Source organism: Triticum aestivum, chromosome 3D (assembly GCF_018294505.1).
Source record: "Triticum aestivum cultivar Chinese Spring chromosome 3D, IWGSC CS RefSeq v2.1, whole genome shotgun sequence".
NCBI lineage: Eukaryota > Viridiplantae > Streptophyta > Magnoliopsida > Poales > Poaceae > Triticum > Triticum aestivum.
Window position 1 is genome coordinate 571,389,350 of NC_057802.1, and position 72,089 is coordinate 571,461,438.

General features: G+C 39.6%; 4 pseudogenes; 1 reads left to right on the top strand and 3 right to left on the bottom strand.

Annotated features, from left to right (window-relative positions):
- Nucleotides 1-1,860: 1,860 nt before the first annotated feature.
- LOC123076547 (aspartyl protease APCB1-like) lies at nucleotides 1,861-18,350 on the bottom strand (annotated as a pseudogene).
- Nucleotides 18,351-19,338: 988 nt separating this feature from the next.
- Nucleotides 19,339-19,751, bottom strand: LOC123076548 (reticulon-like protein B11; annotated as a pseudogene).
- Nucleotides 19,752-19,812: 61 nt separating this feature from the next.
- Nucleotides 19,813-31,878, top strand: LOC123076549 (ent-copalyl diphosphate synthase 1, chloroplastic-like; annotated as a pseudogene).
- A 1,791-nt stretch (nucleotides 31,879-33,669) lies between these two features.
- Nucleotides 33,670-47,913, bottom strand: LOC123075529 (probable jasmonic acid carboxyl methyltransferase 2; annotated as a pseudogene).
- Between the last annotated feature and the right edge of the window lie 24,176 nt (nucleotides 47,914-72,089).

Here is a 72,089-nt window from a genome sequence, read left to right on the forward strand (position 1 = left end):
TCACCACAAGGTGGTGCCGGCGACGGGATGGTGCGGGCGATCGACGGTGGTTAGGACGGAGACGGGAAGGCACTAAGTAAACCACACCTACATATGCAAACTAAGAGTTATTTTGACCCCAAATTGCATATAAATGAAATTCTACCACTTATAATTCCTCCCAAAATAAAACCAACAAATCACTATACTTATAGAGCATTGCAAGAGCTAATCTAGAAATGAGAGATGAAAAGATAAAGTTGCTAATCTTTGTGATCACTTGGATGGATGGGGTTGCCTTCAAATCTTCAAAAAAATTGGCAAAAATGGAGTGTGAGCTCGAGAGGAAGAGGAAGAAAACAGAGGAGAGGGGAAAGGGGAAGAACTGAGCGCTCGGGATCGACGAAGGGGTTTATATATGATGTCATTTAGTACCTGTTGGTTATACGAACCGGGACTAAAGGTGCATCTCTAGTCCCGGTTCGTATAACCAACCGGTACTAAAGGTGCAGGTGGGGCTCCAGCCTGACAAAAGCCTGCCACCACGTCTTTAGTACAGGTTCGTGGCACGACCCAGTACTAAAGGTTCGCCACGAACCGGTACTAATGACCGCCGCCCGCCTAGCCGTTGGAACCAGCACTAATGAGCACATTAGTGTTGGTTCAGTTACAAACCGGGACTAATGTACTTCACATTAGGCCCTTTTTCTACTAGTGTCGGGTGAGAAAACCAAAGAAAACCAGAGTTGTGAGTATGGTTTGTTTCACCTTCTCCTTGATTCATATGCACTATCTGTTTGGATACAATGGCTTTTGCTTGGAGCAGGGCTGAACTTCATACTTTTGAATCTGTAGAAATGGGATTAGGTAAGGCGTCGCTAACACCCTACTTGGTGCTCAACGCTTCTCTTTTCTATGCTTGACTGGGTTGTATTTTCTAGGCTAATTAACCCACCCAGCTTTCTAGTTTTTAATTGTAGGACTAGCCAATTGGTTGGAAAGGTTGGTCAAATCAAGATCAGGATATTGTACTAACAACTTGTAGGAGAGGCATAATTAAATTGAATTACAGATTGGCGGACTTGTAATTGTAAATACTAGTTCAATCTGGATCCAGTGGGAAGAAAACTTGTACTCCCTCTGTCCCAAAATAAGTGTCTCAACCTTAGTACAACATCACAGTCGTAACAACGCGTATATATTGACCATGCATTTCAGTGTTGTATTTCCTATATATGCTGATATACGGTGCTTGAAATTGCCAATGGACACAAACAAGTGCAGAACTAATGCATACATACATCTTTGCTCAAAAAAACTAATGCATACATAAACATCAAGAAGCCAAACAATAAATTAGCATAGCATATGAGCTCAAAATAATAATCCATCAAGAGGCAAATTATTAAAATGGTAAAATATCATGGTAACATTGAAGATTATTTTATATACATACGTTTTTAACATATTAACAAAATGGAATATCTTGTACCTCTCAAAAACTTCAATATCATACTCAAATGCATTTTGAGATAAAGAAAAAAAGACAAATACTTGGCTCAACCAATGGAATATTATTACAAATGATATTTTTATATTTGGTCTCTCAGAAATCCCATTGAGTTTGATTTCGACTTTTACAGAGATGTCTTGAATTGATGAATGATACAAACTAAGAGCTAACACAGGAGTTATCATGTCATGCCTTGGTGAGCAATACAACCAGCAGAACTATCGGTTTTTTGGGTCTGTGCTTGACCTGAGAGCTGCCTTGCGGGCTCAAGTGCTTCTTAGCGGTCCTCACAAATTCATACATGACCTTTCTGGATAATTCAAAATGCTGGACCATTATCGGCTCGAATGCAGCTCTCATACAATTTACTATTCTTGTTTGGGTTGAGGAGCGTGCTCCGTGCCGCTTGCAGGGTCGTGCACCCACATCTCTGTGATTGAGAAGGAGCCATCTTCTTGGATCATCTCCCTAAGCTGTTTAAGGGAAGGTCCATATACCGGTATGTATAAAGAATCAAACTTGGCTTGGTCAATGGCACCCTGTCAAGTTATCCAAAAGAGAAACCTATGAAGTCAAACACTCACATGCTCGTTCGCAAATGACAAAAGTAAAGTCTAGCATTTACCTCTGAGGCAATGACGCCTAAAATCTGAGCTGTAGTTCCCCAAACGTGAGGGATTTCGGTGACTAGCTCATCTGAACGCCTCCCCACGAGGGAAACAACCATCCGGCCATCTGGGACCAATTCTTTGGCTCTCAGCTTCAGGAAGAGTGTGAAATCTTTCATGAATTGTCATGCATATGTGATACGTCTCCAACGTATCTATAATTTTTTATTGTTCCATGCTATTATATTATCTGTTTGGATGTTTTATATGCATTAATATGCTATTTTATATTATTTTTCGGACTAACCTATTAACCTAGAGCCCAGTGCCAGTTTCTATTTTTTCCTTGTTTTTGAGTTTCGCAGAAAAGGAATACTAAATGGAGTCCAAACAGAATAAAACTTTACGATGATATTTTTGGACCAAAAGATGCCCAGGGGACTTGGAGTTCAAGTCAGAAGAGCCACGAGGCGGCGGCAAGGGTGGAGGGCGCGCCTAGGGGGGTAGGGCGCGCCCCCTACCTTGTGGGCCCCTCGCTGACCCCCTGACCTAGATCTTCCTCCTATATATTCACATATATTCCCAAACCTCCAGAAGCATCCACGATAACACTTTTCCACTGCCGCAACCTTCTGTTCCCGTGAGATCCCATCTTGGGGCCTTTTCCGGCATCCCGCCGGAGGGGGATTCGATCACGGAGGGCATCTGCATCAACTCTATTGCCCTTCCGATGAAGCGTGAGTAGTCCACCTCAGACCTACGGGTCCATAGCTAGTAACTAGATGGCTTGTTTCTCTCTTTGATTCTCAATACCATGTTCTCCTCGATGTTCTTGGAGATCTATCGGATGTAATCTTCTTTTGCGGTGTGTTTGTCGAGATCCGATGAATTGTGGATTTATGATCAGCTTATCTATTAATACTATTTGAATCTTCTCTGAATTCTTATATGCATGATTTGGTATCTTTGTATCTCTCTTCGAATTATCGGTTTGGTTTGGCCAACTAGATTGGTATTTCTTGCAATGGGAGAGGTGCTTAGCTTTGGGTTCAATCTTGCATGATTTCACCCAGTGACAAAGTAGGGGTAGCGAGACACGTATTGCATTGTTGCCATCGAGGATAAAAAGTCGGGGTTTTGATCATATTTCTTGAGTTAATTCCTCTACATCATGTCATCTTTAATGCGTTACTCTATTCTTATGAACTTAATACTCTAGATGCAGGCAGGAGTCGGTCGATGTGTGGAGTAATAGTAGTAGATGCAGAATCATTTCGGTTTACTTGACACGGACGTGATGCCTATATTGCATAATCATTGCCTTGGATATCGTCATAACTTTTTGCTTTTCTATCAATCGCTCGACAGTAATTTGTTCACCCACCGTATTATTTGCCTTCATGAGAGAAGCCTCTAGTGCAACCTATGGTCCCCGGGTCTATTTTCCATCATATTGGTTTCCGATCTACTATTGTGCAATCTTTTATTTTCAGATCTATAAACCAAAAAACCCAAAAATATGTTATCTTTTGTTTAGTTCTATTTATCTATCTCTATCAGATCTCACCTTTGCAAGTGACCGTGAAGGGATTGACAACCCCTTTATCGCATTGGGTGCAAGTGTTTGATTGTTTGTGCAGGTATTGGTGATTTGCTCGTTCTTCTCCTACTGGATTGATACCTTGGTTCTTAACTGAGGGAAATACTTATCTCTACTGTGCTGCATCACCCTTTCCTCTTCAAGGGAAAAACCAACGCAAGCTCAAGAAGTAGCAGGAAGAATTTCTGGTGCCGTTGCCGGGGAGATCTACGCCAAGTCAAGATCTACATCAAGCCTACCAAGTACCCATCATAAAAATCTAATCTCTTGCATTACATTATTTTCCATTCGCCCCTCGTTTCCTCTCCCATACTTGTAAAACGATTTTCGAAAAGATTTGCCTTTTTTCGCCCATCTTCCATTCGTCTTTTCGTTTGCTTTTTGTTTATTCGTGTGTTAGATTTCTTGCTTTGTCACAATGGCTCAAGAGAATACCAAATTGTGTGACTTTTCCAATACTAATAATAATGATTTTATTAGTACTCCGATTACTCCCGCCACTAGTGTGGAATCTTATGAAATTAATGCCGCTTTGCTGAATCTTGTTATGAAAGATCAATTTTCTGGCCTTCCTAGTGAAGATGCCGCATCCCATCTAAATTGTTTCGTTGAGTTGTGTGATATGCAAAAGAAGAAAGATATGGATAATGATATTGTTAAATTGCAGCTATTTCCGTTTTTACTAAGAGGTCATGCTAAAACATGGTTTTCATCTTTGCCTAAAAATAGTAATTATTCATGGAATAAGTGTAAAGATGCTTTTATTTCCAAGTATTTTCCTCCCGCTAAGATCATCTCCCTTAGGAACGATATTATGAATTTTAAGCAACTTGATCATGAACATGTTGCACAATCTTGGGAGAGAATGAAATTGATGATACGAAATTGCCCTACTCATGGTTTAAATTTGTGGATGATCATACAATTTTTTTATGCCGGGTTGAATTTTGCTCCTAGAAATTTTTTATATTCGGCCGCGGGAGGTACTTTTGTGGAAATTAATTTAGGAGAAGCTACTAAACTCCTAGATAATATTATGGTTAATTATTCTCAATGGCACACCAAAAGATCTTCTAGTAGTAAAAAAAGTGCATGCGATTGAAGAAATTAATGTTTTGAGTGGAAAGATGGATGAACTTATGAAATTATTTGCTAGGAAGAGTGCTCCTATTGATCCTAATGATATGCCTTTGTGTACTTTGATTGAGAATAATAAGGAATCTACAGATATGAATTTTGTTGGTAGGAACAATTTTGGTAATAACACGTATAGAGGCAATTTCAATCCTAGGCCGTTTCCTAGTAATTCCTCTAATAATTATGGTAATTCCTTCAACAATTCTTATGGAAATTATAATAGAATGCCCTCTGATTTTGAGAATAGTTTTAAAGAATTTATGATTTCGCAAAAGAGTTTCAATGCTTTGGTTGAAGAAAAATTGCTTAAGATTGATGATTTGGCTAGGAACGTGGATATAATTTCTCTTGAGATTGATTCTTTGAAAATTAGATCTATTCCACCCAAGCATGATATTAATGAGTCTCTAAAAGCTATGATAATTTCCATTGATGAGTGTAAAGAAAGAACCGCTAAGATGTGTGCTAAACGAGATTGGTTTGTAAAAGCGTGTTCTTCTAGTTTTCATGAAAATAATGATGAAGATCTTAAAGTGATTGATGTGACTCCTATTGAATCTTTGTGTTCCAATATAAATCTTGATAAAGATGGGACTGGAGATGAGTCAACTTTAGTTAAAAGGCGTCCCAATGATTCGGAGTTTATAAATCTAGATGCAAAAATTAATAAATGCGGGATTGGAGAGGTCAAGACTTTAGGTAGCAATGAACCCACTCTTTTGGATTTCAAGGAATTTAATTATGATAATTGTTCTTTAATAGATTGTATTTCCTTGTTGCGATCCATGTTGAATTCTCCTCATGCTTATTATCAAAATAAAGCTTTTACTAAACATATCGTAGATGCTATGATGAAATCTTTTGAAGAAAAGCTTGAATTGGAAGTTTCTATTCCTAGAATACTTAATGATGAGTGGGAACCTACTATTAAGATTAAGATTAAAGATTATGAGTGCCATGCTTTGTGTGATTTGGGTGCTAGCGTTTCCATAATTCCAAAAACTTTATGTGATGTGTTAGGTTTCCATGAATTTGATGATTGTTCTTTAAATTTGCATCTTGCGGATTAATGATGTTCTTATTGTTGCAAATAGGAATTATGTGCCCATAGATTTCATTGTTCTTGATATGGATTGCAATCCTACATGTCCTATTATTCTTGGTAGACCTTTTCTTAGAACAATTGGTGCAATTATTGATATGAAAGAAGGAAAGATTAGGCTTCAATTTCCATTAAGGAAGGGCATGGAACACTTTCCTAGAAAGAAAATTAAGTTGCCATATGAATCTATTATGAGAGCTACTTATGGATTGCATACCAAAGATGACAATACCTAGATCTATGTTTTATGCCTAGCTAAGGGCGTTAAACAATAGCGCTTGTTGGGAGGCAACCCAATTTTTCTTTTCCTTTTTGTTTTTTTGTTCTGTTTTTCAATAAATAATTCATCTAGCCTCTGGTTAGATGTGTTTTTGTGTTTTAATCAGTGTTTGTGCCAAGTAAGACCTTTGGGATGGCTTACGGTGATAGTTGATTTGATCTTGCTGAAAAACAGAAGCTTTTGTGCCCAGCAAAATAATTTTCATAATCACAGAAGCATGCTTTTAATCTGATTTTTTTACAATATTGATATACAAATTGCCCAGGTTGTCCTAGTTTTTTAGAATTTTTGGTGTTACAGAAGTATTCTAAGTACTCTGATTACTACAGACTGTTATGTTTTTGACAGATTCTGTTTTCTATGTGTTGTTTGCTTATTTTGATGAATCTATGGGTAGTATCGGGGGGTATGAACCATGGAGAAGTTGGAATACAGTAGATATTACACCAATAAAAATAAAGAATGAGTTCACAACAATACCATAAAGTGGTGATTTGCTTTCTTATACTAACGGATCTCATAGGATTTTCTGTTGAGTTTTGTGTTGTGAAGTTTTCATGTTTTGGGTAAACATTTGATGGACCATGGAATAAGGAGTGGCAAGAGCCTAGGCTTGGGGATGCCCAAGGTACCCCAAGGTAATATTCAAGGAAAACCAAGAGCCTAAGCTTGGGGATGCCCCGGAAGGCATCCCCTTTTTGTTTTCGTCTATCGGTAACTTTACTTGAGGTTATATTTTTATTCACCACATGATATGTGTTTTGCTTGGAGCGTCTTGTATGATATGAGTCTTTGATTTTTAGTTTGCCACAATCATCCTTGCTGTACACACCTTTTGAGAGGCACGCATGAATCATGATTTATTAGAATACTCTATGTGCTTCACTTATATATTTTCAGCTAGGCAATTTCGCTCTAGTGCTTCACTTATATCTTTTTAGAGCACGGCGGTGGCTTTATTTCATAGAAATTGTTGAAGTCTCATGCTTCACTTATATTATTTTGAGAGTCTCTCAAAACAGCATGGTAATTTGCTTAGGTTATGAATTTAGTCCTAATATGGTAGGCATCCAATAGGGATATAATTAAAACTTTCATATAAAGTGCATTGAATACTATGAGAAGTTTGATTCCTTATGATTGTTTTGAGATATAAAGTTGGTGATATTAGAGTCATGCTAGTGAGTAATTGTGGATTGGTAAGAATACTTGTGTTAAGGTTTGTGATTCCCGTAGCATGCACGTATGGTGAACCGTTATGTAACGGAGTCGGGGCATGATTTATTTATTGATTGTCATCCTTTGTGTGGAGCTCGGGATCGCGTGATGGTTAAGTCCTACCAACCCTTCCCCTAGGAGCATGCGCGTAGTACTTTGTTTTGATGACTAATAGATTTTTGCAATAAGTATGTGAGTTCTTTAGGACTAATGTTGAGTCCATGGATTATACGCACTCTCATCCTTCCACCATTGCTTGCCTCTCTAGTACCGCGCAACTTTCGCCGGTGCCTTACACCCACCATATACCTTCCTCAAAAAAGCCACCATACCTACCTGTTATGGCATTTCCAGAGCCATTCTGAGATATACTGCCATGCAACTTTCCACCATTCCGTTTATTATGACATGCTTCATCATTGTCATATTGCTTTGCATGATCATGTAGTTGACATAGTATTTGTGGTAAAGCCACCGTTCATAATTTTCATACATGTCACTCTTGAGTCATTGCACATCCCGGTACACCGCCGGAGGCATTCATATAGAGTCATATTTTGTTCTAGTATCGAGTTGTAATTCTTGAGTTGTAAGTAAATAAAAGTGTGATGATCTTCATTATTAGAGCATTGTCCCATGCGAGGAAATCAAAATAAAAGAGGCCAAAGAAGCCCAAATAAAAAAAGAGGCCAAAGAAGCCAATCAAAAAAATGAGAGAAAAGAGAGAAGGGGCAATGTTACTATCGTTTTTCTACACTTGTGCTTCAAAGTAGCACCATGATCTTCATGATAGAGAGTCTCCTATTTTGTCACTTTCAATGCTAGTGGGAATTTTTCATTATAGAACTTGGCTTGTATATTCCAACGATGGGCTTCCTCAAATGCCCTAGGTCTTCATGAGCAAGCAAGTTGGATGCACACCCACTTAGTTTATTTTTAAGCTTTCATAAACTTATAGCTCTAGTGCATCCGTTGCATGGCAATCCCTACTCACTCACATTGATATCTATTAATGGGCATCTCCATAGCCCGTTGATACGCCTAGTTGATGTGAGACTATCTCCTTGTTTTTGTCTTCTCCACAACCACCATATTCTATTCCACATATAGCGCTATGTCCATGCCTCACGCTCATGTATTGCGTGAAAGTTGAAAAAGTTTGAGAATACTAAAGTATGAAACAATTGCTTGGCTAAAACCAGGGTTGTGCATGATTTGAATACTTTGTGTGATGATGATGGAGTATAGCCAGACTATGTGATTTTGTAGGGATAGCTTCCTTTAGCCATAGTATTTTGAGAAGAAATGATTGCTTTATTAGTATGCTTGAAGTATTATTGTTTTTATGTCAATATTAAACTTTTATTTTGAATCTTATGGATCTGAACATTCATGCCACAATGAAGAAAATTACATGGATAAATATGTTAGGTAGAATTCCACATCAAAAATTCTGTTTTTATCATTTACCTACTCGAGGACGAGCAAGAATTAAGCTTGGGGATGCTTGATACGTCTCCAACGTATCTATAATTTTTTATTGTTCCATGCTATTATATTATCTGTTTTGGATGTTTTATATGCATTAATATGCTATTTTATATTATTTTTAGGACAAACCTATTAACATAGAGCCTAGTGCCAGTTTATGTTTTTTACTTGTTTTTGAGTTTCGCAGAAAAGAAATACTAAACGGAGTCTAAATGGAATAAAACGGTAGATCTCGGGTAGGTGGTAGGTAAATCACGGGTAGGGGGTCCCAAGCTTGGTGATATGAGCTAGATGATAATAGGAGAAATAGGGACATGGTCCTTTACCCAGGTTCGGGCCCTCCTGATGAGGTAAAACTCCACGTCCTGCTTCTGATATATTGATTGTGATGGGGTATAGATTTTAATGTGATCTACCTCCAGATCGCATGAGGGAGTTCTAAGCTCTAAATGACGTGAAGCTTCATTAATTATGACAAATTTGATTGGTATGACAACTCTCCTAGAGTACCTTTTTGGCCAGAATCGCCATTTGACAGTTATTTTGGCAATTTGGCATTATGCTGACTTTGCTAGAGTTGCTCTAATCATGATTTTTCTCGTGACATCCCCACCATTTTGGCTGGGACATGCTCAAGCTATGGTGCATCGGTAACTCCGGTGGCATGAAGCTAGGCGATAGTATCGGTGAACTAGATGCCAATGATCATCAATTTGGTTAAGATGGATCCTTGACGTCGATAGGTGCTAGGTTTTGACAGCGGTAGCTGAAGAACGGAATGACCATCACCAGTTAGGAAGACCTTTCGTGGAGCAGTGTCAAGCTAGGTATTTGAGGTGGAATTGGGGAAATTTGACTAGTGATTTGGCCTCGTTAGGATGGAGAAATAAGGGCTTCTTTAGCAAAACAAAAATGTCCTCAGAAAAGAAAAGCAAAAAAACTCAGCTCGAGCGCTTCTCTCACATGCGTAGAGCCTACCCACTTGCTTGCGTGGTGTGCCACGTTCGATGGATTTGCTGGCCAAGGCACGTTCTCGACCAACTTGCTCCCACTGACCAAGTCGATGGATCAACTTTTCTTTATTATTTTTTGCGAGTCTGTATTCTAAAATGTATGCATGCGTGTGTCTGTGGTACACGATTAATAGTTGTTCGATGGTACCATGTGAAAACCCATGATCTTTTATTGTTAACTGAAAAAAATACATAAAAGCGTGTACAATGGTGTTATCTTAACAACACCAGATAGTATAAGCGGTGAAGTGGCAGAGAGAGAAACGGAAAGAAAATGCTTGTTTTCTGTTAATTACAGGACGATCTTTTAGCACGATCTCTCTCACCACGTATTTAGGCGTGCCTGGTTCTAAAGATAAGATTAAGAGATAATTTATTGTACATGTAGTTTTATTGCCATATTTAAATTATATGACGTGAATAAAATAAGACTGTATTATCAACCACTGCAAATGCTCTAATTGTCAGAAATACAAAACAAAGAATCTTATGCCTGAATTAAGTTAACGACGTGAAGAGTGAATTTACTAAATGACGCGACCTATAATTGCAGCAATAACTCTGAGGGCAAGGTCCGTAGAGCTGCGGTCCAGCCTTGGGGTCATTAACTAAATTCAGATCCGATTGTCCTGTCTTAAGGTTCGGTTCCTATTGAATGCATTGTATCTTGTCTTTAGTACTACCAGATGACCCGTTGCGCCAATGGCGCAAAGGCCAAGAGCAAGACATGTATTAAAAGAGTGCACATAAAAATATTCAGACAGATTGAAACATATGAAAATAAGCACACACTGCTAGTAGATAGATACCTAGTAATGATAGATAGTGTTCAAAGAAAGATGACCCGTCGCGTCCATTGCGCAAAAAGCAAGAGCGACCAAGTTTTCAAACCATGCGTGTGGCTTTTTTAGAACAAACCATTGCGCCCCTCATGCAAAAAGCAAAAGCAAACCAGTATTCAAACCATGCAAGTGAGATTTGTTTAAAGACTGATAATCAAATCCTTCAAGCATAAGAAAATAGATACTTAGGTAGCATGTTCATATATACGTAGTGAATTTTAACACAAGTTTTGGAACCATCGCATGTGCAAGTAAGAGTGGTCTAAAGACTGATAATGTAATCTCAAAAAAATATGTAGGTCTATATTGCAGTAGCATGACAGCCCAAAAGAAAGTTATGAACACAGTCCTGATTGCTTATTTACATTGGCCTTAGAAAAGGTCAGCACATCACATAAAATAAGAAATATGGTACACGATGTAACCCTTTTTATATGAAAAAATAAAAAAGCCTTATCTTTCAAAATATATACTTCAATATGCATAATTTGTTATGTTATCCAGGTAACATGGGGGGATAATTGGATCTAAACCAAAAGATATTTTCATACAATGTCCTTTATTTTATAGTTAGAATTTTATATACAAAAGTAGTGTAGTTAGCATCATGAACAATAATTTTGATTTATGAATATAGGATTGTTCCTCTCCAATTGTTACATATGAGCATATCTTTAGATAGGACTGCTTTCAAACTATCTAAATTACCTCATATGGTAATAAACATCAGTCGAAATCTCACGAACACGATAGTAATAGGATTGGTTATAAAGGTAAGATGTGCTAGAAATGCTCCTTTGGAAAATAATGTGGGTATATTTTTTTAGTTATTGCTCAGAAGCACATGCCCAAGATGTTGCCTCGGAAACTTCCTCCTGCAAGTACCCAATCGCTATATCATCTGCATATTATCTGAAAATGTTAAGATGAAAAAGGAGTATAGACAAATCGTTGTGTATTAGCATGAAGTCTTGGCTTGAACAAAGTCCGCACAAGACTATTTTGTCCCATCAGAGAGCATCAAGTATTTTGCTATAATATAAAATATAATTTAATCAACTATGTAGATAAATAGGCTTCTTCTCATAAATGATCCAAACTGGCAAACTATGAGTTGATGAAGATGCAGATCTTTAGTTTCTAGTCCCAACTGATTGAGTATGCAAAGCTAGATGGAACAGAGAAACAATAGCCCAAGTAATTGTTTTGATGTTGAAAAAGCATGCCCCATGAAATGTATTAACATAGGAATTGGTAAAATGAAGTAAGAATTGTTGCCTTGTATCTCTTCCATTGCTTTTGAAATCTTAGTTATCAAGGTTGGGGAAACAAACGTAACCAAAGGTTTTCTCTTCTTCTTTTTGTAAAAAACATGCATTTGCTTTTATCCATTGAGTCATTGGCCAATGAGGCCATGCATATATATCATGTGCCTTGCTCCTCAAAAACAGCAACTCCTCCCCATCGGTCATTTTTCCGTGGTTATGTGTTTAAAAAATATATGAAGATGGAAGAACGCAGGTAACTCATACATTGATTTCAGCTCCTGTTCATCCTTGGTGCATCCTCTCATCAGCTCATGTCTTGCATTTCTCCATCGTCCTTGGTGCAGAAATTATATAAATCACCAGGCGGTGCTTATCAAAGATTTAGAGCAGTACTTCAGATGATCGGAACTAATTACACCAATAGTGAATTATGCATATGGAAAATTAGCATGCATCACTCGGTTCCAGGGGACGTCGCTGATGAGTATCCAATAGATGTCCTAGTCCTCGTATAACGGGACATACTCGGATCTTTTAGGCAAAACCTTCAGTTTGCTCCCGTTCATGTCTGTTTACTTCTTATTTAAATTTGTGTTTTAGACTACAAACCTCAAGATTATTCCATTTGATGTGATGCTAAGAAGCGCACATCTCGCAATCTCATTCTTTTCTCAAATCTCAAAGCAAATAACACCAGGATCAACTTCAGTAAGAAATGCACATAACAATCATGCCCCTATCCTCGTAAGCGAGTACTCAAAATAAAATAAAATACTTGACTCAAAGAGCATTGTATCGTAGGTCTCGCTGCCCCTCCTCGTGGGCAAGAGCGAGAGATGGGGAAGGCAGCGAGGAAGAGGAGAGGAGGGGAGAGGAGGAGGCGGCAGCTAGGACGGAGGCGGGGCAGGAGTGGGAAGAGGAGGCACCGTGCTTAGAGGAGAGGGGTGGCGGCGGCAAGGGGGGCTAGGGAAGACGCGGGTCAGATCCGGCATGGAGCAGTGGAGAGGGGTGGCGGCGGCGGCAAGGGGAGCTAGGGAAGACGCGGGTTAGGTCCATCGCTCGCTCGCTGTTTTTATTCGCTCGCTCTGCACTATTCATGGCATACGTGGATGCCTTGGTTGTGTCTAGCACTCCTTCAACGTTTATATGTTCCGATTCGTCTTAAAATGCAAGTGGGTATTTAGATAGCATCTTTATACATAATCGACGCAAGAAAAATGTTACGAAGGTAGTTCACTATATTATGTGGTTACTGTAGGGCATATGTGAGCACCTAAATAGATTGAAAGCGAAGGAAAGGTAAGCTTATTTGCATTGATACTTATGGTGGTAAAGATGGACAATCCATAATACGTATAGCAAGAGGTAATCCACAATGAAATACAAATCCATGTGGAGCATATCACACATGAAAGAAATGCATTATAAGCATGAAGTCTGGTACACTTGCACCACAACAGAACAGGCAACAAGAAATACTTTTTCATCATAGTCCATCATGGGAGCTCCCGCAATACTTTCAGATCCATGGATGTGCAAGCACCAGAGTAAGATTGCATAAGTACATTTAGAATATATATAGGACGCGAGCCCTGTGAAATCCAGGAGAGAGGAAAATACGAAGTGTAAATGGACTGGACAGTAGTCGGCATAGCAACACATTCATTTGGTAGCCATGTATCTTTTTTTCAAAATTGTGTCGTTGGGAAAAAACTACACTGATGATGCTCTCAAATAATTAAATGGATGAGCTTGGACTTCCATAGCAATTTAATGAAACACCTAAATATTTCAATAAATATTCTAATTTACCGAAGCTTTTCTTTTGAGCCTTAGGTTTTACATAACATTCCAGTAAATATTCTTTTACAGAACATCCATACTATAAATGATCCACAAAATAGTTTAACCTGACAATAAGTTTTGAGCCCAAGATAAGGAAAACACACACAAAGTACTATGAGATTGATCAATGGAAACATTATTGGTGTATAGGCTAATAAATAAAGAATCGTCTACTCAAAATTCAAAACACGGCATCATTAATGGATGTCAAAAGCATGCTCGTCATGAAGTATATCAGCATGGTGCATATTTAGTTTTCTGAAATAAGGCATGAACAGTTCACCTTTTTTTCATCACAGAGGGCTCCAACAGGTTAAAATCACCTACTTAAAGCAGGTAAGTCAGTGATATACGTTGCAAACCATGCTTCAGCCGAACTAAGATGCTGGGCATGAAATATTATTTACACATCAGAGCCAACAACATCACATGTTCAATCACTTTGAGCAGGCAGCTGAAAAGGAGCTAGGGAAGGCATGATGAACCACATCAAGAAACATGCAGAGTACATAGGCTTAAGCCTCAAGTACCTTGTAAGCATCTCGTGAGCGAAATCATTCAAATAGAAAAAGATTATGTACATCAAGACAATTGTAAGAAGAGTAAAAATGAAAAAGGGCGGCATTTAGATGCATAGAACATAAATAAGAGGTAGGCCTAGCTCCCTGCTGATGCTCTTGTATATGGTTAGAAGCAGAATCAACGTACCAATAGTAGTGCAATTTAAAGGACGAAACACTACTACAGCAAGAAAAAAAAAGATAATCAAATTTGAAGTAGCAATCATGGTTCAAAATCTAAACTAAATCAGAATTGAAAAAACGAACTGAGATCACCTCAGGCTCAACGCTAGTCCTTCATCACCTAGAGTCCAACATGACTTTAGTTGCAGAGCAAATTAAAATGTAAAACGGTTTCATTTTTCTACTGACTCCAGGTGGAGACAAAATAACAAAATCACCAGCTCAGGTGCAGGGAAAAACCACTTAAGTAGCAAATAGGACCAAACAAAAAAAAAAGATGGTGGAATTACTCGCTAAGAAAAGATGTCATAAGGCGAAGAAGGCACAATCTCAAATAAGATATGCCTAAAGGGGAACGGTAATAGGATTGAAAAAAGGGCAAATTGATGAAAAAATAGGTACACCCTCCCCCTCAGCGTATGATTACCTTTCAAGAAAAAACAGGTTGAAATATGTATAAATATTGGGTCCCATGGAGCTCGAGCTCCAAAAAGCACTGGATAATAATTCAGAAACTGCACTAATAAAAATATGAAATGGAAGTATGGTGAAAATACAGAGGCAAAAATGACTTGCTAAATCCGTAGGTATAAAAATAAGGAACGGGACACAACAAAGACATGTTCACAAAGTAGCATCAATGAGTGCATTGCTCTTCACAAAAAAGGAGCGCATTGTTGAAGCGAAGAGCAGAAATGCTTCCAAGCAACAATGAGGGCCATAGACAAGCTAGTGTATCTTTTACACGTCAAGAAAAAATGTAAGAGCGGATCATCTCAGCATTTATACACCTAGCTCTTCTACTTTTTTGATAATATTGGATCTGGGGCATCTCATTCTTCCAAATACAATGTGAAACCAACCTGTCCTGCGGTAAGATGAAAACATATGCTCGCCACAACCTTGGAATATTATAGGTGAGCTGTGGAATTACAAGATCGTGATCAGGTATATGCAGAATGGAATTAACTGAACTCGTTTCACCAGATGGAGAGAGTTGATGCAAAAACTCACCGAAGCAATCAGGCTTGTGTATATTTCATGTGGAAAGTAAGTGTATGAGCTCCCACTGTCAAAGATCACTCGAGTCAGTTTCCTAGCCTGCTCTCGCACATTAAGCTCCTGACCTCCATAGTTTACTTTCTGTAGTACCGTGTTGTACACGTCCCTGACAGTACACAAAATGCAGAACTGCAGTCAGATACGCGTTTTCATATAACGAATCGCAAGAGGCGCAATATTTTTATGCATCGTAAAGGGAAATCTATGTCGCAACGTAATGCATGGGCATACGCTAGTTCGACGATGTGATGTGCTACTTGCTACGGCAACTGAAAAAAGGGGGGACTTTATTTGTGGAATGGACACAAATGTTAGAAATAAGTGAAGAACAGAGCAACATTGCAGAGCAGTTGGGCATAATTTCCATTTGCAGTTTGAGTCATGAGAGCGACATAAATTGGTTAAGATTTCTTGAAGATTTTCTGCAAGCAGAGCATGTCGTATCCCGTCGAAGACGATGCGAGGTAACATGATATTTATGGGAGAAATGGTGGCCACATGTGAGAATAATCTTCAGGCAAAGTAGGGTGGAGACTCACTCTAGACCGTTGCCGACAGGAACCCATGTCATTCCCCATCTGGGAACGTAATCATCACCAAGAAACATGTAGCCACTACTGCTGGGATCCATGGCGATGGAATGGCCGAAAACGTTGGGGATGATCCCTTGCTTGGCTAGCTGGGTAGGGAGGTTCATTGCCCCATTGTTGAGGCCAAGGATCCCATCAGTACTTGCTGGTGAGTCCAGAAGCTTTCCTTGTTGATAATGTGCACACCTAACATATGGTACACAAATGGGCAGTTTGTTAGCATACAGACATCACCACCTATCTCTGAACACTGAACATATTTGGTTATCGGAAAAAGTCGTGCCGTACCTGAAGACACAGTCCATGTTTTCCCTCTCACCGTCTGCGGTGATCAGCTGCATATTGTCCCTGACAAGCATACCGACAGAGGAGCTTCAGTCCGCAAATGCGATCTCATAGTCGCATTGTTTGCAAGTGTCACAGTAATTTTGGTTGCCTTGCAATTCCCGACAATGTGAATCCCCGGGGGAACTATGTTCTCTTTTGTGGGCTTATATAAGGGATGAGGTCCCTGTAACAAGATAAAAAGCCTATCAGGAACGCTGTGAATTTTCAAAATTAGGCTCATGATGGAACACTGGAACCAAGATATCCACAGAAATTGCGTCGCGGCGAGGCCTAGTTCTTATCACGCGATGAAATGTGGCTGAAAATGGTACTCACCTTTGTGCAGTTCGTGCAGGGAGCATCACACTGGATCCATGTCAAGGCGCTCCCGGTGTCGATGTCAAGAAAATAGGGCCTTGCAGGATTGCCAATATCTACAGAAGTGTAGTACTGTCTGCATATTACAAGGTGAAGCAATCAGAAGAAGAACTATGCCATGTTAGTACTGAAATGAAAATCCACTGCATTCTTAATACATAACAGAATTGAAGAACAGGATTTTATCAAAGATTATCATGTCAACAGAAAGATTAATCTTAACACCGTTGACTTTGTGAGGTCGACGGTGTAAGTCTTTGCTTGTTGGTTTATACCAATAGCCACATGCCTATATCTAAATACAGGCTTGTGCTACTATTTTAATATGTGGATGGTTGAATATGCTTATAACCAAGCATGACAGAAAAGAAATGCAACATTCCAAGGAACAAATCCCTGTTGGGCAAGTTGGTTAATTACCTTGACTAATTACTGCAAGGAAGGATTCAACTCATTCATGTAAAATTATTCGTAAAAAACAACATGAAAGAAATCAAGAACAATCCGTATCTGTTGTTGTTTAATACAGAAATCAAGAACCAAGGTGAAAATTTGTTGAACAATCCCTATTTGTTGAACCAAGGTGAAAATTTGTTGAACCACAAAAAGAATCCAAGCATCGAAAAGGAGCAAATTGTGCCTTTAGGAGAAAGGGATTCGAATTCCTACACCGGCTCGGCTCGTCGCACACACCTCTCCGGTAGCACGGCCGTGGTCGAATCCGCCTTGACGCCGGCGGCCTTGGGCTTCAGGTGCAGCGGCAGCAGGAACGACGAGGCGCCCCCCTCACCTTTCATAACTGCTAGTAAACCCAGTAACTAACTTTATATACCAAAGTGTATGATTCTCAAGTTTAGCTGCACAGACAAAAACAGGGACAGAGAATGTGCACCTGAAACCTGATGGAGTTTGCTTCGGCATCCCTCTCAATGGCCAACCTAGAACATAATCATCAACCATGTGCGCCTCCCCCGTGTACTTCGCAAGCATCTAAAAAGCCAGTGTTTTCAAATTAAGTTTTTGGCAAACAAAATAGAACCCCTACAAACAAGCCAGTGTTTTCAAATTAAGTTTGGCAATAGACACAACTTTAAATCATCAGTAAGTACCAAAGCAGCCCCGGTGATGAAATGTATCAAAATAGTGAATGGTAGAGACCACAACCCCGGCGTTGAGTCATCCAAAGCAGCCTTACATGGCAGCAGCACCGGCACAAGAACGGCAACGACGCAAGCGCAATAGGCAGCAATCTCATAACAAAGGAGAGGACAGCCACCCAAGGTGTGGAGGCGGCCCAAGATCCACTATTATTTGCAACAAACCTTAACTGGCCAGCATCTAAAACAATTGCCATATCGGCAAGGAAGGAACAACCAACACAAAGACACATTAGTTTGTCCATACACACGCATATAAAACAAGCTGAGAAGGAATTAGCAAGCTATAGAAGTACATGTAGCCATTCGAAGAAAACAACTGCCTAGCAGATAGAATCAAAGATGCATGGACGGGCAAAAAAAAATGAATCACCGGTGCGTACCTCTCATACTACGAGACCTCTCGAATCAGACAAACCTGTCTGGGAGACGATGATGTTACAACCAACAGTGAGCAAGACCTGCAAAATAATAGATCGAGCCTACACATCAGCCCATGCTCAAAGAAGCGAGAACAACTGGAAGAAGGCAGATTGAGGAAGGGGAAAGGGAAACACATCGTCTGAGGAGAATGGATACGGCAGAGCCACCCTCTCCTCAACTAAGACTTCTCGACAAGCCAGATGGTGGGGTTACGACAACAGGGAAGGAGAGGAATGGAGCCAGGGAGGGGATGTGAGAAATTACCTTTGCCATGAGGAGTCACAGGTCGTCCTAGTCACCTATCCTGCTCCGCCCCGGATCTGCGTCTCCGGCACCGATGCCTCACCACCGCCCACCCTCGTTCTCATCTCTCGTCCTCTTCTTTGCTGCAACATCAAATTAGAAGATCCTTAGGCAGATCAATCTCTTAACCCACTTTAACATCTCCCAAAGATTGATCTCAAATTACAGCCAAATTCCGAAGTGCTTAGGACCAAATTCCTAAAACTTCTTAAGTATAGTAATACACATTGTAGCAAACCGACTGGACGACTTTGTTTGAACAATCTACCAAACAGTTCAGCAGTAACAGCATACAACTACAGTAAAGCATGGCATAATTCAGTTCTAATCTGCACGACTGGAACTACTCCAATTTCGGTCCTAATTTGTAGGTATACAGCATGCATCAGTGATCACGGAGCATACGGCCATAGCGAAGCAGGGGCGCAATGTAGTTCTGGACTAGATCTCGAACGAGTGCTAGTCTGTACTGGAGTAGCAAGATAGGCCAGCCGCCAGGCAGAGCAAAGTGGGGAGTAAACGCACGAACCTGTTGAGCGGCGAGGCGGACTTGGCCCAGAAGAAGAAGAAGAGGATGACGACCAGGAGGAGGACGACGTTGGAGAGGACCGACACGAGGCTGTACCTGGAACGCTCGAGGAGGAACCAGACGAGCGTGGCGCCCGCGACGCCCCCCGCGGAGGCGTTCCTCTGCCTCCAGAGGAGCAGGTCGGTGACTGGGCGAGGAGCGGCGGGGCAGGGTCAGTCAGCCTCGCAGATCGGCGGAATCGGGAGAGAGCAGACGAGGAGGAGGTGAGCGCGTGTTAGCGAGGATGCCTACCTGCGCCGCCGCCGAGGAGGGCGTGGAGGGGCCGGTGGTGCGTGGCGGCCATTGGGACCGGCGGGGCGGGCTAGGGTTTGGTGCGCAGCGAGGAGGACGAAGGCGAGGTCGGCATGGACTCCGAGAGCAGCATGGACGACGGAGAGGACGAAGGCGAGGTGGAGGGGCTAGCGTGGGGGAAGAAGGCAAACCAAGGCCTCTCCTTCCTCTTCTCCCCCCGTCTTCTTCCTCTTGTCCTCCTTCGGTGGCACCGGCGAGAGAGAGGAGGAGGAGGAAGGAGAGGAGGCGACGGAGGCTAGGAGGGAGGACGAATGGGAAGCGAGGAGGAGGTCGCTTGCGCGGGTGCGAAAGGTAGGTCAATCTGCACCAATCGTTCATGCAGGCTCCAGGGAAACCCTCCCTCTGCTCGATGGCCCCCATAGGCTCATGGACCCACCCGTCATCCTCCTCTAAAGCAGTTCCGAACGTGAAAAAAAATAAACGGCTGACCAGACGCCAGCAGCCAAGAAGAGCACTGTTGCAACCTTGGTAACTCTATCGGGCGGTCAAAATCGTCGCCCGTGAGTGTTGCCTCTGGATGGGCGGGTACTCTAGCATGGTTTATATGTTCGATATAGCGAATGTCGATCCAGTCTTAGAGTCAGAGATGTCCCTATCTCAACGCAAGCTTCCAAGGCTTTTGTCCCTACCGAGAGCTTCCCACGAGGAGGAATCATTCCCTTCTCTCTTTTTGATTGGTTTGGAGATAGCTAACAGCTCTTGGCACTCGGGGTGACCTAAACTTTTTTAGAGAACGAAAATAGGCAGCTAACCGCATCTAATCAAACTCTCTAATGGTTAGAGGAGGATAAATTATTCTCCTTTACCCGAAAAGTGAGGCCAAGTCTCTCAAATATACACGACGGATGTCTCGGAGACTAAAAGTTTTGCCCCCCTCCCCCTTCTCCCGCCCGAGTGGCCACCACTTCTTATCCCCGCCGCATATCCTCTCTGCCGCCATCGGGAACGACCCCGCTTGCCGACGGCACTAAGGAAGAAGTTTGGTATGAAAAACCTCCTCCAGGCCACCACACAGGCAACCATCACCGATGGCAAGGTCGATGGCAAGGCTGCTGCATCTCCGGCGAATGTAGGCCGCCCTCCCGTAACTCCATCCGTCGGCAAGCGAGCAAGGAAGGCGACTATGACTGCGTCAGCGCTCTCCTAGGAGTCGGCGAAGAAGACGAAGAAGGCGGCGGCTCCGATGCCTTCTCGTTGCCAGGCGCCTTGTACACTGTCTTCGGCCGCCATAGCTGCCACCAAGGGCCATGGCCGTCAAGTGGTTGATGAAATGACATCAATATGAAAATAATTAGACTTTTCATTTTGGCCGGTGCATTGTTTGATGATTGCTTGCGGCGTAGGTTGTTAAGCGTACCCCACTTGCTTGCATGGCATGCCACGTTGGATGGATTCGCTGGCCGAGGCACGTTTTGGACCAAGTTGCTCCCACCGGAGTGTCGATGGGTCAACTTTTCTTTATTTCCGTGAGCCCGTACGCTGAAATGCACATGCGTGCTAATTGTGCAGAATAGAAACACAATTTATAGTTGTTGGATGGTAGCACGTGAAAACGCAGGATCTTTTTCTTTTCAAAAAAAAAGAAGGTACATAGTACTCCCCCCGTTTCATAATGTAAGATGTTTTTTAACACTAGCGTAGTTTTAAAAAACGTTTTACATTGTGGAATGGAGGAAGTACAATTTTCAGACACAGAAACACAAGAAGAATCTTATGTATGAATGAGGCGAGGTCTGCATAGCCGCGGTCCAGTCTTCGCGTCGTTAACTAAAATTCAGATCCGGTTAGCCTGTCTTAAGGATTCGTTCCTATTAGCTGCAATATTGCATCATGTCTTTAGCATAATGACGATGCGGCCGCAGAATCACAGATGTCCCTGTCTCGCTGCAAGCGTCCAAGGCTTTTTTGTCCACTACCGAGAGCATCCCTCGAGAGGAATCATTCCCTTCTCTCTTTTTGATTGGTTTTGAGATAGCTAACGGCCCTTGGCACGCGGTAGCTGCACTCTCTTTTCAGTTAATCTGTTGACTAATTAAGCAGCATCTTTCTCTCTACCACAACCCTTACTTCTTCACAAGGGTATTAATAGGCCAGCATTCCAGCAATGTCAAGGACGATACGTACATTGCAAGCGTCACACCATGCAACTGCATCCACCGCCAGCGAGGGCACCTGGCACCCGCGGTTCAAGGCGGTGTGCTCTTCTCCAAGGTCACCTCTACTCTATCATGTTTCCGCATGTTCTAGTTTATATATTCATCTTGGAGTGCGGCGTTTCGGTACTCAGGCTCATCTGCACCTGTCCAAGAAACAAATCACAAAAAATTCAAAAAGAACTTCAAAAAATTCCAATCTTTTTTTGCATGGTAGACAATTTATCACGTGAGGTCCTCTCAAATTTTTAGTTCATTTGGACTTCTGAGAAGCTCTTAGCAAAAAAGACAAATCGGGTCAAAACAGTGCATGAACAGTAAACATTTTTACAGACCCCGAATTTGTCTTTTTTGCCAAGAGCTGCTCAGATGTCCAAATGATTTGATAATTAGAGCGTACCTCACGCATCAAATTATCTACCACACACAAATTTTTTGAAATATTTTGAATTTTGCTAGTATTTATTTTCAGTTTTTTCGTAAGGACGGGTGCAGCTGAGCCTGGGCTCAGAAGTGGATTACCGTTTATCTAATTTGTATCTTATATGTGGTGATGAGGATGGTTTTGCACTTGCGACGGCCTCCTCCATTTTTTTTGTATATGTGAATTCATGTTACTTGTTTGACATTAAGTCACGAGAAAATTCATCTTGTATCAATCATATATCGCAACAAACCAGACATAGCCTGGTTAACTATATTTGCTGTCAAGTTGCGAGAGTAGTCGTTTTGATGCCAAGCTACACTGGTCCTACTATTCTAAAACAAAAAAATATATATGTTGAACATTCAGAAAATTCTGACATAAGTCTGATCTGCATACCTGTAACATATGTCTTTATTTGTGAGTTGTGCCAAAAAATAAAAAATGTGGGTGTATAATAGTGGACAATACATCTTTATGGAACCATTTTGTTTTATTTTCTTTAGCTCTGAACAAATATTTTTTAATGAAATTTACAAGTATATATTTCATGGTGCATATGTACTTGTGAAAGAAGGTTTAAATGGTTTGAAACTTGTAAAAGTAGTTTTTTAAGTTTTGTAAATGAGGCCGAAGGGACCCGGTCCCCAGTGGCGGTGCCAGGGGTGTTTTGTGTAGTCAATTGACTACACAGGATTAAGGCCAAATCAGTAGAAAACGTCTGAAAAATAATATAGAATTAATCTAAATACAACTACTTGACATCACAACTTTGAACTCCTGGCTTCGCCACTGCCGGTCCCACTTTCATGATTTCCATCAAGTTGCCCCTTACCCCTTGTTCTCTTTTGCAGTTAAACAATCAGATTCATGCCTTGTCCGCGGCAAATATGTTACCAGTGTTTTGATGGACTCCACTAGCACGCGCCCGGCGAGGCGGATGGTTCATGCCACTTATGTTTCCCATGCTGAAGCCAGCAAAGGTATTACTTGATTTAGACTAAGAAAGTAAAAAAAAGTGTATGCATGTGCTTGTTAGAGAACATATTTGAATTGTTATCCCTTTGATTTTTTTTTGAATTTATTGATGCCGATATTTAAATGATATCCATTATCTAATGTAACCTATTCTTCAAAAGAATCTCAATATTATTGACACAAAAAATAATCTATCATATCTTTAATTTCAATTCAAAGTTCAATCTGTACTTTGAGTAACAAAGGAAAAAGGAAAGTTGTTATTCATATAAATCCATCTTTTTCTTCCTCTCGACAGATACCATATTTGTTCTGGTGGTTGCAGGGTCGTTCAATATATTTATCTAGGATTATTTAGTGAGCATATGTACTATATTTTTCTTGTTGGTATCCTAGTACCAGTCTTCCAAAACATGTCCACTAATTTTTCGTCCCGTCAACCCTCCTTCTTTAGATTCACAATTGCGCACGAGCATATGACGCCCTTGGGATAGTGGCGCCAGTAGCCAACGTGCTTTTCTTTGGAGGAGCTAACATGCTTGTAGTTGAGTAGGGCAAAATTTCCCTCTAGGGCTCCACCTTGCGATAGTGCTGAGTCATGCTAGATGCCAAAAAAAACACTAATGTGGTGGTGTAACTTACTTGTCCAAAATTGCTTGTCGCTCAAGCGGATGTATTTAGCATTAAAAAATGTCTAGATACATCCATTTCAACGACAACTAATTCTGGACGGAGGTGGTATGAAATTAACAAAACTTAGTTACAACAAATTAAACTAACCTCCTCTGTGTTGGGAACTTTAGTTCCTAAACTTGTAAAAGTACTAAGCACATGCTCTAGCCATGCATTGAGAGTGGTCTAAGTAAATTGGGTTAACATGAATATTCATTTCTGAACCGAGACTCATCCTGGTGAACAGTAAATTAAAAAAAACTAGAAATTTTTGGAAAAACCCTAATTTTTTTTTGCATGAAAGATGTTCAAGTGTGTGATGTCCGGGCAAAATTTCACCATGTTCAGACATCTAAGGAGCTCCTGGCAAAAAAAAGACAAAATCAGTCCAACACTACGTGAACAATACACTTTTTCACATACCCCAAATTTATCCTTTTTACTGAGAGCTACTCAAATGTCCAAACACAGTGAAATTTGGCACATACACCATGCACTTGAACATCTTCCATGTAAAAAAAATCAGACTAGTATTTTTTTTATATTACTCTTCACCCACAGAAGCAGATGCACCCGAGAGCCGAAACGCCTCGTCTAGGTTAACATCCAAACTATACCTAGAGCTTAATAATCACTCCATGGGTGCTGGTACAATATTCTCAAAGGTAAGACTTCTAAAATATGTTTTTAATAAATTGAAACCACATGCATATACAATCCATGTAGTTTTCCAATATCACTACACAATGATTCTCAATGATATTATTATCGATGAAAGTCACGCCATTAGTTTATTTGCTGAATTCCTTTGTCAACTTTCCCCAATCTCAAGCTATTTCTGTCAGGATGTTGTATGTGTGACTATTAGCCACATGTTGATCGATCATCTTGTTACCATGATAAAAAATAAATGATTTCACTTTGATTAGCATGTTAAGTCAAGATTTGAATGGGCGGTAAGCTCCTCTGTTCGATGATCACATAACCACCTACCAAGCATGAAACCTAAAAAACCTACTATCAATCTAGTCCTCCTATAAAAGCACGAGTGAAGTAGATTCAAACCATCTCAGCTGTCAAACCACGTAATCTAATTGTCCAAATTGCCTCAATGTTGAGTACCTCCACATTTAGCATGCAGTTAATGACCTTCCTAGTATCAACGTTGATGCCAAACATGTAATTAAAATCCTACCTAATAGAGACATGAAATTAATATTCCACGTAACATCCATGCACATTGCATGTACACAGTTACTAGTTGTTTGTACTATCTTAGTGCCTTAGAGGACTTTTAACTTCTCAATTCCATCCTTTAAATACTCTTAAAGTACTGAGTACAATGCTTACATGACTTTTTCCATTCAATCAATTTCGAAAAATGATAATTAGTATTGAAACTACTTTGGTTACTAGTTGCAATATTTTGTTCAATATTGTATGGAATAAAGAATTTCTCATCAGTACCGGGCAAGGTATTTCCCTTGCCACTAGAGTTCCCTGGGATATTGCACGAATTCTAACATAATAAGCAAAAAAGAATGAGAGGTATGTGAAAAATGGTAAAGGATGTTCTAGCTAAAGCTGTGTTTTGATGGTGGTTACTGTGGATTCCTGCATTCTTTATCTATTTAAGGAAAATTCATTTTTACTTAATGCCTTGTAGTGCATGTGTCATGTGAACTTGTGATGTTTTCTACTATATTGAATTTCATGGTGAGTATATTTCACTATAACTGCAGGGCTACAAACCAATCAGATGAAAGAGGAGACTCAGATCACCAAACAACCTGATAAGCCACTTTACCTTGATGATTACGAAGTGATTTCCAAGGCAAACATTTAATTCTATAGTGATTCCATTTACTTTTCGAGGAAAATATTTCTACAATTATAATGAATAATTGACCGCCTTTCAATTTGTTACTAACCATGCCAGTCAATATTTCCACCAGGTTCCAGGTGTAGATTTGCCGAATCTAATTTATCAAGTAAGGGAAATGCTAAGATCAATGAATGATGGGGAGATTAGCATCTCAACATACAACACTGCTTGGGTTGCCCTAGTGTCGAGGCTAGATGGTGGCGATGGACCACAATTCATGACGTCCGTCAAGTGGATCATCAACAACCAGTTACCTGACAACTCTTGGGGTGATGCATCTTTGTTCTCTGCCTATGACCGGATGATGAACACTCTTGCTTGTGTTGTAGCACTGACAAAGTGGTCTCTTGAACCTATAAAATGCAAGAGAGGTAGTGTAAAGTCACATATACAGTCTATTTTCAAATAGTCAACTAATCATTGATGGACCCATATGCTTTAATACTAACCATTTGGTTTTTAGGACTCGCATTTATTGAGGAGAACATGTGGAGGTTAACGAAGGAAGATCTAGAGCCAATGCCCGTTGGTTTTGAGATTGCATTCCCTTCTCTCATAGAAGCAGCTAGGAGCCAAGGGATTGAATTTCCATATGACCACCCTGCTTTGAAGAGCATATATGCTAACAGAGAAGTGAAGCTTAGGATGTACACATCATGTCGAACTAATCTAGTTGTGGAACAAGATGCATCACTTTTTCCTTTGTTTCCATAAGGAGATTTTTCCTCCTTATTAATTTCTTATGGTCCTACAATGTAGGATTCCAAAGGATATAATGCATAACATTCCGACATCACTTCTATATAGTATCGAAGGAATGCCTGGATTGGACTGGCAAAAGCTTTTGAAGCTACAGTCCTGTGATGGCTCCTTCTTGTGTTCTCCTTCAGCTAATGCTTACGCTCTTATGCAAACTGGCGACAACAAATGCTTTGAGTATATCAACATGATAGTCAAGAAATTTAACGAGGCGGTAAGATGTCCATAGCATCAAATTGATTAAATTTTGTGATGCACACTCTCTTCAATGCTATTTGTAATTTGTGGTCCCACCTTGTTTATCTTGGCCATTTTCAGTTCCCAATGTTTACCCTGTTGATCTTCTTGAGCACCTCTGGGCTGTTGATCGGCTGGAGCGTCTTGGGATCTCACGATACTTTGAGCGAGAGATTGAATATTGCATGGACTATGTCAAAAGGTTTTTAACTATATATATATATATTTTGTTAGTACATTTTTTCTATTTCGGGACCGTGGCATGGTAATGCTAGACTTGAGGCACTTTATGAGGAAAGAGTTATTTACCTCCCTTTTCACTATGTAGGTATTGGACAGAAGAAGGGATTTGCTGGGCTAGAAATTCTAATGTAATGGATTTGGATGACACGTCTATGGCTTTTCGACTACTGCGACTACATGGATATAATGTCTCCCCATATAGAACACAATTTTCTCTCTTACATTAACAATGCAATTACATTTCCTGGTAACAATGTTGTACTTACTCTGTATATTTATCCAGTTTTTTGCGCCAATTTTTATTATTATACAGGTGTGTTTAAGCATTTTGAGAAGGGTGGGGAGTTTTTTTGTTTACTTGGACAATCGACTCAGGCAGTCACTGGGTTGTATAACCTGAATAGGGCCGCTCAAATAAGTTTTCCTGGAGAGGATATCTTGCAGCATGCTAGGGCTTTTTCATATGAGTATCTTAGAGAAAGAGAAGTCCAGGGCACAATTTGTGATAAGTGGATCATTTCTAAGGATTTGCCTGGTGAGGTAATCAAACAAGTGCTAGTACTAGGGGTTTATTCTTCATAACCTTTTTATTATTCGTACTGCCTGAACAAATATAGAAGTATCAAGAATTTAGATAGAATCGATGTATCATTAGGTGGATTTGCACAATGAAACATTAAGTGAGAGTGTTCACAACATTGCACCTGGACGTGAGACAAAATAGATTGTTCTAATACAGAATATAATTGCTTGCAAGTATACTCTTGTGAAATGCGAGTATATCTCTAAGATTCATGTCAGTTTCTTAGTAATATCTCTTGTTCTTTTACCATTTCTATTTTTTAGAAAGTCTGAAGCACATGTATTATCTTCTTTATATAAAAAATTAACTTCTCTAGATGTAAGCAGAAGTAATGTTGTTGATTAGTAGGTACAATACATGCTGGACTTCCCTTGGTATGCAAACTTGCCTCGTTAGAAGCAAGAACCTATCTAGATCAATATGGTGGTAGTGATGATGTATGGATTGGAAAGACATTATACAGGTAACATTTACTACTATATTTCAAATTTAAACAGTTGTGTGTGGCATATTTCTTTAGTGGGAATAACGAAAAAATCCCATAAATAATGAATCGCTTTTTGGCAGGATGCCACTTGTGAATAATAATACCTATATGGAGTTGGCAAGACATGATTTCAACCGTTGCCAAGTTCTACATCAGCTTGAGTGGCATGGTTTGCAAAAGTATATAATAGTCCCACACACTTTTTATTTTCTCTTACCTTATTTTCCTACATGAACTTAGCTTAAGAATGATAAAATTATTTGGCATTATATTTTGTAGATGGTTTACTAGGAGTGGCCTCAAGGTTTTTTAGGTGGCACCAAAAGATGTTTTAAGAACTTATTTTTTAGCCGCTGCCAGCATTTTTTAACCAAGCCGTGCCAATGAGCGATTTGCATGGACAACAGTTTCAGTGCTTGCCAACACTATTTCTACGCACCTTCGTAGCAATTTGATGAGAAAGGAAAGGATGGTACAATTTCTACAGCGTCGCCCCTATGAAGAAAATGACGACCCATCGTGGTGAGCATATCAACCAAGCATGACCGAGCATTCCAGTCCAATATTGAATCAATGTGCCACATGATAATGTTTTGCATGGGTCGCTTTGGTTTTAGGTCTCTGACTAAGAAATATGGCAACACATATGATAATACGATAGTTGCATTGGCTTAGTTGGACTTGGGATGATGTCCTCATGTTTAAAATTATACTCCCTCTATTCCCTAACATAAGACATTTTGCAAGCTAACATAGCTTGCAAAAACATCTTATATTGTGGGACGGAGGGAGTACTAAAAATGGGTGTTGTGATCAAATCAGCACCACTTCTATACTTCATAGATTATGACATCATGCAACTTTTAATTTGTAAACATATAGTAAACACGATCAATTATGACATTATTTCATATCAAACATGCTTCATACTGTACAAGAAAAGTTTGTGCATATGCCATCACTTATTTAATCATTGGATTCAATACCTAAATAATACATTTGTGTACGTTAAACTGCTCTAGATCAATATTTATGCAAATTCAGTAAAATGTAGTGATCTAACAAAGCATGCATTCAGGCTTAAAGGAAATATGAAAGACGAATTTCTTGCGAGTGCACTTCAACAACTTATTGATGCATTAGCGCAAGAGGCACTACCTTCTTGCGAAGGACCAAACTAAATCCACAATCTCTTACAATGTGCTGTAAGTTAAAAAAGAGCTGCCCGATTTGCAAGTTATTACAACATCTTATCAAACATACATTCTAATATTATTCTTTGAACTTCTGGTGGAACTAGTTATTACAATGTTATATCAGATATAAGTTCTAATACAATTCTTTGTACTTTTAGTGGAACGAATGGATGATGGAACAGATAAACACTTATGATGACAAGTATACAAAATCTAGTATTATGCAACAAGGGCCATGCCTGGTTAACAGAAAACAAACATGCTTGCTTCTTGTTAAAGTTATTGAGATTTGTGCTGGACTAACTGTTGAAGTGCCATCCATGATGAATAGCATGCATGGTGCTCGATTCATTCAACTTGCATCCTCTATTTGTGACGATCTTCACCATAAGCAGTTACTTTCTCAGGTAAACCCCTACTATTTAATGCCACATCATGTGTGATACCAGAATTATTACATTATTTCCCTCTAGAATGAATACGAAATGTAATATGGTTGGGTATGTGCATCTTAGGACATAGCAGCCGGGGGTTACCTGCAATGGATGCACCTTCCATGTCAAGCCTTGCAAGCTACTCTTAAACTTAAGGGATATGCTTTTAACCATCAAACTCTCAAGATAGATTTTGAGAAAAATAGAAAATTACAAGCAATTGTTCTTAACTTTTTTTTGTGTTGTTAGACATGAAGTGTTGCTCCTGGTACTTTGTTGAATCAACAGACATCATTTGTGTTCAATTTTTTTTAGTATTGGCGTAATGTGAAATATGCAGTGTTAATATATTTTAGATTTGATTTTGGTTGATTATATGCTAACTCAATTATATTATTTTGTTTGTTTATGATGTGTAACTTAAGAAAATCAACAATAGATCTATTTTTTCATTTGATATGCCAAACATATAACATGTTTGCGTTCTTTTACACTTCCTATATTGGTCTACAACTATACAATAATGCATGGTTTGGTGCTGGTTTTGGCTCATAACTTATCTATGTCTTCTGCTAATTTCAGCTATGTAATCTATAATTTCAGTATTAAACAAGCCCTTCATATTGTCATACAAATCATTTAATTAAGAATTTCGATGTCCTAGCTTACATTGACCTGGCAGCTTGAGAAGCTACAGAATTATAAACATGAACCCGTAGATTATAAATGACTAAAAGGTTGTTATAAGGATGGATGCCTTTTAAGGAAGAGAGTAAATTTGTTGAACTGCACATCTTATTTCCATAAAACGGCCCCTGTGCATATGGAGCATTTTTAGTAATTATATAACTTGAGAATCAAATTACATACATACATGCAAATAGTAGAAGTCAACATCAAATTAAGTCACGACAAAGCACAACTTGTACTTCTAATGCGTATTAAAACTAACCCGTTTGGTTTGTTATGTCTAGTAAGTTTAATCTTTCCATTTTTACTTTATTGCCTCCACCATATAAAAAATATGTATTTATACAAATGAAAACAATTGAGAATTTCCATAGAAAATAGATAAAGAAGTTAACGACTTAACATCTCCCATCCTCCTCTAAAGCAAAAGTAATTTCAAATTAAGCCGTACGGACGTGATCCACCTTCTTTGTTGGAATTTCATATTAGGGCATGGGAGGAGGGAGCAAGATAGTTTTAATTGGTTTAACTAGACTTTTGTTCTTTGTCCATGTAGTATGCTGACTATTTAGGGTCACTAGTGATTGGGTGGCACCGCTTGAGAGGAAGTTGTGCGCACGTTTCCATTAAAAAAATACAGAGTCCTCGCCGTCTAAAAAACATCTCAGAAAAAAATCCTCACCTTCATCTAAAAAAGAAGTAAAAAAGAAAAAAGAAAAAAATTACCACTGCAGCCTACCAGCGAGTGCCACTTTGAACAACCATCCATTTAGAAAATACCAGAGGTCCTCACCTCCATCTAAAAAAATACATTTAAAAAATTATCCACGCCTTCGTCTAAATAAAATTCAAAAAGATTTCTCACCGCGGCCAACCAGTTTGCGCCACGTGGCATAGCTGGTTGGCCGCCCTTCATGCGTACCTTAATGGGTTTAATATCTTGTGTATTTTTCTAGATTCGCGTATTTTAAGCCCTAGTTTGGGTGATATGTGTCATCGGCTAGCTATCGGCATTGGCGGCGCCATAGATACTTTTCGTCCTAATGCCTATGGGTCACCCAACTTGCCAGAGAAACGTTGATGACAAATTATATTTTTTATTATCATGCTTCAATGTTTATAACCATTCGACTAATGATGTGATTTATAGGACAACGAAAAAAACAAGGTAATAATATACCGCATTGATTAAAAAGTTGAGTCTGACATGCAAGAACTTGCTCAATATCATCTCCAGAGGTGTGATGATACAACTAATAACAGCAAGACAAAGCAAACCTTCATGGATGTTGTTAAAACATGCTACTACGCTGCTAATTGCCCGCAACATATGGTTGATAAGCATGTCTCAAGAGTTATTTTTGAGCGTGTTATTTGAAACAGATTTTTTTTGCGGGTACTTTGAAACAGAATTGACCTCCGTGTATCATTTGCAGTGATAATTTGTACAAACAGAAATAATGTAAGTAGTGATAGATGAGTGTATAAGCAGCTGTGTGCTCGCATAATTTTTGTGTTCATTTGTTTGCACAAGGCCACACCCTTGCACCCTTTAGAACTGATTTATCGGCCATGGTTACAAGAGAGCAAGCACTCGTTTTCTTTTGACAGGAAGGAGGGACTCCTTGCGAACCAGTCCTAACATTTGTCTTATGGTTTCTGAGCAATGTTCTGCTAAGGAACTAGAAAATATTGGTTCGTGAAAAGATAAATTCGAAAATAATAGTAGGATTATCATAATCCACGACATGGTGCCAAAAGAAGTCTTAAGTCCAAATGATGAATTACAAAGGAGAAAGATTACCATAACCCATGGCACGATACCAAATGCAGTCTTAAGTCTGAAGATGTCAGACGTAGCATGTCCTCCACATTGGCTTTAATGTCAATAAAAAGACTGCCACAAGACATCCCTGGCAGATCGAGGGCAGTGCTGGACTTGCAAGCAAAAATTTGTTAGCTAATGTTTTTACACAAGCCAATATTCGGCAATACTGAAACTTACCAAAAAGAATGGACAACTTGAAGGTTGCCAAATTTAGCAACCAACCAGTAGGTTCGCCCAAACATTTGGCATTCCAATATCAAACCAGCTGGTTGCCTGTCAATCCGTGGTATGCTGCCACGTGTCACACACTGTCAACACTGAACACTCAAAAGTGATAAAAAGGGCCGGAAAAGCTAGAACATGGGAACACCCCACATACTTCATCTCTAAATAGAAAAAACGAAGCACATAGTTGAGCCGCGCTATCAGGCATGCAGAACCAAAATGGTGGCAATAGCAGTAGAAAACTGTTCTTGCCCCCAGTCGCTAAACTACAGACAACAGATATGAAACAAAGCCAGAAGCAGAATCCCCCTTTGATGCGGTTGGCCTGAAGGACCCAGGGAGACGCTGCCACATCAAAGACTGGCCTGAAAGTTACCTTGAGGCCTCTTCCAACTTAATTGCACGCCACTTGTTGCACTTGTGCATGCGTTACACCTACTTTGAAACCTGTTAAGGCGTAATAAGTTTAACGTACCAACCATTAGGATGCCAGAGACAAGGCAACTGGAGGTTCTCATCAGATGCAGTGTATCTTGAAGAAATCAAGAAAGCAGGGAGACACATCGGTTAACCTTTTTTTTAGAAAGACACATGTAACTTAATTCATTCTCAAAACCATTACAGGTACATTGCTTTGGATCTAAGATTCAAGAAATAACAAAATAGCTCTCACAACTAAGAATTATAACAAAATATCTTGAAGACATTTTCTCCATGCTATCAATCTTTGCAAGATGAAATGCCGCCTTGACTTCAGTAAAGAGACTGCAGTTGGACGGGAGCAACATTACTGCTACTCATTCACATGCACAGACTCAATTACCAATAAAGGTGTCTGAAAGGCCCTTGAGCCAGCCATCCAAAAAGATGGGAAGCCGCGAGCGACGAGTGTGCTTGGGCCGGGGATTATTCCCTAGAAGTGCAGGTCGTTGAATAACAAAAACTTCACCAAAATGTCGTGGAAAGATTCCAACTACACACAGATCAAACCAACAAAAGCAACATGTGACACAATAACATAAACTCATCAGATTCGAAATATCAAATCTGTGAGGACACCAAACTCTCTATCTTCGTGGCACCGCCACAAAGAACTAGAGTAACCGGTGTGCCTAGTCATGCCTTCTTGAGGGATACCAGCATTGGTCGTGGGCTTTTGTCATGTTCGAATCGCAAGCTGCCTTCCAAGCTCCAGCGTTGCTCCAAGGTCCTCACGAATTCATCCATGACTTCTCCAAGATGAAGGACTATTATCGGCTCAAATATGGCTCTGGTCACACTAGCAAACCTGCTTGGGACCACAAGTGCGCTGTCCAGACCGACAAAAGGGTTGTTCGCCTGCATCTCAGTGATTGAAAACGAGGCTTCATCTTGGATGATCTCCCTCAGCTCTTTGTTGGAAGGTTCATACACAGGCAAATAGAAAGAGTCACACTTTGCTTTGTCGATTACACCCGGTCAAAAGCATACCAAAATATCCGGAGGTCAAATACTCAGCGTTTGTTATAAAATTATAAAAATGCATTGCTAGAAAATATTGTACCTCTGAGACCATGACGCTTAGAATCTGAGCTACGAATACGCAGAGGTGAGAGAATTCGGGGGTGACTACATCAGAATCCCTCCCTACAAGGGAAACAACCATCCGGCCTCCTGGGATCATTTCTTTGGCCCTCAGCTTAAGGAAACATGTAAAATCTTTTCTGAACTATTGTGCATAAGCCTGAAGGACCATAGGACGCCTTTCAAGCCTTGTATGCTCATCAATGTTATACGCCGGGATCTGGTTCCTTATTAGATCTTCAGGAGCCTGTAGAGATGAGGTTTTGCTTACAAAACCAACTAGAAAAGCAATCGATCAATCCAACGAGCAGTTTTAAACACACACCTTGGAGAGCCAATGCAGGCTGTTGGACGAGAAGACAAGATGCAAGGAACCACTAGTGAAGAGCCTCTCGTAAAACGACCCCGGTAAAACACCGGTCATGACAATGGTATCGTTGCTGCTTCGGCGTAGCGTGACTAGGTTCTTCACCACAATGTTGAAGTCGTTGTCAGGCAGGTCGTTGAGAAGCACAGACACTTCAGGAGGTGGCTGTAAGAACTGGTGGCAGTGATTGTGGATGGCCTCGACGGCGATCGAGACTAGCGCTATCGCGTTTGGACCAGAGGAGCAACCCAGGTCCGCAATCACCATCTTTGTGGGCAAGAAGGTGCTAGTGCCGGGGCATAAATCAATGACGGCCGCTTCTATCAGGGGCTTCATCCTCTTCTGCTCACCATTCTGTAATCGAGGTGCAGTGTTCTTTATCAAATGTGATCTTTATAATGTTCTCATTCTTCTTTAAACTAGCAAAGTGGCCAGCTCGATGTGCGGGCTAGGATTTTACAAATGCAATTTATGTAGTCTATATTAGCCCTATGTGTTGAGAATATATGTTTGGTTTGCCTATAGAAAATTTGGGTCAAAATTGGTTACAGTTACTAAATGATGCTTTTAATGCAATTTGTGTAGTCTATATTAGCCCTTTGCATTGAGAATATATGTTTGGTTTGCCTACAGAAAATTTGTGTCAAATTTGGTTACAGTTACAAAATGAAGCTTTTTCATAAGCAAAAGTTCGTCTTAGATATATTTCCTTTTCTTGTTGACATTTGGACATATATATTTCACATTAATCATGTACCTACATGTTATGCACATTACAGTAAATATATTTCTTCATTATTGAATCCATTGCTCAATTAATTTTTATTTATTTTGAATATATATGTTTCACATTAATCATGCACCTACATGTTATATAATAAGTATGTGTTACTCGTTTTTGTAGGCATAGACAAATTTCTTAGGAGCTATGTAGAAATTACATATTTACCTATAGTTGTCGACATGTGTACAAATAATATTTGCTAGTTATGTATATATGGAAATTAATGAAATTATGGTTATTTACATGCATTTCACTAGTCTGCTTGGCCTTAACCTATATGCAAAGAGATCTTAAGGTAAAACAATTGTTCTAGTAGAAACACAATCAGGGGCATTAAAGTTGTAAGTTCGTATGGCTCCATCAGATTGTTATTTGTTTTATCAATGTTTCAATGATCATCACAGTTATTTACTGGAGATATACCATTCAGATTAGGCTTCTGGAAACCTACATATGGATTCATGTAATCATGTTGTATTGATAACTCCTGAGCTTTTCATATTGGCGCATTAAAGAATTTGTGAAGGGTGTCTGATCAGGCAATACCTATTATGAGCTAGTAGTATTTACAGTGCTTTCCAAACAGAAGTATCACTTTTAGTGATATTTAGGTTTAACCCATCAAATGGGAAATCAAACAAAAGATACGTAAATCCATCATGTAAAGTACCATCACTACCAACCAACTCCATAGTCCATACGTATGATACGTTTTGGCGAATTCATATAGCCATATAATGTAGCTTGGTCTTTTCACTTTTTTTTCTGAAAATCAAAAAAGATGTACTGATCCTTAGAGATCCATGCTTGGGTACAATGTAACTTAAAGAGTTATGTAATGCATGAAACAGACCTTGGGAAATAAAAGAAGGCACGCATCTGAAAAACTACCACTTTTTAGCAGACTACTGATTTATTTTGGTTTTTGCAAAATACATAAAGTAATTGCCCTTTAAAGCTTATAAATAAAAATGACTAACCAATCTCCTGCAAACTATGGGACAAAATATGTAAGGATGAAATACATGATTTTCCAATGATATCTTTAAACTCTACCCAGTAATCAAATTCCTAGCTGATGAGGTTTGTATTGAATGATTTAAATCAATAATTCAGTGATAATTGGTACAAGATAACTAAAATCAAGGATGTAGGTTTGTAACTCTAATATCATATAGATAAAAAATTAAGTATAGTTTAATATTGGCTCCTCCATGGTGAAGGAATTTCACATGTTCTAGTTGTAACAATAGCATAAGTTGCATAAAATTAACACTTATGAGGCGCTCTGTGTACTGTTATTTACTCTATGAATATTATGTGTTAACACTACTTTGTGAACAGGGGTTATAACCACTATTATATATGTATTATTTGATCAATCTCGTAAAATAGGTGCAGAGATGTGAAGTAATCCAAAAGGAAAACTCGCAGTTTTTCATTATAAACAGATTTTTTTCTTGTTCACAAAAGCGAGAAGTACATGTCAATAACTATAAAAGAGAGAAGAGAGTGCGTAGTTTTCTAGGATGCAGACTAAACTATTATGTATAAATCACATAGCTCGATAGTTTCTGTGTTAACCAACTAACAAAGCATTGAGATCTGCATACATATGTAGATGTCGTTTAAGTGGTTAGACCTTCCTTGGTGATTTTAGAAACAAAACAATAGCTCTTGGACTACCATGGATGGCTTGCAAACCTGACTGGTGTACTGTAATGAAGAGAGGGGTACCAAGGTTTAATTATGTCACTGTTGTCATATAATGATGTAGTTCCGTATTTCATTGTACCGTACAACAAAAGTGTGATACAATTGCCATCGTTATCAAAGCAATTAGCATAAATGAAATTTAAATATTATTTGAGCTGGGTAGGCAAGTGCGACCTTTGATGAAATTGTGAGGTGAAAGGAAAAACTGAAAAGAAACTATGTATCAACTGAAAAGGAGAAAAGACCATCATATACCCCTGGCTTGTAAACACATTCAAATATTGGTTGATGTATATAAGGAATTTTGCTTTATATCGTACTAAAGAACAGAGGTTCGGATGGGATCATCATCTTTTTATCAGGCTCCCACAATCAATAACATGAGGCAGAAATGTTTTGCTATAACTGAAATACTACTGATATCCCTAATCAGACATAAGTTAAAAGTGCAGCTTAGCTTGGTGATGAAGGATCTAGGGTAATCATGGCACCAACAGGAAAAATTGTGCTGGCCTTGTACAAAGTAACCGCATGGCCAAAGACACACGTCTAAGGCGCTCCATGGATGGAAGGATTGAACTGGCCTCAACATGCGCGTAGATAGAAAGCAACAAAGCTGATTAGTTCTTCCTATGCAAAGCTAACCACGCTACCTAAAACTTAGGTCTTACTCATATATTAACTCTGCCTACTATAAAAATTGTGATTAATTTGTGGTCGGCCAGAAATACACATGCATCCGTAACTTGGTCTAGCTAGATGATTGATTAGCCGCCGAGCGAAAACACGCATGCACGTAAACTTGGTCTCACACCTGAATTAACTCTTTCAGCCATAGCACGTATGTACGCACGTATACGGTACAGTTAGCAAGCTGATTGATTTGCGGCCGGCCGGAAACACACACATGCGAAAACAAAACTTGGTCTCTCGTGGGAATTCTCTCCGTTCAGAGCATTGATTGGCAGCTGTCCTTCTACAGAGTACGTCCGAGCAGATGCGCAAGTAATAGACCGAGCTATGAGAAGGGTATATGGCAATTGATGGGACGGACGTTGTACCATGGGGCGAAGGAAAAATGGAGTCTTGCGCAGCGCAGAAAGAGGAATTCGATTTCTTTTAGGTGTTCGCTTTTTTTTTTGAACTCTCTTTTAGGTGTTCGCTTGATGGAGGAAAGAAGATAGACCTAGACTTGTACGTAGAAAAGGATCATACAAAGAAAAAAAAAATCTAGGGCATATGATGTCTTCACGGAGTATTATATAAAAAAAAAAAACTAATCTGGGTTTAATGTCTCCACGGGTGGGCATTGAAGGGGAAATCCATGGACTATCATTGATTAATTAACAAAATTGATGGCTGGATGTTTTCTATTTATTTTGGTAATGTCTAGCCTAATTCTCTTTTTCTAGTTAACCTGCCAATTACTTTATATATATAATATATTTTCTTAATAAAGTTAGATGTTATATAAATAAAGCTTGATACGATTGTATATCATTTGGAAAATAAATATGTCTTCCTGAAAGTCATTCATATGTAATTATATACTCTATACCTATATCCTAGTAAAATTTAATGATTATAATAAGGGTCCGTCTACAGCTTGGTCGATGCAGAAAATCTTTATTTCTCAGTTGACTTTTACCTTTTGTTCGTCCCGATCAAAAAGGTATTCATCTTGGTATAATAATGTACTCATATATATTGCAAATAAAGTAGAACGATCTGACTATTGTTGGTTGGCTGAGAAAACATTATTTCTTAGTTGACTTTACCAATTTTTCATACATATCTAAAAATATGTTCATGCGCGTCCATGCATCAATTTAGTCATCTAGTGAAAAAACAATTGTAGACAAGTTTATCAGTTACAAAAGTGGGGAATCTGACATGAATGTAAATGTTGGATTGAGAACTCTCACCGACCGGGAAATAAGGGACTCTCAGGTGACTCAGAATTAGCAAATATATACCTAGGAAGGGTAAGGTTGTGCTATTTTCCATTGTCTAGGTATGTTGTTTGTAAAAGGAAATATATGTCCCTATATTACTGTACATTGTGCAGAGATCAGACTTGCATCCCGATAATAAATTTCCTACCGATACGTGGATGATGCAGATGGGATGCTGATGCTTCCCAGATGTATACATCATTCATAATCTTATGGTACATATGAAATAGTTGATAGAACATAGAGCTTTTGCTACCTTGGATAGACCTTTTACAATCCTTTTCGCAGTTATTAGCAAGGTGAACAGTAAATCCTTTCCAACGTACATGTGTTCAAGCCAGCTACTGGTAATGGAAAATTCAAGCATGCAATGAGGACTTACCAAAGGTATGTGCCAGTTCGTCTTTGCTAGATGCCAGGGGCAAGTGACGCTCCAGTCTTACAGCTTGCAAGGCATGCGTCTTATACGCCATGTGCAAGATCTGCTTCTTGTAGCTTGGCAATCAATGCTTGCCACGCCGCTCATGTAACTGTAGCTTGGGAAGATCTGCAACGTTATGGCTTCGTCTGTGGCCACCGCCTAAGAGATTATTGCTCGCCATGCCCCTCATGTAACTGTAGCTTGGGAAGATCTGCGACGTCGTGGCCTCGTCTGTGGCCGCCGCCTAATAGATCATATGAAGACATGATGCCTCTTTTCCAACACGTCCCTGGAACACCACCACACGAAGGCTAAGGGTAGGCGGTTAGGCCGCCCTGTGGCGGCAGCCCCGCAGGCTGTGCGTCGCCGAGCTTCTAGTCCCGCCACGTCAGATTGTTTTGCCCCGTGTGGGAGGAGGAGGTCTCTGCCGTCACGGCAAAGTCCCGGAGAAATCCTGAAAGTCAGCGAGGTTATCACCACATTCATTGGGGTCTGGAGGATTATGCCACTGCCCTTGCTGGACCAAGAGATCCTTGTTGTAGAGTGAAAGTAAAGGAACAAATGAAGAGTCCAAATGATCCACTAGTTCCATTGCAATGTGGGAAACCCACTTATATACATGGTGAAGGGGTGTGTTGGGGAGACACCTCTTCCCCAACAGACATCTTCTGGGAGGCATCCCTCCCATACAATTGATCACATATTTCTATTTCTCAACACTCCCCCTTGATCAATTTGTTATATGTATATTGCAAACTGAAAACTACTCCAAAAACCCCGTGGGGAAAATTGAGGAGAAACCTTATAATAATATGCCATCAAAAACTCCTTTAAAACCCAGTGGAAAAAATATAAGGAGAAACCAATATGGCATATATCCGCACTTGTATTTATATTGTCTCGTTAAAAACCTTATATGAGAAACCATCATGGAAAACTCATAAAGGGAAAAAGAGTACAATATGAGTGATTTGAGGATCACCAACGGGTTATAACTTGGGATTTTATTCCCCCTGAACTTTGCAAACCTCAAGAATATCTCATACCAATTCCACGAACCTAGTTCTGGAATGTAAACATTGATAGAGATATTGTGAATATCACAATAATCTGTTTGCATATTATCCTATTACATTTCTGTAATTCACAAGGATAAATATAACCCATAAGCAATACAAGTGACATTATCTTGGTAGATAATGATAATCTCCACAGGATTCACATGTGGCCAATCATTCTATGAAGTCATCCACATTTTCTTATGCTTCAAATGAAATAGAATGATCATTGGAAGGACTCATTTAGAGTCTATTCTTAATACTTCCTTCAAAGTACTCTTCCAGCAAACGATATGGCATTGTGGGATCAGATAATTAGCCACTATCAATATATCAAACCATGGTCCCATCTTGATTTTCCGAATGAAATTGATCAAGACCCTTCGTGCTCTGGATATATCCCAGGATATTCCTTACACAAACCTTATACCTTTCAGGGAATTGCACTCTCAATAAATTGCCAAAAACTATAGTGTCAGGCCTGACATATTTTGCAAGATATATGAGTGCTTCGATGGTATTTAGATATGGCAATTCATGCTCCTCTATCACTTCACCATCTGCCCTATGTCTCAAGGATTTGTATCCCATATTAGGTATAATATGACCATATGTGTCTTTGATATAATATATCCATATTGAACTTCTCCAATACTTTCAGATATATGAAGACTGATATCTTAGGGGGATATGCTCAAGTCATAAATTTAGCATAATTTGGTTTAACCCAAATATCCGTCTTAACATGATTTTGTGTATTTCATGTCTTATACAGACTTTGATGATAAGCTCATCGACACCACAAATTAAGGTGATGTAAAATCCAACCCAGGATTTCTTCATGAATACACGTCAACAATCATTAGTATGAGAGTAATCCTTGTCAAGGAATAACCCACTTAGTCGGTTGCACCACACAATTCTCCGACTACTTCAAGTCATAGAATGACTTCAGAAGTTCCACACATGCATGTTGCGATTTACCTTTGGATTCAGAATATTAAGTCATTCAATGACTTTAATATATACATCCAAACTAATTGACCCACTGGAGTATGTAGACATTACATACATCAACCGTATGGATCTATACTGCCATTAACATTCAGTATCGAAATATAATTCCACTCATACTAAGAAGGTATGCTACATCGTAACCGATGTTGGGTCTCTGCGAAAAACCCTTGTGCTACAAGCCTCGCTTTCTCACCACCTCATTTATTTTTGTTTCCAAACAAAAATTCACTTCTCTTCCCTCTCGAAGATACTTATGAGGAGCAGGTTTTACATTGGTAAATACCTCTCTTTGATGAGCGAGTGCCACTCTTCCTTAATTGCTTCCTTTCATTTGAACCAATATAAGTGCAATAACACTCTCCATGGATTTGGTTCAGGGCCCAAAAGGATTCTAGCAATTCTCGAGAAGAATTTTATGTCGACATATGTAGACTTACTCATATACGATTCTCATGAATCAATATCATTGTGGAATTCTTATTATGCCCCTTAACTCCTTGTGATTTCCCACGACAATAGAGTCAAGGTGTTTCGATGTCCCAACACCTAAAACTGTGTGCACATATGTGTTGGACTTTGGATGTCGCGCATCCCTCAAGTGTCATTCAACCCAAGGTTGAATCATATTTACTGATGGAGTGGTCAATCTCCTCTGTTTCCACTGAAACATATGAGAACTTAATCTCATGCAACCAGAATTCTCCCCCTCTTACTCTCATCTAGGGAGACGAGTGGTTTATTAGGTACCTCCAATCGTTCTAGTACTTGACCATAGTGACACCTTTGTCATCAGTAAATATACTTGGCAGATTATTTGCAATATGCTGCAAATTTCTCATAACCTGAACCTCAAGTTCAAAATCTTAATTAAGTACGTGGACAAAATGTCTATGACATTTATTATCCACTTCCTGGCATTCTTTGTGGTACATATCTCCCCCTAATGCCAAAAAATGTTCTTATTGCAAAAGCAGTCAGTGTATGGGCTGCAAATAACTCCCTTCATAAGGTTAAGGTATTCGACGGATTAACGACCATACCATAGTTATTCCTCACATAGATCCCAACCATATGTGAAGGCCCATGATATACGCTGGTGTGGTGATATCGGTATGCAACCGAATTACCGCAGATGGGAAATACTTCACTTATTTCCACGTACAAACTGCAAGGGGGTGCAGTATCATTTGATCTTATTTAGACCAAATATGCGGAGTGTGAGACCGCATGTTACCATCAAAAAAATGTTGGTAAATCACAATTCTGCAACATTGGCCAAGCAATATTGAATCTCTTTGATAAGAGATCAAGCCAAACCATTTTGGTTATGTACTATATACTGAATATAACCATTGAATGCTCGTGAATCAACTTCAATGACATTTCTATTCCAATAGAATTATCCCACGTTAGGATAATTTTCTCTAAATTCGTCAATTTGAGCAATTAATTCAGTAAACACATGGTTTTGTGTGGAATACACATCTAAGACCATCTTCTAGATGCGTCTATGAACACCATGAAGTACCAACATAACCCGGATAATGGTGAATAATCCAAAGGCATTCTTGAATGCATTGGCTGGCTCATTTCAAATTTTAAGGTGAGTTTGCCTTAAAATTAATTCCCCAATGTCACATGTAGTGCACAAAACAATCTGATGATTGTTGGGAATATTGCAACTTGACAAGATGTGGCCAACAGAATTGTTAATAATTTCTCTAATCGTCCAATATCGTGATGATAAAGGAGGAAAAATTATTATGTATGCAACAAGATTGAGTATGAACTAATTCATACACTTCAATTATCTCAACTATCATGTCCGAGGGACAAGATGTTGCAATTTATACTACATGTAGTAGTACAATTATAGACTAATGATATTTAGGGATAAATAGGAGATTATACGAGATCTCCAAAATGTCTTGGGAATATCATTCCACAAGCATATCATCAATATAGAGGAGTCCATTCGCCTTCTATCATGCAAGAATATTTTCTGGTTGTTTCCTTTTGAAGTAGAACTTCAAACTTATCCCATTAAAATCATTTGCCTCAAGTGATCCGGTGGTATGATTAACCCAATACTTGACCAACTGGTAATCATTGGTACGATATTTCGTACAACCACCACTTTGACAAACTTGAGAGTTTGTCATTGTGATCATTTCGTTTAAATGATCCATTCTTTTGCGAGATATACACTCCATTTCTGCTTGTCTTTTTTCTCCACTTTACGTTCAACTCCTCGTGGTTCTCTAACCACAAAATTGCTTAGTACTGTAAGCACTAGCACAAATTTTAGGTAATGGTATAGCACCCGTTGGGGTGTACCCAGTTGATTCTTCACAAGAAGTTCATAATATTTTTACCCTGAAATAAAGATGTTATTTCTTTTACCATCATAGGAGAATGTAAAGTGTAGTAAGGACATACAATCAGATCAAGATCTGACACTGCCTTATCACGTAATCTCAACTTAGTGTTGATTTATAGACAACAGAATTATAAGTCTCAACAGACTCGAAGTCCTGAGAACGAACGAATAATAATTCATGTGATGATTATAACAATATATCTCGCCTCAATGAAGGCTCAAAGGGAAAATGGATATTCATCATCCATTACATACTCAGTTTGAGAACCAAGCCATTGCGATGACACACAAATGCATATTCTTAGCTATTTATAAATAGCCATGACATTTTATGCAGGTGGAGTTTCTGTGGCAACAAGGCTCCAGGTCGACAAAATCTTTAATGTTCATGACCCATGTTAAATAGTTACTGCCACCAAATGTCATCTCATACCATTTCCTTTACAAAAAGGTCAGCCATATGTTGCATGAAATTCTCATGCAATATATTTACCTTCAGTAAATTAAGTAGGATGAAAATGTTATGGCTAAACATAATCATGATCATGGTGATTCTTAGTGACCCATAGGGCAAAGCCTTCCACAGTAAGATAATAACCACTATGTGGTGTAGATCTTCAAATTAAGTGTAGTCACCTCAGAAAGGATAAACCTTTAATTCCCATAAAACACATAGAGGTAATCAACCACCTAGTGGTGCCTCACTCTTATGGACAATTTCAACCGATCATAGCCTCCACAACCTTATGTTATTTAAAACACATGAAGGAAATTACCATGAAGTGGCATAAACCTCTCAGTTGTGCACGAAATTTATCTCGTTGCTATGATTACATCTTATAAGTTGTGTTCTCGTGGAAGGTAATCATCAAAATATGCAAGCATTTTGCATAATTCTCTTCATAGCACAATGTGCGATATATTCGCCACAAATGTCTTGGATTCATCTCCTGATGGAGTATGCGACACTATAGTCACAACCAATGACAAATGCTATGAAATTAACACATATATGGAAAAACATTACGAAGGTAGGCACCAACAGTGTAGGCCTCATAATGGCTATGTCATAAGTGTTGTGCCTTCATTTTTTCTTTGAACACATGGAGATAATCACTAGTAAGTAGTGTAGACCTCACTCTTATGGAGCTTCCCACAACCTTGTGTTAATTAAAACACATTGAAGGTAATCACCACATGATGATGTAGACCTCGCAGTTGTGAACGAAAATGATTCGTTGCCATAATGCAATCCATAAGTTGTGTGCAATTGAAGGTAGTCATTATGTCAAAATGACATAATATAGACCTCACAATAACATTGGATAATCTGCAATTAAGCAGTACATGCCATTTGTCGATTCCTTGTGACAAATGTAAATTTGACATAGTCAGGCAATTTCATACACTTCTCTACCTTATGTTTCCCAAATTTGCAAGCAAGTTCCATATTCTTGCCAATAATGGAATCAATATATTGCTTTGCAAGAGTATTACTCATGTAATACGAATAAATGCAGAAGTATAAACATACTTGTGCAACATATATGAGGACTTAGGGGCCTCAAATGGTCATTTTACATGATGTAAAATGATGTATAATTAATTATTACGCAATTCAGCAACACCCTGTGGTCTATCATGTATATTTGCTCTGAAGCCTGGGGCATAAAACGCAAATATCAATAACCATGTGGTTAAAGTGCTGAAAATAGTAAAGCCTCGGGGCAATTTTCAATAAGCCCGAGAGCTTAGCAGCAAGTTGGATAATTCTAACGAAAGTGTCAGGATTTATCCCTGATTTCCATACAATAAAAAGGCTGATTTGCAAAATCACCGAAAAGAGGATATCTCTTCTCTTCTTCTGCTGTGCGGTTACCAATTCCCTGACAGGAATAGCCACCGTTGCCTTTCGGAAATTTTCAGCCGCGCCGGAGCGCTTTACCGTAAACGAGATGGTCGCCCTGGGGTCGAGGCCACGCCGGACCAGAGGGCACCGCCAGACGGGGTGTCCGCCGTTGGCCGCCGCGAGGAGGCTGCCGCCAGATCGCTCACCACTGGGCACTGCAGACGGACCCCGACTTCCAGAGCGTCATGCCTTGCGCCGTACATGGCAATCTCAAGGGAAACCGTTGGCTGCCAGTATTCGCCTACACGCAAATTAGATGGTTAATCTTAATCACAAGACATCAAATTTGTAGTATTTGCTAATCGATTTCCTGATGCATGCATGCGATGGATGCATGTCTTTGCCCTGGTCGTTCTGCCACAGCCAGCCTCGCTGCCGTTCTGGAGGGCGTGGCCGTCCCGTCGCGCTGGATGAAGCCGCACCGCGCATCGCGCCAGTCGGCTGCGCCGACGGCATGCGGAGAACCACATCAGGATGCTGCGGTTGCAGGTCGCTGGTTTGATGTCGCCGATCGCGATGTAGTGGCCGTAGTTGGGTCTGTTGATCTTGTCACAATGGATGCATGCGGAAGTCACAACAGAATTGATTAGCATATAGTATTTGTTTAACCAAAACAAGAACAAACCAACGAGACATGCATTCAGATCCATTAAGATCGATTCCTTCGATCTTTCTCAGAGAGAAGTTTGGCGTCAGTCGATTGCTTGTGGATCGCGTGATTGCTGTTTAGCGCCGCCGGCGACGTAGCATCTCGCGCCTCCACGCCGGGATGGGCGCCGCCTCGTGCCGGTCTGCCGCCAGCCGCCGTTTCTCTTCAAGACGATTGATCTATTTTTCCGTGTCCTGTAGGGATGCATGCAGATGCATGTCCGTCTTTGCTGCCTCCGCCGTGCGTGAGCCGGCCGTGCTTTTGGGAGCCGCGCTGGACCGCGCCACGCCCGCTGGGCGCTTCCTCTTCATGGCTGAAGCCCGCAGTACGACATGTCTCCACGCGTTGCGCGCCGGATTATTTTTCCCTGTGCGTTACTCTTTTGGTAGAGTCTAGGTGCTGATAACGTGTTGTAGAGTGAAAGTAAAGGAACAAATGAAGACTCCAAATGATCCACTAGTTCCATTGCAATGTGGGAAACCCACTTATATACAGGACGTGGATTTTTAGAACACCTGCACCCCGATCCTGGTATCTTGGCTGTCCAATATTGTTTTAAAATCTGTGCAATACAACTAACTTTCCATATGAAATTTTCTCTTTTTTGTTTCTCTCACATAAAAGATGTCTTGAAGTTCAAACCTTTGCAGCGTGGCAAAGCTTTCCATCTAGAATCTAGGATAAATCAGCTTTCCATCTAGAATCTAGGATAAATCAAGATTTATCCTAGATTCTAGATGGAAAGCTTTGCCACGCTGCAAAGGTTTGAACTTCAAGACATCTTTTATGTGAGAGAAACAAAAAAGAGAAATCGATTTGCACGAATCGCGATGCGAAGAATGGATGGCTAGATAGAGAGGGCCTGGGTGCAGGTGTTCTATTTTATATTTTCCCTTATATACATGGTGAAGGGGTGTGTTGGGAGACACCTCTTCCCCAACAGACATCTTCTGGGAGGCATTCCTCCCATACAATTCATCACATATTTCTATTTCTCAACAATCCTGATGCAATTCTCTAGGTTTTTTCTTACTGGGAGATGTAAAAGACATTTGTTTCAGATCAAGGATTAGTATTTTCTGATTTTATCTTGGAGATGTAATCGGCAGTTTTTTTTCATGAGAGACCATGTAGGGCACGTTAGGGACTCACGGGTCAGGCTACCATGCTATATATTTTACGCATATCGAACGGTTATTGTAGTTATAATTTTTAGATCAAGGGTTAGTATTTTCTGATTAACGTGAGATTTTTCAGCCTAATTCTCTTGCTTCTAATTAACACATCATTTACTTTTTATTATATATAAATTCTCTTGCTTCTAATTAACACATCATTTACTTTTTATTATATATGAATAGATAGAATGTTGCCAACCGTGTGTGAAGAAATTCTTGACGGAATTATCGACGGAAGCTAGGTGCAAACAGCATAGTGAGTTAATCTGGAGGGCAAAATATATATACCTGAACAAAGGAATTGCGAGCATAGCTTGTTTCCCCTTGTCCTTGATTCATATGCACCGTCAACATGGACGCCATTGCCAGCTTCTTGGAGAAGGACTAACCTCACCTCCAGATTAAAGCTTTGTGCAGGAACCAGATTCTAGTAGCTATATATATGACGGCCATTTGGGGCACCTACGTGCCTGGGCACCTTGCCTACAAACCGTCGGATTACACTAAGATGCGTGCACGTGTATTAGTACTAGAACTAATGGATTAAACATTGACACTTTAATTAGCAAAGAATTATTACTTGATCTGGACACTTAATGCCCTCATTAAACAAGAACGAGAAAATCAACAATTAATGGTCCATGCATGGTGCGTGTATTTTATTGATGTGTTATTTTTTTACATACTTTGTCACGTACTAATTCATATACCTATAAAAATTCATATACCTCGTCACGTACTAATTTATATACCTATAAAAATCATATATCTAGTCACGTACTAATTCATATACCTATAAAAATTCATATACCTCGTCACGTACTAATTTATATACCTATAAAAATCGTATATCTAGTCACGTACTAATTCATATACCTATAAAATTGTATACCTAGTCACGTACTAACTTTTTCATATACCTGGTCAATATCTATCGTATATGTAAATTGTACTATCTCTGGGTATATCTCCAATATCATTTACGGGTATGTCTCAAAATAATTTACATGTATTAAAAATGGTGTATCATTTTTTTGGGTTATGTATCGTTCAAAGTGTATCAGTTTTATGTATATCTTCAAAGCATGCATGTATTGAAAAAGGGTATGCGGGTATGATATGTTAGGTCCATGTATGTACGAAAAACCACGTATGGGTATTGGCATGCAACGTACATTCCTAAAACTAAAAAAAAAATTGTGTGTGGGTATATGTACGTAGGAAAAAAAATTGTGTGTGGATATTCAGCATGCATCATATATATTTCCAAAAGTAAAAAATAATTAGGATTACATTTTATATTATCTGATGGCCTTATTTTGAATAGAAATATTAGTCGCCAAAAAGTGTGACCCGGCCCTAATTTTTTTAACACTACAAACCTTGAAAAGTAAAACATCAGAAGAATGCATAATATATGTCGTAATTACACATATAGACATTTGCGACAATATTTCGTATTATTTGGTCATATCTGATACGTTAAAAAATCAGAGCGTATATACATACCCTTTTTGTTTGGAAAGGAATATACATACCCTTTTTGTTTGGAAAGGAATCAATGCAAAGGAAAGTAGTAGGATATTGTTTTTGGAAAGCAATAATTGCCTATTAGAGCTGATAGTGCATGCAAACAAAGTTTTGAAAAGTCATATGTCATGGATTGTATGTCATGCATAATGAATATCACTTACTATAACGGGCACCTAGGTGCCCAGGCACCTAGGTGTCCCATATAATTTACCTATATATATATATATATATATATATATATATATATATATATATATATCTGTGTGTGTGTGGGTCGCTGCCAGAACTATATCTATGATCAGGATTCCATGATTTAGCAACGTTTAGCCCACGCTGGCTACTTTTCCTACGTTGAATGCTGCTGCAGCGTTGCATCTAGGTACTCCCTCCATCCCGAAATATATGACGTATAAATTTAGTCAAAAAGTCAATACCTTTTTAGTTTGGCCGAACATATATGCAAAAATATAAATATACATAACACCAATATAACCATCATTAGTTATATTTTCATAATTTATTTTCAATATTATAATTATTGATATTTCCTTCTATATATTTTGTCAAACTTTGATTCTGTTTACTTTTGGACTCATTTTATATGCAAATACTCCATCCGTCCCATAATATAAGAACGTTTTTTACACTAGTGTAGTGTAGTGTAAGAAAAACGCTCTTCAAGTGACATTCACGCAACAATGCGCGTATGAGTCAAAGGAATCATTTACTTGGTCTTTAGTTTTGTTTATAATGCAGTAAATAAACAGTGAGAAAAAACTCCGAAAGTAAATAAACAGTAAAAAACAAATTCAAATTTCCAGGCTCTTGGCCATTTATTTGTGCTGTCAAATAAGTATTTTGATTTATCGTTCAGTTTATTATTATAAATTGTGCAGTTGAACCTGAGCCTGAACTTCCAGTGTACGTTCCACCCTTGATTTTTCACGCATTTTGGCTGTCGTCAATTATTGTGGTTCTGCAATTTCTCGTCTTCCACTGTTTTGGGTCAATGCATGCATACAACTTTTGCTCAATAAGACTGTTATATGAACACGTGCGACGTGTACTGCTGTGCTCCAAAGTCTCTATGGATCCTATAAGCAATCGGAAATATTATGCCGCACGCTGCTACGACCAAAGGACACGTGAGTCGTAGGCTGTGGTACTATTGACTGCATGCTGGCTGACAATGTTCCAGTCCGGCTGCTTCGAACGGTCACTCCCCGCTGCAGATCTTTACCAAGACAGATCGAGGTAACACGTACGTACGCCATATGCATCCAAGTGTTTCAATCCGTGGTGCCTACGCCATCTTCAATGCAGATCATCAAATTTTCGCCCACGAATATCCACGGACACGACCAGATATGTCCCGGGACAGCCGGCCGGGCAAAGGCCATCCAACTGAAAGTCACCAATATCCGCACCAAAGTCGAACGAAAATTAGCAAGTTCAATACATTGCATGCAAACCGGATGGAATTTACAAGTTCGGAATAAACTAAAACTAAACTAAACTAAAACTAAGCATAGTACTAGACGATGAACTCGTAGGCCTGGCCTCCCAGGCAGCCGGCACCACCGTCGTCGTTGCGACCACCGCCCACGTTGAGCCAGTGGCGGAAGGCCCCCCATGCATGACGACATCCATGTCAGGCCACGGCGCTCTCGCAGGCAGACCCTTCAGTGCATCCTCGATAGCATTGCGCCGCCTGTCGCCGGCTTCTTGGAGACGGATGGTACGCTCGGACTCTGCCAACCTCACTTGGAGGAGCTGGGTGTTGAGCTAGTGCCTGCGGCGGGCGTCCGACTCGACAGTGATCTTGAACCAATCAAGGACCCAAGCCTCTATGAGCACCCAGGCAGGCGCCACCTGGGTCTTGGCGAATGCCGCATTGCGCTATGCCGGTCGCACCTCCTGCTTCTCAACTTTGCATTTGGATGAAGACACACTGCCGACGCCGACGCGTTTGAGATAGTGGTGGAGGCGAGAGGGTTCGCCTCCGGCGAGGGCCCGATTGGCGACGCGGAAGGGACAGTGCCTCCTCCTTGACGTGGCATCCAATCTGAACGTCATGGTTGCTCAGAGGGGACAACGACGCGAGACCATGGTTGATCAACGACCTGCGCAACACCTCCTCCATCAGCTGCATGAACTAGTTCTCGGAGCGAGCATTGAGCAGTGGCACCTTCTGGTCCTTCACGCTGGACGCAGCTGTGGACAACAACAGGTCCGCGGCCGTGGGGGATGAAGGCAACAGCCTTTGTTATCAATATTTTCACATATATATTAACCACTATATCTGTTTGCTTATTGGTTCAGTAGTGCCGCAAAGTAATTTTAAGCAATACTTTATAGTCTAGCTAGTGCCATTTTTTACTTCGGACACTTGGTTTCTCGTAAGCTGGCTAGTGCGTTGGGCTGCATCTGTCTTGGGCCTGGTCTTCTTCTGGGCTTCAGGCCCATCAGTCGTTCAGCTGCTAACAGCGCACTAGTTAAAATAGAATGATTTTACCCAAAAAAAGTTAAATAGAATGATAGTGCTAAAAAAGTTACTAAATAGAATGATTGCATGATAGTCAACTTTCAAGTGAAATGTTCTGTTGCATTTCATTTTTGTTCATGGTCTGGTGCTCCTGAGGCCTGAGCGTTCTACACCGCTCATGGTGCTCCCATCGCTGAAGGAAGGATCATACAGAGCTAGTGCTTTGCTTACATGTGCATTATTAGTTGGTTGCTAGTAGTTAGTTTCTTCATCACATGGATACGTATGGAATATTAACTATAGCTGACACTCGATGTCGTCAAGGAGTTCCTTTCAACCACATTGAGATCAGCAATACAGAATCCTATATACTCCGTCCGTTCCAAAATAGATTACTTAACTTTGTACTAACTTTATACTAAAGTCATCTATTTTGGAACGGAGGGAGTACCTACTAAAATAGTTGATCCTCACTAACTCAATTATCTTAACATGCAACCGGATTCATCTCTAGTTAACTAAAACACATTAGTGCCAACTATTACTGATTTTATAACTGGTTCAGTCTCATCACACATCTTATCAAGACACACACAACAGAAACCTCAGGCTGAATTTGTTGCCCTACTAGAATTTTAGGGCAGTATTTGGTTTGCAGCAAAAAGATGTACTAGTGCTTTTGCAAGCCAATATCCGGTTATATCAAAACAACCTAACTAGTTCTGTAATTTGCGTACCCAACATTTGGGGAGCCAATTCGGTTTCAAACCAGGCAGCCTGCCAATCTGCCCTATGCAGACGAACTCTAACAATAACTGAAAGCTAACTTTTGACTGAATAATGAACTAATAATATACGAGATCGATGATCACTTAGTATAAAGTCGTGGCATGTAACATGTACTCCCTCCGTCCAGAAATATTTGTCATTGAAATGGATGTATCTAGATGTATTTTAGTTTTAGATACATCCATTTTCATCCATTTTGATGACAAGTATTTCCGGACGGAGGGAGTACTTAGACAAACAGGTCACACATATACTTCCTCCGTAAATAAATATAAGAGCGTTTAGATAACTAAAGTAGTGATCCAAACGCTCTTATATTTCTTTACAGAGGGAGTACAGTATAAACATCAGTCTGTTCGAACAACAAAATAACACAATATATAAAATTCATAGAGATAGAAGTGACGCAGTCACATACTCCACGCAAGAAAGCTCACCCACGTCTCATAGTTTGAGTAATGCAGTTTGAATACGCTGCTGCCTTCCAAAATGTCAAGGATAGCCTATAACAATAAGCCACCGACTGATCATCCTGAATAACAACAAACTGAAGGAGACTTTAGACATTATTATCTACATATTGTGTCCCTAAAGAAAGCAATGCTTCCATCTCATCAAATGTGGTGACCTTCAAAAACTCAGTGACAGATCAGCCAGTTAGGTGTTAGGTGATCATCAGTTCATCATGTCTTAGTAACCGGAACAGTCAGCATAGCCAATCCGGCATGCTCTTCCTACAAACTTCCCTACAGACTCACAAAACGGGAAGTTGCAGCCTAGGCCGAGCTACGCGGTACCCATTATCTAGGCCGTTCACTTGCGTCGTGATCTGTGCGTTATTTGACCACCTACTGACTACGCATGTGCATGTCCACTGTGTAGGTACTGTTTTCCCAGCGATTAACAGGTGTTTGTCGGCACACATGTGAGAGGCATGCATGTGAGGTGCTGATGTGATGTGAGAGAGCGCAGAAGAATGGAGCCGCATGCAAGGGAAGGAGCTTTTTTTTATAACTGCATGCATGAGTTGGCCTGTTGTTGTGTGTGAAAGAGAAAGGAAAGAGAGAGGTGATGTGAGAGAAGCGCAGAGAAGAGAGAGGCGTTGTGTGACAGTGACTTGGTTGTAATTACGTACGTAAATTATTCCTGTTGTTCCATATCCCAGACAGAATTGAAAATTAGCATGCAATCTAGTGGATCTGGTAAAAAAGTGTTCGATAACTTCAAGATATAAATTCGCTCCCTCAAATAATTGTGCTATGATCCATCTTACCTTCGTTCCCACCCGGTTGTGTCACTCAAGACCTCCTGACAATTATTAGATTCAGCAGGTGCATCTTTCAGAATCAACAATTTGTGCTCCAAACGAGGATCAGAGTCTTCATGGCTGGGGATAAAAATATTGAATCCACGAGTCACACGTCGATGGTGGGACAATAGTATGTGGGGCTTGTCTGAGCGGGCTCATGTCACATCATGTCAGGTACAGTACCGGGCCCATCAAAGGTATTCTGGCGCCAGACTGTGATGTGTTTACCGCCTGACACAGCTGCTAATTCAGCACAGATCCACATGCACCAAAGCTCATATTGGACGACTACGATAGTGGGTACCGCGTAGCTCAAGCTACAAAAAACCGTTGTCCAAAACGGGAAGTTGCAGCCTAGGCCGAGCTACGCGGTACCCATTATCTAGGCCGTTCACTTGCGTCGTGATCTGTGCGTTATTTGGCCACCTACTAACTACGCATGTGCATGTCCACTCTGTAGGTACTGTTTTCCCAGCGATTAACAGGTGTTTGTCGGCACACCTGTGAGAGGCATGCATGTGAGGTGCTGATGTGATGTGAGAGAGCGCAGAAGAATGGAGCCGCATGCAAGGAAGGAGCTTTTTTTATAACTGCATGCATGTGTTGGCCTGTTGTTGTGTGTGAAAGAGAAAGGAAAGAGAGAGGTGATGTGAGAGAAGCGCAGAGAAGAGAGAGGCGTTGTGTGACAGTGACTTGGTTGTAATTACATACATAAATGATTCCTACTGTTCCATATCCTTGACAGAATTGAAAATTAGCATGCAATCTAGTGGATCTGGTAAAAAAAAGTGTTCGATAACTTCAAGATATAAATTCGCTCCCTCAAATAATTGTGCTATGATCCATCTTACCTTCATTCCCACCCGGTTGTGTCACTCAAGACCTCCTGACAATTATTAGATTCAGCCGGTGCATCTTTCAGAATCAACAATTTGTGCTCCAAACGAGGAGCAGAATCTTCATGGCTGGGGATAAAAATATTGAATCCACGAGTCACACGTCGATGGTGGGACAATAGTATGTGGGGCTTGTCTGACCGGGCTCATGTCACATCATGTCAGTTACAGTACCGGGCCCATCAAAGGTATTCTGGCACCAGACTGTGATGTGTTTACCGCCTGACACAGCTGCTAATTCAGCCTAGATCCACATGCACCAAAGCTCATATTGGACGACTGCGATAGTTGGTACCCGCGTAGCTCAAGCTACAAAAAAACCGTTCTCCAAAACGGGAAGTTGCAGCCTAGGCCGAGCTACGCGGTACCCATTATCTAGGTCGTTCACTTGCGTCGTGATCTGTGCGTTATTTGACCACCTACTGACTACGCATGTGCATGTCCACTGTGTAGGTACTGTTTTCCCAGCGATTAACAGGTGTTTGTCGGCACACATGTGAGAGGCATGCATGTGAGTTGCTGATGTGATGTGAGAGAGCGCAGAAGAATGGAGCCGCATGCAAGGGAAGGAGCTTTTTTTATAACTGCATGCATGTGTTGGCCTGTTGTTGTGTATGAAAGAGAAAGGAAAGAGAGAGGTGATGTGAGAGAAGCGTAGAGAAGAGAGAGGCGTTGTGTGACAGTGACTTGGTTGTAATTACTTAAATAAATGATTCCTGCTGTTCCATATCCCTGACAAAATTGAAAATTAGCATGTAATCTAGTGGATCTGGTAAAAAAAGTGTTCGATAACTTCAAGATATAAATTCGCTCCCTCAAATAATTGTGCTATGATCCATCTTACGTTCGTTCCCACCCGGTTGTGTCACTCAAGACCTCCTGACAATTATTAGATTCAGCCGGTGCATCTTTCAGAACCTACAATTTGTGCTCCAAACGAGGATCAGAGTCTTCATGGCTGGGGATAAAAATATTGAATCCACGAGTCACACGTCGATGGTGGGACAATAGTATGTGGGGCTTGTCTGACCGGGCTCATGTCACATCATGTCAGGTATAGTACCGGGCCCGTCAAAGGTATTCTGGCGCCAGACTGTGATGTGTTTACCGCCTGACACAGCTGCTAATTCAGCACAGGTCCACATGCACCAAAGCTCATATTGGACGACTACGATAGTGGGTACTGCGTAGCTCAAGCTACAAAAAAACCGTTCTCCAAAACGGGAAGTTGCAGCCTAGGCCGAGCTACGCGGTACCCATTATCTAGGCCGTTCACTTGCGTCGTGATCTGTGCGTTATTTGACCACCTACTGACTACGCATGTGCATGTCCACTGTGTAGGTACTGTTTTCCCAGCGATTAACAGGTGTTTGTCGGCACACCTGTGAGAGGCATGCATGTGAGGTGCTGATGTGATGTGAGAGAGCGCAGAAGAATGGAGCCGCATGCAAGGGAAGGAGCTTTTTTTAATAACTGCATGCATGTGTTGGCCTGTTGTTGTGTGTGAAAGAGAAAGGAAAGAGAGAGGTGATGTGAGAGAAGCGCAGAGAAGAGAGAGGCGTTGTGTGACAGTGACTTGGTTGTAATTACATACATAAATGATTCCTGCTGTTCCATATCCCTGACAGAATTGAAAATTATCATGCAATCTAGTGGATCTGGTAAAAAAAGTGTTCGGACCAGAGGAGCAACCCAGGTCCGCAATCACCATCTTTGTGGGCAAGAAGGTGCTAGTGCCGGGGCATAAATCAATGACGGCCGCTTCTATCAGGGGCTTCATCCTCTTCTGCTCACCATTCTGTAATCGAGGTGCAGTGTTGTTTATCAAATGTGATCTTTATAATGTTCTCATTCTTCTTTAAACTAGCAAAGTGGCCAGCTCGATGTGCGGGCTAGGATTTTACAAATGCAATTTATGTAGTCTATATTAGCCCTATGTGTTGAGAATATATGTTTGGTTTGCCTATAGAAAATTTGGGTCAAAATTGGTTACAGTTACTAAATGATGCTTTTAATGCAATTTGTGTAGTCTATATTAGCCCTTTGCATTGAGAATATATGTTTGGTTTGCCTACAGAAAATTTGTGTCAAATTTGGTTACAGTTACAAAATGAAGCTTTTTCATAAGCAAAAGTTCGTCTTAGATATATTTCCTTTTCTTGTTGACATTTGGACATATATATTTCACATTAATCATGTACCTACATGTTATGCACATTACAGTAAATATATTTCTTCATTATTGAATCCATTGCTCAATTAATTTTTATTTATTTTGAATATATATGTTTCACATTAATCATGCACCTACATGTTATATAATAAGTATGTGTTACTCGTTTTTGTAGGCATAGACAAATTTCTTAGGAGCTATGTAGAAATTACATATTTACCTATAGTTGTCGACATGTGTACAAATAATATTTGCTAGTTATGTATATATGGAAATTAATGAAATTATGGTTATTTACATGCATTTCACTAGTCTGCTTGGCCTTAACCTATATGCAAAGAGATCTTAAGGTAAAACAATTGTTCTAGTAGAAACACAATCAGGGGCATTAAAGTTGTAAGTTCGTATGGCTCCATCAGATTGTTATTTGTTTTATCAATGTTTCAATGATCATCACAGTTATTTACTGGAGATATACCATTCAGATTAGGCTTCTGGAAACCTACATATGGATTCATGTAATCATGTTGTATTGATAACTCCTGAGCTTTTCATATTGGCGCATTAAAGAATTTGTGAAGGGTGTCTGATCAGGCAATACCTATTATGAGCTAGTAGTATTTACAGTGCTTTCCAAACAGAAGTATCACTTTTAGTGATATTTAGGTTTAACCCATCAAATGGGAAATCAAACAAAAGATACGTAAATCCATCATGTAAAGTACCATCACTACCAACCAACTCCATAGTCCATACGTATGATACGTTTTGGCGAATTCATATAGCCATATAATGTAGCTTGGTCTTTTCACTTTTTTTTTCTGAAAATCAAAAAAGATGTACTGATCCTTAGAGATCCATGCTTGGGTACAATGTAACTTAAAGAGTTATGTAATGCATGAAACAGACCTTGGGAAATAAAAGAAGGCACGCATCTGAAAAACTACCACTTTTTAGCAGACTACTGATTTATTTTGGTTTTTGCAAAATACATAAAGTAATTGCCCTTTAAAGCTTATAAATAAAAATGACTAACCAATCTCCTGCAAACTATGGGACAAAATATGTAAGGATGAAATACATGATTTTCCAATGATATCTTTAAACTCTACCCAGTAATCAAATTCCTAGCTGATGAGGTTTGTATTGAATGATTTAAATCAATAATTCAGTGATAATTGGTACAAGATAACTAAAATCAAGGATGTAGGTTTGTAACTCTAATATCATATAGATAAAAAAATTAAGTATAGTTTAATATTGGCTCCTCCATGGTGAAGGAATTTCACATGTTCTAGTTGTAACAATAGCATAAGTTGCATAAAATTAACACTTATGAGGCGCTCTGTGTACTGTTATTTACTCTATGAATATTATGTGTTAACACTACTTTGTGAACAGGGGTTATAACCACTATTATATATGTATTATTTGATCAATCTCGTAAAATAGGTGCAGAGATGTGAAGTAATCCAAAAGGAAAACTCGCAGTTTTTCATTATAAACAGATTTTTTTCTTGTTCACAAAAGCGAGAAGTACATGTCAATAACTATAAAAGAGAGAAGAGAGTGCGTAGTTTTCTAGGATGCAGACTAAACTATTATGTATAAATCACATAGCTCGATAGTTTCTGTGTTAACCAACTAACAAAGCATTGAGATCTGCATACATATGTAGATGTCGTTTAAGTGGTTAGACCTTCCTTGGTGATTTTAGAAACAAAACAATAGCTCTTGGACTACCATGGATGGCTTGCAAACCTGACTGGTGTACTGTAATGAAGAGAGGGGTACCAAGGTTTAATTATGTCACTGTTGTCATATAATGATGTAGTTCCGTATTTCATTGTACCGTACAACAAAAGTGTGATACAATTGCCATCGTTATCAAAGCAATTAGCATAAATGAAATTTAAATATTATTTGAGCTGGGTAGGCAAGTGCGACCTTTGATGAAATTGTGAGGTGAAAGGAAAAACTGAAAAGAAACTATGTATCAACTGAAAAGGAGAAAAGACCATCATATACCCCTGGCTTGTAAACACATTCAAATATTGGTTGATGTATATAAGGAATTTTGCTTTATATCGTACTAAAGAACAGAGGTTCGGATGGGATCATCATCTTTTTATCAGGCTCCCACAATCAATAACATGAGGCAGAAATGTTTTGCTATAACTGAAATACTACTGATATCCCTAATCAGACATAAGTTAAAAGTGCAGCTTAGCTTGGTGATGAAGGATCTAGGGTAATCATGGCACCAACAGGAAAAATTGTGCTGGCCTTGTACAAAGTAACCGCATGGCCAAAGACACACGTCTAAGGCGCTCCATGGATGGAAGGATTGAACTGGCCTCAACATGCGCGTAGATAGAAAGCAACAAAGCTGATTAGTTCTTCCTATGCAAAGCTAACCACGCTACCTAAAACTTAGGTCTTACTCATATATTAACTCTGCCTACTATAAAAATTGTGATTAATTTGTGGTCGGCCAGAAATACACATGCATCCGTAACTTGGTCTAGCTAGATGATTGATTAGCCGCCGAGCGAAAACACGCATGCACGTAAACTTGGTCTCACACCTGAATTAACTCTTTCAGCCATAGCACGTATGTACGCACGTATACGGTACAGTTAGCAAGCTGATTGATTTGCGGCCGGCCGGAAACACACACATGCGAAAACAAAACTTGGTCTCTCGTGGGAATTCTCTCCGTTCAGAGCATTGATTGGCAGCTGTCCTTCTACAGAGTACGTCCGAGCAGATGCGCAAGTAATAGACCGAGCTATGAGAAGGGTATATGGCAATTGATGGGACGGACGTTGTACCATGGGGCGAAGGAAAAATGGAGTCTTGCGCAGCGCAGAAAGAGGAATTCGATTTCTTTTAGGTGTTCGCTTTTTTTTTTGAACTCTCTTTTAGGTGTTCGCTTGATGGAGGAAAGAAGATAGACCTAGACTTGTACGTAGAAAAGGATCATACAAAGAAAAAAAAAATCTAGGGCATATGATGTCTTCACGGAGTATTATATAAAAAAAAAAACTAATCTGGGTTTAATGTCTCCACGGGTGGGCATTGAAGGGGAAATCCATGGACTATCATTGATTAATTAACAAAATTGATGGCTGGATGTTTTCTATTTATTTTGGTAATGTCTAGCCTAATTCTCTTTTTCTAGTTAACCTGCCAATTACTTTATATATATAATATATTTTCTTAATAAAGTTAGATGTTATATAAATAAAGCTTGATACGATTGTATATCATTTGGAAAATAAATATGTCTTCCTGAAAGTCATTCATATGTAATTATATACTCTATACCTATATCCTAGTAAAATTTAATGATTATAATAAGGGTCCGTCTACAGCTTGGTCGATGCAGAAAATCTTTATTTCTCAGTTGACTTTTACCTTTTGTTCGTCCCGATCAAAAAGGTATTCATCTTGGTATAATAATGTACTCATATATATTGCAAATAAAGTAGAACGATCTGACTATTGTTGGTTGGCTGAGAAAACATTATTTCTTAGTTGACTTTACCAATTTTTCATACATATCTAAAAATATGTTCATGCGCGTCCATGCATCAATTTAGTCATCTAGTGAAAAAACAATTGTAGACAAGTTTATCAGTTACAAAAGTGGGGAATCTGACATGAATGTAAATGTTGGATTGAGAACTCTCACCGACCGGGAAATAAGGGACTCTCAGGTGACTCAGAATTAGCAAATATATACCTAGGAAGGGTAAGGTTGTGCTATTTTCCATTGTCTAGGTATGTTGTTTGTAAAAGGAAATATATGTCCCTATATTACTGTACATTGTGCAGAGATCAGACTTGCATCCCGATAATAAATTTCCTACCGATACGTGGATGATGCAGATGGGATGCTGATGCTTCCCAGATGTATACATCATTCATAATCTTATGGTACATATGAAATAGTTGATAGAACATAGAGCTTTTGCTACCTTGGATAGACCTTTTACAATCCTTTTCGCAGTTATTAGCAAGGTGAACAGTAAATCCTTTCCAACGTACATGTGTTCAAGCCAGCTACTGGTAATGGAAAATTCAAGCATGCAATGAGGACTTACCAAAGGTATGTGCCAGTTCGTCTTTGCTAGATGCCAGGGGCAAGTGACGCTCCAGTCTTACAGCTTGCAAGGCATGCGTCTTATACGCCATGTGCAAGATCTGCTTCTTGTAGCTTGGCAATCAATGCTTGCCACGCCGCTCATGTAACTGTAGCTTGGGAAGATCTGCAACGTTATGGCTTCGTCTGTGGCCACCGCCTAAGAGATTATTGCTCGCCATGCCCCTCATGTAACTGTAGCTTGGGAAGATCTGCGACGTCGTGGCCTCGTCTGTGGCCGCCGCCTAATAGATCATATGAAGACATGATGCCTCTTTTCCAACACGTCCCTGGAACACCACCACACGAAGGCTAAGGGTAGGCGGTTAGGCCGCCCTGTGGCGGCAGCCCCGCAGGCTGTGCGTCGCCGAGCTTCTAGTCCCGCCACGTCAGATTGTTTTGCCCCGTGTGGGAGGAGGAGGTCTCTGCCGTCACGGCAAAGTCCCGGAGAAATCCTGAAAGTCAGCGAGGTTATCACCACATTCATTGGGGTCTGGAGGATTATGCCACTGCCCTTGCTGGACCAAGAGATCCTTGTTGTAGAGTGAAAGTAAAGGAACAAATGAAGAGTCCAAATGATCCACTAGTTCCATTGCAATGTGGGAAACCCACTTATATACATGGTGAAGGGGTGTGTTGGGGAGACACCTCTTCCCCAACAGACATCTTCTGGGAGGCATCCCTCCCATACAATTGATCACATATTTCTATTTCTCAACACTCCCCCTTGATCAATTTGTTATATGTATATTGCAAACTGAAAACTACTCCAAAAACCCCGTGGGGAAAATTGAGGAGAAACCTTATAATAATATGCCATCAAAAACTCCTTTAAAACCCAGTGGAAAAAATATAAGGAGAAACCAATATGGCATATATCCGCACTTGTATTTATATTGTCTCGTTAAAAACCTTATATGAGAAACCATCATGGAAAACTCATAAAGGGAAAAAGAGTACAATATGAGTGATTTGAGGATCACCAACGGGTTATAACTTGGGATTTTATTCCCCCTGAACTTTGCAAACCTCAAGAATATCTCATACCAATTCCACGAACCTAGTTCTGGAATGTAAACATTGATAGAGATATTGTGAATATCACAATAATCTGTTTGCATATTATCCTATTACATTTCTGTAATTCACAAGGATAAATATAACCCATAAGCAATACAAGTGACATTATCTTGGTAGATAATGATAATCTCCACAGGATTCACATGTGGCCAATCATTCTATGAAGTCATCCACATTTTCTTATGCTTCAAATGAAATAGAATGATCATTGGAAGGACTCATTTAGAGTCTATTCTTAATACTTCCTTCAAAGTACTCTTCCAGCAAACGATATGGCATTGTGGGATCAGATAATTAGCCACTATCAATATATCAAACCATGGTCCCATCTTGATTTTCCGAATGAAATTGATCAAGACCCTTCGTGCTCTGGATATATCCCAGGATATTCCTTACACAAACCTTATACCTTTCAGGGAATTGCACTCTCAATAAATTGCCAAAAACTATAGTGTCAGGCCTGACATATTTTGCAAGATATATGAGTGCTTCGATGGTATTTAGATATGGCAATTCATGCTCCTCTATCACTTCACCATCTGCCCTATGTCTCAAGGATTTGTATCCCATATTAGGTATAATATGACCATATGTGTCTTTGATATAATATATCCATATTGAACTTCTCCAATACTTTCAGATATATGAAGACTGATATCTTAGGGGGATATGCTCAAGTCATAAATTTAGCATAATTTGGTTTAACCCAAATATCCGTCTTAACATGATTTTGTGTATTTCATGTCTTATACAGACTTTGATGATAAGCTCATCGACACCACAAATTAAGGTGATGTAAAATCCAACCCAGGATTTCTTCATGAATACACGTCAACAATCATTAGTATGAGAGTAATCCTTGTCAAGGAATAACCCACTTAGTCGGTTGCACCACACAATTCTCCGACTACTTCAAGTCATAGAATGACTTCAGAAGTTCCACACATGCATGTTGCGATTTACCTTTGGATTCAGAATATTAAGTCATTCAATGACTTTAATATATACATCCAAACTAATTGACCCACTGGAGTATGTAGACATTACATACATCAACCGTATGGATCTATACTGCCATTAACATTCAGTATCGAAATATAATTCCACTCATACTAAGAAGGTATGCTACATCGTAACCGATGTTGGGTCTCTGCGAAAAACCCTTGTGCTACAAGCCTCGCTTTCTCACCACCTCATTTATTTTTGTTTCCAAACAAAAATTCACTTCTCTTCCCTCTCGAAGATACTTATGAGGAGCAGGTTTTACATTGGTAAATACCTCTCTTTGATGAGCGAGTGCCACTCTTCCTTAATTGCTTCCTTTCATTTGAACCAATATAAGTGCAATAACACTCTCCATGGATTTGGTTCAGGGCCCAAAAGGATTCTAGCAATTCTCGAGAAGAATTTTATGTCGACATATGTAGACTTACTCATATACGATTCTCATGAATCAATATCATTGTGGAATTCTTATTATGCCCCTTAACTCCTTGTGATTTCCCACGACAATAGAGTCAAGGTGTTTCGATGTCCCAACACCTAAAACTGTGTGCACATATGTGTTGGACTTTGGATGTCGCGCATCCCTCAAGTGTCATTCAACCCAAGGTTGAATCATATTTACTGATGGAGTGGTCAATCTCCTCTGTTTCCACTGAAACATATGAGAACTTAATCTCATGCAACCAGAATTCTCCCCCTCTTACTCTCATCTAGGGAGACGAGTGGTTTATTAGGTACCTCCAATCGTTCTAGTACTTGACCATAGTGACACCTTTGTCATCAGTAAATATACTTGGCAGATTATTTGCAATATGCTGCAAATTTCTCATAACCTGAACCTCAAGTTCAAAATCTTAATTAAGTACGTGGACAAAATGTCTATGACATTTATTATCCACTTCCTGGCATTCTTTGTGGTACATATCTCCCCCTAATGCCAAAAAATGTTCTTATTGCAAAAGCAGTCAGTGTATGGGCTGCAAATAACTCCCTTCATAAGGTTAAGGTATTCGACGGATTAACGACCATACCATAGTTATTCCTCACATAGATCCCAACCATATGTGAAGGCCCATGATATACGCTGGTGTGGTGATATCGGTATGCAACCGAATTACCGCAGATGGGAAATACTTCACTTATTTCCACGTACAAACTGCAAGGGGGTGCAGTATCATTTGATCTTATTTAGACCAAATATGCGGAGTGTGAGACCGCATGTTACCATCAAAAAAATGTTGGTAAATCACAATTCTGCAACATTGGCCAAGCAATATTGAATCTCTTTGATAAGAGATCAAGCCAAACCATTTTGGTTATGTACTATATACTGAATATAACCATTGAATGCTCGTGAATCAACTTCAATGACATTTCTATTCCAATAGAATTATCCCACGTTAGGATAATTTTCTCTAAATTCGTCAATTTGAGCAATTAATTCAGTAAACACATGGTTTTGTGTGGAATACACATCTAAGACCATCTTCTAGATGCGTCTATGAACACCATGAAGTACCAACATAACCCGGATAATGGTGAATAATCCAAAGGCATTCTTGAATGCATTGGCTGGCTCATTTCAAATTTTAAGGTGAGTTTGCCTTAAAATTAATTCCCCAATGTCACATGTAGTGCACAAAACAATCTGATGATTGTTGGGAATATTGCAACTTGACAAGATGTGGCCAACAGAATTGTTAATAATTTCTCTAATCGTCCAATATCGTGATGATAAAGGAGGAAAAATTATTATGTATGCAACAAGATTGAGTATGAACTAATTCATACACTTCAATTATCTCAACTATCATGTCCGAGGGACAAGATGTTGCAATTTATACTACATGTAGTAGTACAATTATAGACTAATGATATTTAGGGATAAATAGGAGATTATACGAGATCTCCAAAATGTCTTGGGAATATCATTCCACAAGCATATCATCAATATAGAGGAGTCCATTCGCCTTCTATCATGCAAGAATATTTTCTGGTTGTTTCCTTTTGAAGTAGAACTTCAAACTTATCCCATTAAAATCATTTGCCTCAAGTGATCCGGTGGTATGATTAACCCAATACTTGACCAACTGGTAATCATTGGTACGATATTTCGTACAACCACCACTTTGACAAACTTGAGAGTTTGTCATTGTGATCATTTCGTTTAAATGATCCATTCTTTTGCGAGATATACACTCCATTTCTGCTTGTCTTTTTTTCTCCACTTTACGTTCAACTCCTCGTGGTTCTCTAACCACAAAATTGCTTAGTACTGTAAGCACTAGCACAAATTTTAGGTAATGGTATAGCACCCGTTGGGGTGTACCCAGTTGATTCTTCACAAGAAGTTCATAATATTTTTACCCTGAAATAAAGATGTTATTTCTTTTACCATCATAGGAGAATGTAAAGTGTAGTAAGGACATACAATCAGATCAAGATCTGACACTGCCTTATCACGTAATCTCAACTTAGTGTTGATTTATAGACAACAGAATTATAAGTCTCAACAGACTCGAAGTCCTGAGAACGAACGAATAATAATTCATGTGATGATTATAACAATATATCTCGCCTCAATGAAGGCTCAAAGGGAAAATGGATATTCATCATCCATTACATACTCAGTTTGAGAACCAAGCCATTGCGATGACACACAAATGCATATTCTTAGCTATTTATAAATAGCCATGACATTTTATGCAGGTGGAGTTTCTGTGGCAACAAGGCTCCAGGTCGACAAAATCTTTAATGTTCATGACCCATGTTAAATAGTTACTGCCACCAAATGTCATCTCATACCATTTCCTTTACAAAAAGGTCAGCCATATGTTGCATGAAATTCTCATGCAATATATTTACCTTCAGTAAATTAAGTAGGATGAAAATGTTATGGCTAAACATAATCATGATCATGGTGATTCTTAGTGACCCATAGGGCAAAGCCTTCCACAGTAAGATAATAACCACTATGTGGTGTAGATCTTCAAATTAAGTGTAGTCACCTCAGAAAGGATAAACCTTTAATTCCCATAAAACACATAGAGGTAATCAACCACCTAGTGGTGCCTCACTCTTATGGACAATTTCAACCGATCATAGCCTCCACAACCTTATGTTATTTAAAACACATGAAGGAAATTACCATGAAGTGGCATAAACCTCTCAGTTGTGCACGAAATTTATCTCGTTGCTATGATTACATCTTATAAGTTGTGTTCTCGTGGAAGGTAATCATCAAAATATGCAAGCATTTTGCATAATTCTCTTCATAGCACAATGTGCGATATATTCGCCACAAATGTCTTGGATTCATCTCCTGATGGAGTATGCGACACTATAGTCACAACCAATGACAAATGCTATGAAATTAACACATATATGGAAAAACATTACGAAGGTAGGCACCAACAGTGTAGGCCTCATAATGGCTATGTCATAAGTGTTGTGCCTTCATTTTTTCTTTGAACACATGGAGATAATCACTAGTAAGTAGTGTAGACCTCACTCTTATGGAGCTTCCCACAACCTTGTGTTAATTAAAACACATTGAAGGTAATCACCACATGATGATGTAGACCTCGCAGTTGTGAACGAAAATGATTCGTTGCCATAATGCAATCCATAAGTTGTGTGCAATTGAAGGTAGTCATTATGTCAAAATGACATAATATAGACCTCACAATAACATTGGATAATCTGCAATTAAGCAGTACATGCCATTTGTCGATTCCTTGTGACAAATGTAAATTTGACATAGTCAGGCAATTTCATACACTTCTCTACCTTATGTTTCCCAAATTTGCAAGCAAGTTCCATATTCTTGCCAATAATGGAATCAATATATTGCTTTGCAAGAGTATTACTCATGTAATACGAATAAATGCAGAAGTATAAACATACTTGTGCAACATATATGAGGACTTAGGGGCCTCAAATGGTCATTTTACATGATGTAAAATGATGTATAATTAATTATTACGCAATTCAGCAACACCCTGTGGTCTATCATGTATATTTGCTCTGAAGCCTGGGGCATAAAACGCAAATATCAATAACCATGTGGTTAAAGTGCTGAAAATAGTAAAGCCTCGGGGCAATTTTCAATAAGCCCGAGAGCTTAGCAGCAAGTTGGATAATTCTAACGAAAGTGTCAGGATTTATCCCTGATTTCCATACAATAAAAAGGCTGATTTGCAAAATCACCGAAAAGAGGATATCTCTTCTCTTCTTCTGCTGTGCGGTTACCAATTCCCTGACAGGAATAGCCACCGTTGCCTTTCGGAAATTTTCAGCCGCGCCGGAGCGCTTTACCGTAAACGAGATGGTCGCCCTGGGGTCGAGGCCACGCCGGACCAGAGGGCACCGCCAGACGGGGTGTCCGCCGTTGGCCGCCGCGAGGAGGCTGCCGCCAGATCGCTCACCACTGGGCACTGCAGACGGACCCCGACTTCCAGAGCGTCATGCCTTGCGCCGTACATGGCAATCTCAAGGGAAACCGTTGGCTGCCAGTATTCGCCTACACGCAAATTAGATGGTTAATCTTAATCACAAGACATCAAATTTGTAGTATTTGCTAATCGATTTCCTGATGCATGCATGCGATGGATGCATGTCTTTGCCCTGGTCGTTCTGCCACAGCCAGCCTCGCTGCCGTTCTGGAGGGCGTGGCCGTCCCGTCGCGCTGGATGAAGCCGCACCGCGCATCGCGCCAGTCGGCTGCGCCGACGGCATGCGGAGAACCACATCAGGATGCTGCGGTTGCAGGTCGCTGGTTTGATGTCGCCGATCGCGATGTAGTGGCCGTAGTTGGGTCTGTTGATCTTGTCACAATGGATGCATGCGGAAGTCACAACAGAATTGATTAGCATATAGTATTTGTTTAACCAAAACAAGAACAAACCAACGAGACATGCATTCAGATCCATTAAGATCGATTCCTTCGATCTTTCTCAGAGAGAAGTTTGGCGTCAGTCGATTGCTTGTGGATCGCGTGATTGCTGTTTAGCGCCGCCGGCGACGTAGCATCTCGCGCCTCCACGCCGGGATGGGCGCCGCCTCGTGCCGGTCTGCCGCCAGCCGCCGTTTCTCTTCAAGACGATTGATCTATTTTTCCGTGTCCTGTAGGGATGCATGCAGATGCATGTCCGTCTTTGCTGCCTCCGCCGTGCGTGAGCCGGCCGTGCTTTTGGGAGCCGCGCTGGACCGCGCCACGCCCGCTGGGCGCTTCCTCTTCATGGCTGAAGCCCGCAGTACGACATGTCTCCACGCGTTGCGCGCCGGATTATTTTTCCCTGTGCGTTACTCTTTTGGTAGAGTCTAGGTGCTGATAACGTGTTGTAGAGTGAAAGTAAAGGAACAAATGAAGACTCCAAATGATCCACTAGTTCCATTGCAATGTGGGAAACCCACTTATATACAGGACGTGGATTTTTAGAACACCTGCACCCCGATCCTGGTATCTTGGCTGTCCAATATTGTTTTAAAATCTGTGCAATACAACTAACTTTCCATATGAAATTTTCTCTTTTTTGTTTCTCTCACATAAAAGATGTCTTGAAGTTCAAACCTTTGCAGCGTGGCAAAGCTTTCCATCTAGAATCTAGGATAAATCAGCTTTCCATCTAGAATCTAGGATAAATCAAGATTTATCCTAGATTCTAGATGGAAAGCTTTGCCACGCTGCAAAGGTTTGAACTTCAAGACATCTTTTATGTGAGAGAAACAAAAAAGAGAAATCGATTTGCACGAATCGCGATGCGAAGAATGGATGGCTAGATAGAGAGGGCCTGGGTGCAGGTGTTCTATTTTATATTTTCCCTTATATACATGGTGAAGGGGTGTGTTGGGAGACACCTCTTCCCCAACAGACATCTTCTGGGAGGCATTCCTCCCATACAATTCATCACATATTTCTATTTCTCAACAATCCTGATGCAATTCTCTAGGTTTTTTCTTACTGGGAGATGTAAAAGACATTTGTTTCAGATCAAGGATTAGTATTTTCTGATTTTATCTTGGAGATGTAATCGGCAGTTTTTTTTCATGAGAGACCATGTAGGGCACGTTAGGGACTCACGGGTCAGGCTACCATGCTATATATTTTACGCATATCGAACGGTTATTGTAGTTATAATTTTTAGATCAAGGGTTAGTATTTTCTGATTAACGTGAGATTTTTCAGCCTAATTCTCTTGCTTCTAATTAACACATCATTTACTTTTTATTATATATAAATTCTCTTGCTTCTAATTAACACATCATTTACTTTTTATTATATATGAATAGATAGAATGTTGCCAACCGTGTGTGAAGAAATTCTTGACGGAATTATCGACGGAAGCTAGGTGCAAACAGCATAGTGAGTTAATCTGGAGGGCAAAATATATATACCTGAACAAAGGAATTGCGAGCATAGCTTGTTTCCCCTTGTCCTTGATTCATATGCACCGTCAACATGGACGCCATTGCCAGCTTCTTGGAGAAGGACTAACCTCACCTCCAGATTAAAGCTTTGTGCAGGAACCAGATTCTAGTAGCTATATATATGACGGCCATTTGGGGCACCTACGTGCCTGGGCACCTTGCCTACAAACCGTCGGATTACACTAAGATGCGTGCACGTGTATTAGTACTAGAACTAATGGATTAAACATTGACACTTTAATTAGCAAAGAATTATTACTTGATCTGGACACTTAATGCCCTCATTAAACAAGAACGAGAAAATCAACAATTAATGGTCCATGCATGGTGCGTGTATTTTATTGATGTGTTATTTTTTTACATACTTTGTCACGTACTAATTCATATACCTATAAAAATTCATATACCTCGTCACGTACTAATTTATATACCTATAAAAATCATATATCTAGTCACGTACTAATTCATATACCTATAAAAATTCATATACCTCGTCACGTACTAATTTATATACCTATAAAAATCGTATATCTAGTCACGTACTAATTCATATACCTATAAAAATTGTATACCTAGTCACGTACTAACTTTTTCATATACCTGGTCAATATCTATCGTATATGTAAATTGTACTATCTCTGGGTATATCTCCAATATCATTTACGGGTATGTCTCAAAATAATTTACATGTATTAAAAATGGTGTATCATTTTTTTGGGTTATGTATCGTTCAAAGTGTATCAGTTTTATGTATATCTTCAAAGCATGCATGTATTGAAAAAGGGTATGCGGGTATGATATGTTAGGTCCATGTATGTACGAAAAACCACGTATGGGTATTGGCATGCAACGTACATTCCTAAAACTAAAAAAAAAATTGTGTGTGGGTATATGTACGTAGGAAAAAAAATTGTGTGTGGATATTCAGCATGCATCATATATATTTCCAAAAGTAAAAAATAATTAGGATTACATTTTATATTATCTGATGGCCTTATTTTGAATAGAAATATTAGTCGCCAAAAAGTGTGACCCGGCCCTAATTTTTTAACACTACAAACCTTGAAAAGTAAAACATCAGAAGAATGCATAATATATGTCGTAATTACACATATAGACATTTGCGACAATATTTCGTATTATTTGGTCATATCTGATACGTTAAAAAATCAGAGCGTATATACATACCCTTTTTGTTTGGAAAGGAATATACATACCCTTTTTGTTTGGAAAGGAATCAATGCAAAGGAAAGTAGTAGGATATTGTTTTTGGAAAGCAATAATTGCCTATTAGAGCTGATAGTGCATGCAAACAAAGTTTTGAAAAGTCATATGTCATGGATTGTATGTCATGCATAATGAATATCACTTACTATAACGGGCACCTAGGTGCCCAGGCACCTAGGTGTCCCATATAATTTACCTATATATATATATATATATATATATATATATATATATATATATATCTGTGTGTGTGTGGGTCGCTGCCAGAACTATATCTATGATCAGGATTCCATGATTTAGCAACGTTTAGCCCACGCTGGCTACTTTTCCTACGTTGAATGCTGCTGCAGCGTTGCATCTAGGTACTCCCTCCATCCCGAAATATATGACGTATAAATTTAGTCAAAAAGTCAATACCTTTTTAGTTTGGCCGAACATATATGCAAAAATATAAATATACATAACACCAATATAACCATCATTAGTTATATTTTCATAATTTATTTTCAATATTATAATTATTGATATTTCCTTCTATATATTTTGTCAAACTTTGATTCTGTTTACTTTTGGACTCATTTTATATGCAAATACTCCATCCGTCCCATAATATAAGAACGTTTTTTACACTAGTGTAGTGTAGTGTAAGAAAAACGCTCTTCAAGTGACATTCACGCAACAATGCGCGTATGAGTCAAAGGAATCATTTACTTGGTCTTTAGTTTTGTTTATAATGCAGTAAATAAACAGTGAGAAAAAACTCCGAAAGTAAATAAACAGTAAAAAACAAATTCAAATTTCCAGGCTCTTGGCCATTTATTTGTGCTGTCAAATAAGTATTTTGATTTATCGTTCAGTTTATTATTATAAATTGTGCAGTTGAACCTGAGCCTGAACTTCCAGTGTACGTTCCACCCTTGATTTTTCACGCATTTTGGCTGTCGTCAATTATTGTGGTTCTGCAATTTCTCGTCTTCCACTGTTTTGGGTCAATGCATGCATACAACTTTTGCTCAATAAGACTGTTATATGAACACGTGCGACGTGTACTGCTGTGCTCCAAAGTCTCTATGGATCCTATAAGCAATCGGAAATATTATGCCGCACGCTGCTACGACCAAAGGACACGTGAGTCGTAGGCTGTGGTACTATTGACTGCATGCTGGCTGACAATGTTCCAGTCCGGCTGCTTCGAACGGTCACTCCCCGCTGCAGATCTTTACCAAGACAGATCGAGGTAACACGTACGTACGCCATATGCATCCAAGTGTTTCAATCCGTGGTGCCTACGCCATCTTCAATGCAGATCATCAAATTTTCGCCCACGAATATCCACGGACACGACCAGATATGTCCCGGGACAGCCGGCCGGGCAAAGGCCATCCAACTGAAAGTCACCAATATCCGCACCAAAGTCGAACGAAAATTAGCAAGTTCAATACATTGCATGCAAACCGGATGGAATT